The following is a 72,089-nucleotide window of genomic DNA, read 5'->3' on the forward strand; positions in this document are numbered from 1 at the left end:
CATCTTTTGAAAGGGTTGATCATCAGTTATTAGTAGGAACTTCAGGCCTGATCACTTTTGAAGTTTTCTATAAAAAAATGGAGTCGCTAATTAATGAATATGCAGGTAAGTTTTTGTTGTTTATGTTAGCATGTTGATGTATGCATTTAAATGAGTTTATTATGAACCATGGTTAAAATGCATCCTCACCAAATTTGACATGTTGTTCACAACACATCTTGTCTCATCAGGAAATCTTGTAGCAGACATATGGAAAGGTAATACTTTTTACCTCAGAGCACCTTCTTTTTCATTGTTGTGTAGGTTCAGTGCTGCTTATTTACATGTAACGTTTAGCAGAATTTTTTGTGACAAGTGGTAATGATTTGCAAGCAGAGTTATTTTTGCTGTGTGACCTCATCTTATCTCATGTTATTAATTAGAGTTTGAGATTATGAGGAAAGAATAAAATTGGCTAATCTAATTTTGATTGATGTTTAAATATACAGAGGAAACTTACCTTAGTGCATTTTTGTTAAATGCAAAAAATTATTGAAGGCTTAGTTTAATTGCAATAACAAACTTGTGCTATACAGGTTCAAGTCAAAAACTACTGATCTGGTCACATTCATATCCTTATGTACAGATGTATATTGCCTCAGTAAATAATTACTCATTAAACAGCAGTGCATCTCGGCAGCGTAAAAAAGATTTGATGGAATGTATTTATTAGATTTTTAATAAATCAAAAAAAAGAAAAACTAAAAAGAAGTTTAAAAGGGAGGTTTGAAAGAAGGATGACACCGAGGGGTAATATTTTATATATTGATCATAATGTCTGCATTTCTTGCTGCAATTTGAAGCTGTGCTTGTTTTCGAAGATATTGTTGAACAAACAATATCTTTGTTGTTTTGGCCAATAATGTCTGGTCTCCCTGGCAAGTAGCCCCAAAGACTGGACCCATACATGCCAAGGCATGCAGGCGATTTAGGGTTAGATATCATTCTTTAACTACTGGTCTGCAGACTTTGAGCTCTATAAAACTAGAGTTTTTTTTTAAACGTGGAGAGAACAATAGTTTTTATTATAGCAACTCGTAATCTTTCTACCCATAAAAACACTAAAGTTTTGAAAAATAGTTTTAGGGACCATTTTGCTATTTTATGAGAAATTAATCAGTTTGTGAACTTGACTCATTTGCAACCATCAGGAGCTAACTCGTGTGTCTTGAACAATGCTAAGCTACCCAAGCGAATTATTTCAGTATTGAGCTTTACAAACTTATTTTATTGTTATTTTTAATATACAAAAGCCAATTTAATTGGTTTTATGCAATAAAACAGGCATAATTTCATATAAGTGTGTGACTATATTGCTTGTAGCAGCACATAACTTAGGTGTCTCAACATAAACTTAGGACATCAGTTAGCAGTGCAGTGTAAACTAATAAATGTATTAATATAACAGTAGATGATAAATGTATCATGCAATGATGCAGTCATAAGTAGAGGTAGACATTGAGTAACGTATGTTATTAATTTAAACTAGTGCTGCAATAGATTAGATTAATTAGGTACTCCTGAGAGTTTAGTTTTTCGCACTGATTTTTACTCACACTTTTGTCATAACAGCAGTCTCTGAAATATAGCAATGCTTATGTGCAATGTAGCAAATTTAGCAGCACTTAGCCTATTAATTGCCTGAAATCTTTGAGGCGTTCAAAACTAGTTTTAACTCAAAAAGATCCAGAAACTGTTTGAATTCAAGCAGCTCACAGCCATGATTTATACACATGCTGTAGGCACACATTATCATATGGATAAATGACATTTTATTTAGTTTTTATTGTAATCTTCAGAAATGAGAGATTTAGAGTATTAGTGGGTATAGTACTACACTGAGTTGGAGGTCAATGGTAGTGGTAGGTTTGGTGGTCATTGTTGTGACCAGTGTTAGTGGTTAATATTTGTAAACAATGTGGGTGGTCAATGTTGGTGGTCAAAGCTTTGATGTTTGCTTTGATTCTTGTCAATTTTTAGCAGCATTTAGCCTATTAATTGCATGAAATTTTTGAGACGTTAAAAACTAGCTTTACCTCCAAAAGATACAGAGATTGTTTGAATTCAAGCAGCTCCCAGCCATGAACTATATACATGCTGTATGTTCAAATTCTCATATAAATAAATGACATTTTATTCAGTTTTTATTGTAATCTTCAGAAATGAGAGATTTAGAGTATTATGGAGTATAGTACTACACCGAGTAGGGGGTCAATGGTAGTGGTAGTTTGGTGGTAATTGCTGTTGCCGGTGTTAGTGGTTAATATTAGTAAACAATGTGGGTGGTCAATGTTAGACCTCAATGTTATACATGTATGTTAACAAATTTTTAACAAAACCCAAGAGTAAACTTACTCTTTTCAGCTTAAGTAAAGTGGTATATACACTTTGATGTTTGCTGTAGTAGATAGATTAAATCTCAAGGTTACTATGTGCTATTTTTTGCATTTTTATGAAGTTCTTTGCAAACAGACAACGTTTAAATCATAACATGAGCATTTTAAGACTAAACAAATGAAGTTTTCTATGTTTACGATTTTAAAACAGCAGACTTCCTTAATTATAATTCTAAGTCATAAACTTTTACAGCAATATAAATAGCTAATGAAGTTAGTTGAATCACCTCCATATAATCCAACAAACAATGTCTGCAGATTGTCTAAAGTAACAATTTTGAGAATGTGTCAAAAGCCCTTACTAGGATTTAAACAAAAGAAGCAGAGCTTCTTTTTTAAGAAAAAATGAAACTCTTTACTAAAAAAGTGTAATGTAACTTTTTAACCCAAATCAACAAATGATTCCTAGAATAATTCAAAAACTTAGTTTATTTAAGGTCCTTTCAAGCGATGTTAATTTTCAGGTTTCCAATAAAATGTTGTTTGCAACTTTTAAGGCACACGGCTTTCATGAAAAAGATCAAAATCCCAAATGATTATATTTGTAAAAACAAAAAACTGTTTTTTTGATAAATTAAATACACCTTGAGAAGCCATAAACTGACTTTATAAGCAGAAAAGCAAGTCTTCTTTAAAATAAGTCTCTTTGCAGTTTGACAAACTACCTTCAAGGTCAAATGGCTCCGGCAGAAATAATTTGACGTAAGTGGTTTGCCTTTTGAAAAGTGAAATATGTTTAAATGCAGCACATTAATACATTAGCTCTGTATAACATTGATGATGCAAAACATTATCATAACTTTGTGAGATGCATATGCATACTAACATATAATTAGTAAATTGTTTCCTTCACCACAAATATGCAAGACAAAAGGTGCCAATTATAAGACAAAAAATAGTTTCTTTTCCAAATCAATCATTAGCACTGGTCTAATTCAGTAAACAATGATTTGCCGACTCAAAACTGCAGTGTAAGCATTGCAATAAACCAGATTTGCGCTTTTGGTTGTGCCTGCAAATTTTGATTTTTAAATCGTCAAAGGTAATTAAATGTGAAATGATGTCATTGTGCCTGTCATGGTCACCAGTGCAAAGTTGAAAATGCTGCTAACTGTTGATAAATTTATAGTAATCTAATACTGGTGCGCAGTAAGTACCCAATCAATAATTAATCAGTAACCGATAATTCATTTTCTACGTTACCAATGTTAGTCTAGAAAAGTTTGTAAAACTAATCAATAATATTTATTATGACATCTCATTTTTCTATAACAAGTGCTACATGAAAATACTCACGATATATCATCAGTATAAATGGTGACTGCAGTTGCTGAGAGTGTTTTGTTACTTTCTCAGATGCTTTAACACAATCAATCATTGTAATATTGCTAGCAGTAAAATTCTAGTAATTCTAACAAAATAAAACATTGTGACGTGGAGTTAATTACAACACTACTAATTAAATTTTGACAATACCGCTACATGGATGTCAATTAAGTTTCAGCTCATATTCTGTATACATATTATTTTTATTATATTTTCTAATTAGTATCAAATGTGTGAAACTGCAGCTTCTGTAGCTATAGTAAAAATGCTACTATGAAGGGTGTGTTATTGCTTTTATCAACGTTTTCATAAAAGCTGGTAAAAACATTTTAAAAGTTGGCACAGAATTCAAACATAAAAATACGTTATTCCTTTCAAGTTACCAATTATTTGTAAATAATTTTGTTTGTACATTTATTTAAAAATTTGATTCTGTTTGCTTCATGCAAGTATAACAAGTTGTTTTATCATAAATGTTTTTAATATCGTAAAAAATTAACAGGCAATATGCATGACTCTGTGTTCAAACAGTTAACATAATACAACTCAATAAACTTGAAAAAATATGCAAAAAAAGATAATTTTTATATGATTTAAACCTGTGAACTTGTTTCTTAGATTGCTATTTGTTTTAATTATTTTTTATCATACAAAACTACTAAACAACTCCACCTTACTTTTCAGGCATAGTTGTTAAAAAAACAATATGCTAGTTAAACTTTAGCTAACTAATACAATTGGACAATAAAAAATTGACTATATAACTACAGTCGCCATCTACTATCTTAGGAATGTGCAACAGCTCGGATATCTTTTATTATTTCTGTAATTTAAGCTATGAGTGCTGTTGGCAAAAATCTAGGTTAAAGATCAATTTGATATGACCTTTCATTGTCAAAATGTCTGGTAATCTACTTCAGGTACTTTGCCACGCTTTACTGTCAGTTTTGTTTTTATGTGCTCTAAGGTTTGCTGATATATGGGTGTTTGAGTGGAGGTTGGTTGATATATGATTATGCCTGTAATTCAAGCTAAGAGTAAGGATGTTGGCATAAATCCAGGTTAAAGATCAATTTGATCTGACTTTCTATATTCAAAGCACCTGTTTATCTACTTCCAGTGTTTTTGCCACACTTTAGTGTCAGTTGTGTGCTTAAGTTTTCTAAGATTTGCTGTTTTATGGGTGTTTGAGTAGAAAGAAAGGTAGTAGAACAAGTGGAGTTAAAAGGTAAGTTTAAAAGATAATCTATGAGAAAACAAACCAAGCAGCATTTGCCTTAATTGAAGTTAAAAACTCGTCTAATTTTACATAGTAAAAGAAAATTATAAGATATTACTATATAGCTTTTTTGCTGTGTGCTACCAAGCTAACAGAAAATTTTCCAACTGCATCAATTCAGCCGCTAACACTTTATAGTTTCTGGATCTTTAGGGATTTTGTTAAAGTAGACATGGTCAAACGTAGTTTGGATTAGTGAAAGTTGTCAAAGAATGTTATAAATTGTTAATGATATTCCTATTTTGATGGATAAGTTTGCATGTATTTATTAAATAGTTTTAAAATTTGGGCGTGAAACAATGCGCCCTCATCTAGTCTGCAAACAATGCTTAGTTTTTAGTCAGATTTTCTTGTGGCGCTAAAGCTAACTAGCCTATATTTTTATATGCCGCAACATTAAAAACCTTATTTGATAAAATAGCATTTTATTTAAATACTAGTTATTTTGCAAGTCTCTGGTAAATTTTTCTGTCTTACAAACTATTATCTCTGTTTGCTGAGCTTTTTTAAAAAAAATTTTGAAATATGGTGTTTACTCACGGCTTCATTATTATGTTCAACCGTAACGCGCTCAAGTTGGCAGTAACTTTGAGTTCAAACTCTTGACTTGGTGAATCAATCAGCATGTGACGGAAGAGATAATTGCTAGCACCTTCGGAAGCAATAAGAATCATCACAGCTGGCTGTTTTTGCCCACATATTCTTTGTGACCCTGATCATGCATCAAACAGTACAAAAAATTATTTATAAGGTGTCAAATGCAATAAACAGAAGGAGTTGTCTCACCTTAGATTTGTTGACTAGAGCCTTAAATTACCTGTTCTAGAATTAAGTATTATATTCCTTAAGATGGGTGCTGGAGTAACATAATAATAAGACAGCCATTTTAAATTGTTCAATACATTCTGTGTTGTTCATCGGTTTGGTTATTAGTCGGTTTTGCAGGAAGTAGGGCATTTAGGCACAGTTTGAACATGGTTACTAAATAAACAACCTTAATATCACATGGAAAAAAGTTATTTTGATAGCGACAGTTTTCGATTGTTTGACACATTTACACAAAAGTTTAGATTGATGAATTTCATAACTACTGGAATATTTAAATAAGTTTTTTAGAAAATGTCTCAATGCTATTTTATTTTTATATTAGTAGTTTCTAAATTAAGGTATTTGTTTTGTATTCTTTAAAACCTTATTAAAGCTAGAGCTATTAACAATCAAAATAATAAACTCTGAAACAAATTAATAGTTGGTGCTTTATTAATATTCTAGGCATACATTGTTTAAGATGTGGTCCACTGTTTATTACTACAAAAGTATAATATAAAAAAAAATTTATATTAATTATTTATAAGAAAGTTTAGTAACTATTATTCATATACATTATTATACTCATAAAGCTGATATTTATATACTGATGTAATTACAGCTTCTTTGGAGACTGTAAAAATAATGTCTCATCTTCTTATACTGAAATAAATTTGGAGGTACAAGTAGAGCCAGTTTTAAACCCAACCTGAACAACATTCTTTGTATTTTTATGTCCAAAACTATTTAGATAATGCAAACTCTAACACCGCCTTTAATTATACTGCTGAATGTAGAGTTAGAAATACTGATTTCAATATTAGCTAAAATTCATTCATCTTTCAACTTTACTCACTACCAATGCAATCAGAGTGAAATGCTAGTTACTCTTTAGTAAAAAATGCAACAAGAAAAAATGGACAAAATAAAAAAGTTCTGAAAATCAATTATGTTTTTGTTTATCAGTTTAATTTTTGTTAACTAGAACGCTGCGGTAGACTTAATGCTGTACTCATAGTTCATTCAGCTTATTAAAGTACTGCACTCGAGTGAACTACTGAGGAAGTCTGCTTAAGTGCAGCATCAGAGATTTGGAACATTAATTTAGCTACAAGTTATACAGTTATATGACTCATGCGTGTGAAATTGTTTCTCTTGCTGATAGCAGTTGTAATATCTTTGATTATGCAAGACTATCAAACAATTTTACCACTATTTAAATGCAGAAGTCTTGAGTGACAAAAATATGCTGCAGTCGCTGTCTCTTATTTTAGGCATGCAACAGCTCGGAGTCCGGTTATTATTTCTCTAATTTAAGATACGAGTGCTGTTGGCAAAAATCTAGGTGAAAGATCAATTTGATCTGACCTTTCATAGTCATAACGTCTGGTAATCTACTTCAGATATTTTTTCATGCTTTAGTGTCAGTTTTGTTCTTATGTGCTCTAAGGTTTGCTGATATATGGGTGATTGAGTGGATAGAACAGTTCATTTTGTTAGCTGAAACCCTGTAGTAGACTAAATGTTGTACTTATACTTCATTCAGTCTACCGAATTATCACAGCTACATGTAAGTGAACTACTCAGGAACTTTACTTTGAGTGCAGAATTAAGGAACATGGAAAACAAATGTTCCCTAGATTGGAGGTTGAATAGGTTTGATCGACAGTGATGTTAAAATGCTGCATTCAGCAACAACTGTACTTGCGCTTAAAGCTATCCAAAGTATGTGGACCTTATTCGGAAAAATACTATTGGAAGGTGACTTTCTCCCTATGTACAAAGCTACCAACATTTTGTGAGTTTCATTGGCTTGTATAAGTGTGAAGTCAATACATTATTTTGAGTCTCAAGACTTGATTCCCCACTTCAATTAACAAATAACTTTTATCATCATCAAAGGGTTAAAAGACTATTTATAAGCTTCTATTGCCAATCTGTCACTGACACCAAGTGAAAATCTGTCTGTAATCTTTCTAGTTAGATTAGGGTGTCTGCTGCATGTTAGTGTGTCGCGAGATGATTCTGTAGTCCTATCAAGAACCAGCTCAGGGAAATTGCAGTGTTGACATTGGAGTTCATCATTCATCTGGGTGTCTGATGAACTGAGCTGTTCTTTTTACCCTGTTTTGAGCTCACCTCTTTGTCGTCGCATTCTTTCATTTTTTAATACCCTTACTTGTTTATGAACCCGTAAAAGTTTCATTGGTGGCATCATCGCCGACTAAACCAATAACCATTATTTCTTGAAGAGGAAGGAACTCATAAAAAGCTAAACCCAAAACTAACTTAGAACCCAATGAATGTAAAATCCCAACCGCAACAACGCCATCTAGAGAAAGTGCAAAAAACCTCGCGTCGATCAATGATCGTTCACTGCAACTCTTCAGTGACATAATATTTTATAAGCATTTAGTTCTTTGGAAAAAAGCTGTTGTATCGCACAACTATAACTAGCTAAATCAATTTTTTCAGTGAGTAGGGCTGTTCATTTCTACTTCAGCATGCAAGCATGTAAAAGTTGCTACAAAAAAACAGTCTCAAGCTAACTCAAACAGTGTCATAAAATTAATTAACTTTAAAAAAGGTCCATGAATAGACCTTACAAGGAAGAAGAGTCTTCTGCTCTAACTTTGAGCTGCCCACAGGAACTGTTATATTTAACAATGTGAACTCAGCTTACTTTATGTTATTCATTGAAGGTAATCAAATTTGATATATGAGCACCAAAAGGATGTCGCACACAAAAAAGATATTTCTGATTGTCCTCTGGGTTTAAATAGATCAGGAAGCAGCTACGACATTGCGCAGACTTACTAGAGCTATCCTTAATTTAATCGTTTATTAAAGTATATATTCTTTAAGGAGGTACTGCAAAGCAATTTATTACCTTGTTTTAATCTGCGCATTTTTGTCAGAAACCAACAACCTATAAGTAATAAAAGCTGAAGTATGTTTGCAGGGCAGCAAGATAGTTGTAAGCTAATATGGCAGACTAACTTTGAGAAAGTAGAAAATTTAACTGTTTGAGGTACGTGTAGCTAACCAGCTAGTTTATAAAGGTATAGATGGACAAAGCAGCTCTGATGTGTTCTGAGCTATGTATCTTATTTAAGAAGCTTGTAGATCTCTGACACCCACGTTATTGAACAGTACTGTAGTATATCATGCCTCACTAACTTAAAGTTTATTGTAATTTTTAATGCAGACAACATAATTTTAAACAAAGCCAAAAGTTGATGTTTGCATTCGAACCAGCCTTTGTGAGATAATCTAAATACACTTGATTTTTTGTAGTAAACTATGTCAGCTGATCATCATCGTGCTAGCCAGTGTGATGCAACTTAACAATTATGTGTGTGCTAAAAAAAACTAGAATATGATGCAATACAAGTGTAAAAGGTGATACGGTTATGACTTTAAAGCAAGTAATTAATTTAAACCTTTGCAACCTTATGTAAAGATCAGACATGACTTCTGATTGTGTCACTCTACTCATATTAGACTCTAGTTGCTTTTCATATTGCCTTCAAGCATTTATAGAGAGGACATTAGACGCAACTCTTAGTGACTTGAAGATGCGAGCTTGTATCAGCTACAACTTCAAGAAAATGTTTTAGCAAGGTTTTCTCAAAGGCATGCTTCCTTCTCAGAGGACTGGCTGATTAGAGCCTTTGAGTTCAGAAACAGCGCCTAGAAGTCTGCCAAATAACTGAGCCATTACTATCACAATTATTGATTGTTTTAGGTACTTTGTTCATGATTTTTCACACTTTATCTTTGATCAGTTGTATCAAGATTACTGTTTGTTAGTTTTTAAAAAAGGCTGGACTTTTTTGTAAACTTTTTGCAAATTGTTTCAGAAAAGGAGACTTTGGGAGACTTTCTACTTGCGATTTTCGCATGAATAATTGATGTTTTCAGTATGGTAAATATTTTCTAGAAAGATAAAGGGAATGCATTGTAAGCACACAGCAACAAAAGCCTACACATGCATCAACTTGGCTTATGTTTTTGACAAAATTCGAAGAAAAGAAATCAGAAAGCTAAGTGATTAATAATAAAAATCTTCAACCTGTGACTGTTCGTTCCATGAATTCTCAGCTAGCTCTCTGACCTTTTAGTAAAGTTCATCACAAGGGCAGCTACATCAATGATAGTAACATACCAATACTTTTGGATAAAAACTATTAAAATTTTGAACAGGTTCATATTTAAACAGCGTTTTTTTCTGGCTTCAACTTTAACAAAAAGGTATGTAATGGTCTACTGGTATTATAAAGCTTTTACTAAGCACTGACATTACGCCTAACCAAGGTCTTACGATCACTCAGGGTCAGGCCAACTAACTAGTAGATTTCTGGCAGAGATAGTACTTGGACAAGTTTCACAAAGCAAAACCGCCTGATACTTGTTCAGTGAGATGCGCGAAGGACCTAAGGCTACTCTTATTGTAAATTATATAAATTACTCTTATTGTAAATCATAGGAGTCGGGAATAGACACGGTTTAGCTTGTGGTCTATTATAATAGCATTGTGTTCATATTTGTGGGTATGCAAGTCCGCAATGTTTCATTGCATATAATTTATAGGGGAAGCATAGAAGATAACAAAAATATAAAGCAAAAGGGACTGTCTGGTAGCTCAAGACTTGCAGCAGGATGGCTTCACAAAATATACTCTACTATTTTTAGCTACTAGTGATTTGATCTTTTAATAATGATTGGAAACACAAGTTTCATATAACCTGTTCGTTGTATTTCGTCCGACTATTTACTGAGATAGTCAGGAAGGAGAACAGCAGAGATGAGAATGGCAGAGATGACACTGGCTCATTGCACAATAGCGTGTCTAATTGAAGTATGACTCCAGTCATTGATTCATTGACACAACTGTCTTTTCAGCTAAAGATCAGCTTAGCATGTCATTTGTTTTTCAAAAAGAAAAGTCCACCAGTACGTTTTGAAGAAACCCAACTTAGTAGAGGGCTTCTAAAAATACGTCTTTCATATGGCATGCGTGGAAGCGCCTATTAATCTGTCTTACTCAAAGCAAGCCATGTAAAGATGGTATTTGACTGCTAGATCTTGCGACTTCGGATAAAAAGGCTAATAATTTATTCATTGCATATGAATTTAATAAACTTCCTCTGAAAGCTCATTCAATTTATACTCTTTGCAATGAACTACATGTATTTTACAGACCCGATGCTAAACACAGATCTTACAGTAAACTATTTCCATGAATAATGTTTTTGTTTCCATTTCCCGTTACAACTTAGGGCCTACTTCTTTCTTGAAAGCTTGAACATTAACCTTTTTAATGTGCCTGGCAGCATCAAAGAAAGCACATGTAATTATAACAGCTGGCTGTGTCAGTGAGATCTCATGGAGGTTGCTACTTTTGGCAAATATCCAGGTTAAAGGTTAATTTTCTTGACCTTCCTTGAAACTAATTTAATTAAGTTCATGTAATCTAAGACTCACTACTCTGGTTAAATTTAGAATGATCGCTAGGATGTTTTGGTGTTAAGAGGCTAATATATCAGGATAAAAACTGTTGATTTAGCCATATTCACCTTTTTTACAGGGAGTAACTAAAGAAAGTAGTATTGTATGCTGGCTGAATAAGTTAAATCCTACATCAATATTATCTTCTCGTGCTAACTTTGCCGGCGGTGCAGCATAACTAAACAGATATGATTTAGCTTCCATATTTTAGGCAGAGAGTAAAATATCTTACGCCGCTCTTTGATGATATTTTTCATCACACACTGCTGTAGTGAAAACTTTGCATTACATATAAACATGCAGCAGTTTTTTTTAATTCAACTTTTTGAAATAATTTTTGTTTGCTGTTGTTATGTAATGTAGCTACATAGTAAAACCTTAACATCAAATGATTTTTAAGTTTTAATCTTTTAAAAAGCCCTTAGACAATATTTAATTGTGTTGTTAATAGCTTGGCACAACAGTTTTTCCTAATAAACAGTGGAATGTATCATTGCTGTGACTGACAGCGTGAACTTCACAAGCTTGTTTCTGATTCATAACCACAAGACTGAACACAGCAATTTTGTAGAATAAGTCATGGCAAAAAGCCTAACATTGCAAGTCATAAAAATAATTTTATTTTATGTCGCGGTTACACCTGGGCATGCTTAACTTATGGAAATTGTTTGTTTGCACCTCATAGAACTAGCAGACGTACTTTTATATGCCTTGTATATTCAGGAATATTGAAAGAAAATTATAATGTTTGCTAGAAGGGCAGCCCCAACCAAAAAGTTTTAAATAAATTTAGCATTCATAACATGTTAGCAATGCAACTGAGCCTGTTTATTTATTTAAACACTCTGCTTTATTCATATAATTTTCCAAGGCTCTAATATTAGAGAGAAAATAGTGCCTCATACAGAAATTGAACACACAACATTTAGATTGCCAGTAACGAATTATACCGACTGAGCTAATAGCTACAAAATACTTAACTAAATAGTTGTTACACATGACAATCTCTCACAAACACAGGACTGCCAGCGTAGTAGTATATTGATAACATCTGAGTTTTTTGTTTCTAGGCTAAAAATAAATCTTAAAACATGATATAAAATTTCTAACTGAGGCAGCCATGAGAGTAAATTTAAAACTGAGCAAATCATTCAAGTATGTCTAATAAAGAATTGTATTAAGTATTTTACATTAGATGAGTAGATATTAATAACGCAAAGTCAGATATGTCGAGATAATAAAATCATTTTAAACTGTCTTTAGAATTGTATATTCAGTATGAGCCATGGAGTAAAATAAAATAAATCATAGCTGAAGTAAGCTATGAAACTAACATAGTTTAAAACCATATAACAGATATTTAACCTGACTAAATCATATTGGCCTTTTCCTTATACTTATTGTTTGTTTACTATCAAAAACATATTTAATGATAAGTTCATTTCACTTCATTGAATGTTATATTGCGCTATTAATATAATTAAATTACTTTACCTTCATAAAAGTTATATTGTTTCATCATTGTTTGTGAAGAATTTTATACTTATTGCTGTTTTAACTATCAATAATATGCTTAATAATAAGCTCATTTCAGCTCATTGAATGTTATTTTGTGTTATTAATACAATTGAAAACTTAATTACTTTAATTTTATGAAAGCTGCATTGTTTTATTAATGTTTGTGTAGAAATAAGTACATGTCTTCATACACGTACCTGAACAATAATTTGCTCAATCATGCTAAAGAAACTTGTAATAGATACTGTCAAGCTTGAGCAGAGAATTCCAGGCAAATTTTTAAATAACTTACCATAACAATTCATTATTCATATAATCACTCAAACTTACCGGACTAAGTGTTGAATCTACCAAAAATTTATTTTATAGTCAAAAATATTTAATTATGCTTCCTTTTGTAAATGGCTGAAGGAATAAACAGCTAAAATTTGTTTTTGATAATGTTTAAAGAATAACTTTGTTTAAATTTTAAGGAGAGAAAATCTTTCCCTCACATTAGATGTTTATCTTCGCAAGGCTTATTTGTTTGTCAAATCCTCCTGCCCCTCTACCTGATTCATTTTAGATAATTAATGCTTGCCCAGTAACTGACCTGTAATTAACTTTATTGCTGTGTTTTGGTGACAGGCAATTCAACTGCTGATCAAATAATCTATATATCTTTGGTAATAATACACACACAGCTCATCTATTCAAACTGATTCCAGAAGTTGATTGTATGAAATTGAAACAGTTATAGCAGCAAAGGGCGACAGGAGTTTGAGTCACAAAGCTATCGAATATGGAGTTGACTTTTCATCTGACTCGAAGCCCAAGGAAATAATGCTTTTCCATCAGCATAACAGGTTGTTTTGTGCATGGTTGAGGCTCTAAAAAAATCTGATATCATTATTTTGCAGAAAATCTGCATTATAGTGTGCCAGCTACAAAGCTCAAATCAAAGTTGATATCCGCAAACATTCCTAAAATATTTGAAAGCTAATCTCAAAGCACGGCTTCGCATTGAAGTTACTGAGAATATAAACTTAGCAAGGAGTTGTCTACTTCTGAAGGAAGTCTGGCATCATTCTAAAATGGCAGCTATAGTAGCTGTTTACCTAGCTTAAAAAATGTCTAAGTAAAATTTTGTATTGTTCTACAATCTACAGTAAAAGCAGATACATATGTTTACCATCTGAACTTGTTTTGTTTCTATCCCACTCATTTGTGCCTGACTGTCTACAGAATCTACTAGCATTGAGTTTAATTGTAAAATCGTTAACAGTTTTTTATTTAGAAAATAAAAAGAAAGTATAGATACATGGAAATATAGACAGAAAGTATAAAGTGAGAAAAATATAGTTAAGAAATTCAAAAATATAGAAGTATACAGAGAAAATATGGATATATAAGAATATAGAGAAAAATATAGATGTATAGAAAATATTGGTAAGAAATAAAAATGTATAGAAACATAGATAGAAATTATTGGTTATTTAGAACTATAAACAAAAAGTATAGATCCATAAAAATATTGTTGGAAAACGTAGATATATAGCAATGCAGATGAACTGATGGCAAATAATGCATTATCTGGTTTTAGACCAAAACAATTATTATTTCAATTTTGAGTAGAATAAATCAAGAAGGTTTCTGGAAAAATTACTAAATACACTGACTATATAAACCAACTTGTAACTTGTAGTACAGTAGGAGCATAAACTTATCTTTTAGCTTTTTCCTTCAGAGGGTGGGCTACTCAAACAAAAATGTTTCATAGTCAGAAATTTATTCTAAATTTAATTATAATATTTCTACACCTATGTGTTTCGAAGTTTTTGAGCTAAAGAACACTTTCGAAAAGGGAGGGGGCAACTCCAAGTTTGCTTAGAAAACCTTAAATATCTGACTAAGACAGCTATTTTATAATCTCAAAAATAGTAAATCGTTTTATTTAAGATTAGCTGAATCTACTCTCAGCATTTATTATCCCATGCCAAGGATGAAGCAAGACTGCTTGTTTCACTGTCTTAATTAGTCTGTGAATGAAAGCTAGTCAGAGTGAGTAAAGTTCAATTTGAGACAGCCAAACATTATTCAAACAGATGGTTGATATTGGAAGAAGAGAGCATTCAATGTGAAAATGCTCAGAAATGCTAAGCATAGAAAACTTTGATGAGAGTTTAGACTTGTTATGTCATTATGCCTGTTAGAAAAAGTATTGTAACAAACTTGTTATGGAAAGAGCTCATGAAAAACATGAGAAGAGGCAGAAAGAATGGGATACAGTAGAATAGCTGAGACTAGATATTTTATACTACACCAATTTATGATGATTACTCTATGATGATGGTACTTTGGCAGGAGAAAAAGAAAACATTTTCATTTTTTTCCTGTACTCTTTGTGAGCAGCAAAACTAACTCTTTGCAGTTTACATAATGTGTTATAGCCTACAGTTTAGACATAAATGTATAAATGAATTACATGCATAATCTGCAAATTAGAACTTGCTCAGGTTCGAAGAATTACGTAGCATACCTGTGCCAATCAGGTTATAGTATTGCACTACGTTTTAGCCTATCACTAAGCATACCAGGTCTACTAGTGTTCAAGGTAAAAGGCCAATACTGCCAGAAATATGTTTCATCTGTTTGAAGAAAGACAGATTTACTAAGAATGCGACCAAAAACATGTTTAAAACACTCTAACTAAAGCACAAACTATAACTGCTAGTGAGTAGGCCCTGCAGTGTACGAAGCAGTTATTGTAGTTGGTGACTTACTAGTCTCTTACTGATTGTCTTTGAACTCAGTTAAAAGCAGGTGCCTACAAAGTATCTTTATTTACACAGGGTTATTAATAAAGAGTGCTAAGATGAGACCAGATGGTAAGAAAGTGTTAGACTTTATTGATGCAAATGATGACCTGGTTGCCTGCGAAGCAAGGTACTACTGATTCCGTTTCAGAGAGTTCACTCGCTTCAGAGAGTTCACTCGCAAACCCAAAGAAAAGAAAACCAAAGGTTAGTGACTGAATGTTTATGTCATGTCATGATGTCAATTTAATTTCATCATTAGGCACATATTAGTGTTTAAGCATCTTTACTTGCACATCTCATTTATTTTGAAAATAATTAAGGCATGCATGCCTCGTGTTCTTTAACTTCACACATGAAACCTATGATGCAACTGAGGCATGAACCTGTTTGATATGTATTTTGTCTTAACTAGTAGGCCTAGATGATAACTTATGGGAACTTGTCTTTGTGCTCTATCTGACAACGGCTTTATGCTTTCCATTTGTTTTCCAATGTGGATTCAATCTGATTTGTATGAGCAGACACATGACTCTCTTCAAGCTGCTGGTAGAAAAACAGTTGATTCAGCGGAAGAATATATATCACCCCGCTTCTCTAAGATGGATATTCACAAAGTTGTTGCAAAAACATGAAAATCCAGCTGTGGATGAGATAAGGTTTGTTGAATTGATGTGTTTGCATTCAAGGATGCTGGAAGATTTTGCCAAGATTTCTGTTTTCTTTCTGCTCAACATTGTAGAGTTTCTATTTAGGCCAAAGATTTATGAGTTACATAGCTATCAGGTTATAATTGAAACATTATAGTTCTAGAAGGCAGTAGTGAATCTCACTTATCTGCCTTCTGTTTTTTATGTACAGGTCTGATTTCCTTAAAAGAAGGCTATACAGCATGACTACCTAACATTCATCTACCAAACTCACTTAAGAAAAAAAGGCATCAATATATACCAACCAGCTGCTGTTTTCCCAGGAGGGATAAAGATACAGATGTTAAAATTCTGAATAGGAACTTTCATGTGCCACCTCTAGTCCGATTAAGATTGGTAAGAATGTGATGAATCATACAGCAACAGCATATTACACTCAGCTTGTGCTGTGGAATTTTATTCAGAATTATTCATATAAAATGCCATGACCCTAGAAATCCTCATTTATCAATCTGGAGTTGTCTGATGACTCTATTTCTGATGAGCTCCTTGAATTTGTAAGCTCACTACTGCGATCTCGATTTGGTATGCCTCTCATTCATGCTGAGAAGGTGAAGGTTTTCCTCTATTTGCCAGAATTTGCTAATGCTTGCTTATACTGGAAAACTCAATTCCCCAAAAGCCCTAACACTTGGTATTGTTGTTAAACATCTCACTGGGTCTAAAGAGTTAATAGATATACTTTGCAGGCTTGGTCATTGCGTATCATATGGCACTCTTCAAAATTATGAGGCATATCTTGCTGTTCATGCCCTGTCCAATCTGACAAAGTTCCAGACAGGTTTCAACATGGTCAACCCATAGTGATGATGTGGAATAATGTTGATTGTCTGAAAGCAGCTAGGTCAGGTCACAACACAACATGTCATACTAATGTAACCTTGCTTCAGGTACATTCTCAAGCTCTCCAATAAGCACAAAATACTGGCACAATACCATGTAGTAAAAAACCAATCTCTTAACCAAAATAAAATCTCTTGGCTCGATATTTGAAACCATAATCCACCTTCCTGCTCACAGTAAAGTAGAACAAATCCAAAACATCTCACCGGTTTTTTACTGCCTTCTTCTGAGGCAATAGAGTATGATATTCTAGAATTCAGTTTTACACCTGTTCATAGCCAGGATGAGTTTCCTAAGTCCAGTTGAACAGGTTTTAACAAAGGGGCCAGGAAGGATAAAAGCTCGCCAAAGACTAATAAATTCTACTTACCAGTGATTGAAGCCCCAGCCACAAAAACTGATGTTGTAAATCAAATCATGTTGAGAAGTCTGGAGGAAACAGACAAGCTTTATTTAAAGCAAACTTTTGAGGTCTTCGATCAACCCATATTAGTAAAACGCAAACCATTCCTCAACCCAATAATGATGGATCGAATAGTACCAAAGCTAGGAGAGTTCCATACAGGGATGACCTTCTTAGGGATAATCAGAAAGATATATGGGAGTGCTGGCATGGTCAAAGTTATAGCAGAATCTCAGTGTGTGACAGAGGGGAGCATGATGGGGGTGCTAAATGGACGCAACTACAATAGGTCCATAATGGCACATAAACTCTTAGCAGAGTTGATGCTTGATCTTTCGGTTGATCAATATGTTTCCTCGCTCAACTGTGATAGCCAAATTAAGTTGCTTAGTCTTGATGTCACAAAAGCTGTGTTTGTAGGAGAACCAGAATTCAGTTCAGCAGCTACTCAAAAACCCACCAGTATCTGACATTTTCCAATCCATATGCCACCATCTGCCAATCCTTCTAAAACTTTTTGAGGTTTCCTCTACAAGTAATCCTACCTTTAAATTCTGGTTTAAATATATTGAGATGGTGGCCTGTCTTCTCAGCATCATTTGGGCCACAAGAGAATCCAACTGGGTATCACACATCAAATCACTTCGAAGGCCCCTTCCTTGTTTGTTTGCATATGACCGCACAAACTATGCTACATATGGGTCGCTGTACTATGCAAAGATGACTAACCTAAAAGTATTGCATTGCAAGGTGTAGGCCTATGAGGCACTTATGAAGAAGGGGTATTTTACTTATCAATCATGACATCACTGTCTATTCAGCTCTATGCTTGTGCTCAGTGTATTGAACAAACAGTTAACATAGACTCAAAGTTTCACAGTGGAATCATAAGGTTTACCAGGAAGTCATCGGCCTATCAACGCTGGACTCTATCTCACTCAAAACAAAAAGCTGTACATACAGACATGAAGAAGATGCTAATGCTTGATGATTCGGATGCAACAAGTTATGAGATGCGTGAAAAGGCATGAAAGGCTGATGAGGAAATGAGGAAAGTCATAAAAGACATCATAACAGCAAGAATAAATCCATTTGCGTTTCAAACCAACAAACTAGTACATTTTACCAGTGGTGCAGAAGCCTCCCTTGAAGTGAAGCAGGATCTTGAAATGGCAAATGCGATAGAAGAGAAACAGCTTTCAGAATTTGTGCAAAAGAGGTTAAACATTCAAGAGATTGATTTCAATGCATTCATCAAGTCAAACAAGCTCAAAACCTTCACCACATTACCATCAGCTAAGAAAACACCAAAAGAAAAAGATCTAGAGTGTTCGCACAAACTGTTTGTTTGTGCGTTAGTGATCAACCAACAGTTTAACTTGGATTTAAGCTACATGTAAGTGTTATCATTTGCCCGTGTCAATATCAGCTGGTCCCTGGCTAACTCTGATGGCTCTATACGGAAGACTACTAAATCGGCTCTGATTGCTGCTGTTGAGAAAGATTTCGATGATCAACTATCAATCTATGTTAGCCAGGATCAGCTACCAGTTTCTGACTCTGTTGTGATTGATGCTATGGCCGAACTTTAGGCCCTGAAAGCTCCTCCAACTTTTGGCATGGTTGCAAGTCAGCTTTTGCAATGGATAGTTAGTATTGCAAGCGTGTATCACACATGTTATGCAGATTTTGTTTGTGACACATACCCAGAGATCGGCTATAAAGGAGGTGAGAAAAGTCGTATAACTGTGGAAGGAAGGCAAAAGGTTGCTGGGCTTATTACAAACCAATCAGTGCCAAAATGGTCTGAATTTTTAGCTGATGGCTCAAACAAGACTGCCCTAGTGAAGTTTTTGAAAGATACATGGAGCAGGTCAACAGTGAAGCAGAAACTAGATCTTGTAATGGCTTTCTCTCAAGAATGCCACATGATCAGCTTTGACCTTTGACGGATCAATCACTGTAAGCCAATTAGATAGTTCGACATCGGACCACGAGAAGGCAGATACGCGCTTGTCATCATATATCGCATCAATAATGGAAGACAAACCCAGTTCAAAAACTCTAATCTAGTGTCAGGACAAAGATTTTTTCCTAATCTATCTACATCTAGTGAATAAGCTCCCATCACAAGAGCTTATTTACTGGTGTGGTAAGGAGGAGCGGTTGAGATATGTAAATATAGGCTGTCTTTCTAAAGTTCTCACACCCGAACGATGCAAAGCTGTGATCGGGCTCCATGCTTTAAGTGGATGCGACAGTGTAAGCGCATTTTATTCCAAAGGGAAGAAAACTTTCTTCAAACTGCTAAAGAACAACTTTGAATTATGTAACACACTGAAGTCATTGGGATCAGATTTTGAAATTGATGGTGCAATAAGAGAATCTATTGAGACATGCATATGCAGATTATATGGTGATCAAACAAACTCCATCAATGAAGCATGGTATAATATCTTCTGCTCGATCAATCAAACCTACCACCCAGACTAGATGAGTTAGTTCTCCTTATATCTAGGGTTGCCTGTCAGGCCGCAATATGGAGAAGAGCCAAGCAAACCATCCTCAATGCCCCATTCCCCGAGCAACCCGGATAGTTTATGAAAGGTGGAGAGCTTAAAGCTAGATGGATGACACAACAGCCAGCACCTCATGATGTGCTCATGGACATTTTTTGTCAATGCAAAACTGGGTGCCAGTCTCGTCGCTGTCAGTGCAACAAAGCAGATCTCAGATAAGTATGGAGATGAAAGTATTAATGCAAAAGACTCAGATGACTGTGAATTAAAAGGTTAGTTTTTGAGGGGTGTTGTAACCAGGGGTGTGCCTTATGTTTGACTAGAATACATATGTATGTATGTCATACCTAACAAAATCTGAATAATTGCAATTTCACTTACATAATGAAGTACACGGTTCAACATAATAAGCATTATTGATGAATATATGCATAAATACTAAAATATTATATATACATGGTCTGGGTCTTTAAAAATAATTTTCATTCTGTTTTGCAGATTTGTAATGATATAAGAGTTGCGGATTAAAAACAACAAACTGTAAAGCTGCCACATCAACCAAATTGGAATACATAATATTATATAATACAATTACAATATCATTTTATTATTTGAACAATAAATATTTTAGTGTTATCAGAATTGATTTCAATTTGGGTTATTGCAAATTATTTAGCATTAAGATGCCATTTTCATTATCAAGGTGTTGGTAGAAGCACATGAAACATTGCGAACATTTATTTAATTAAAATAATATATTAATAATATTGTTCAAAAATGGAAACTCTGAGAGATGCAGAAATCAGATATTTGAAATCAGCTCAAAATTCTGATTTAGATGCCACTCTTATCACATAGCCAACCTTCAAAAGGAATAAATCTCGTTTTTGACAACTTTTTGATGCCCTCCTACTGTACTATTGCATTTTTGGAATGGAATACAATTGAGAGATGTTTGTTTTGTTTTAAATAGATTAACTATAAGTCAATGAAATATTAATGCAAACCAACATAAAACTAGTTTATTAGCTTTACACTTGCCCTGGTGTTTGCTAAAACCTTTGAAGGCAAACTATGGGAATAAAAAAAGGAAAGAAGCCAGTGCCGGTACCTGAAGTTTTTGCTCAAAATAATTATATGACTATCTTAATTTGGTTTCAACTAGTCAGTAAAATTATCATCTATCTAAATACATGAGTTTTAAATAATTATTCTATTCTATTTGAAAGCTTTCTATTCAAACTAATCTTAGTTGATTAGCCACAGCACATCATGAAATGATGTTGCAGCCAGGCATGAAATAATTAGCAGCTAAGCAAACTAGATTAAATAATATTAAATAATTATTTTTATTTTATTATTACTTTGAAATTGCCCAGCTGTTTGCTAAAACTTGTGAGGGCAAGCTATGAGAATAAAAATGAGGAAAGAAGCCAGTGCTGCTGGTTCATTTTCTTTTTGCTAAAAATAATTCTACACTGATCTTAGCTTGATTTCAAATAGTCAGTAAACGCATCATCCATCTAAATACATGAGTTTAAAATAACTAATATATTCAAAAGCCTTCCATTCAAACTAATTTTAGTTGGTTAGCCACGGCACATCATAAAACTGATGTTGCAGCCAGGCATGAAGTAATTAGCAGCTAAGCAAAACTAGCTTATCTAATTATACTTGCAATTATTAAACCAGCTACTATGGATCACTAGCTTTCTATGTGAATGACTCATGTTCAGTTCCATTCAGGAGAGCTTCCACAGGATAACTCAATCTTTCAGCAAATGGTCACTGGAGCAAAACATTACATCCTATAACTGAGTCAAGACTTGCACTATTCCCACAGAATGGTGAAGTTGTCACCACTGCAGATCAGCCTTTAAAAAACCAATCGTCAATCACTCTTTTCCTTGAGGGGGAGAAAGAAGGGCGCTCTTTGAACAGCGTAACCAGAATTATGTCTAGTCAGGTAGCTGTTGTGTTCATGTTATTACTATACATCGCAGGAAGCAGAGACAATCTACTTGGAAATGCAGACTTTGAGCTGCCGATTGGAGGGCCAGACAATTGGTTTGCAACTAAGTGTACTGCTACCCCCTACACAAAAGATGTTGTGAGCGGAAACTTTTCTCTTCGGATATCAGACATGTAAGTGTGTGAGATTTTCTACTTATTACTAACTTTAGTGTATTTAGTAGTTATGATCTGTAATTAACTTTAGCATTGCAGTGTACGGGGTGCAGTGCATACCGTAGGAAGTTCTTACCTTTGAGACAAGCGTATAATATTGACGCTGAATTTAACTCAACTGAATTTAAGTTTCTAAACACATACTTGAAGTTATGTTTAATATGTATTTTTCTAATACAAACTTCAACTTTATCATTTGCTAGAGTTTTACCATTTATTTCTTTTTAGTTTTACTGTCACTATAACTTATAACAAATAGTACTTTCGCTATAGCTTATAACAAGTAGTACTTTCACTATAACTTATAACAAATAGTACTTTCACTATAACTTAGAACAAATAGTACTTTCACTATAACTTATAACAAATAGTACTTTCACTATAACTTAGAACAAATAGTACTTTCACTATAACTCATAACAAATAGTACTTTCACTGTAACTTATAACAAATAGTACTTTCACTATAACTTATAACAAATAGTACTTTCACTATAACGTATAACAAATAGTACTTTCACTATAACTTATAACAAATAGTACTTTCATTATAACTTATAACAAATAGTACTTTCACTATAACTTATAACAAATAGTACTTTCATTATAACTTATAACAAATAGTACTTTCACTATAACTTATAACAAATAGTACTGAAATAGAGACCAAGCAAACATCGTATCTCTTTCAGCCATTCTGAAAGGGGTTTTGGCAAATAGCATATCTGCACCGTAATCAGCATACCTACCGCCAAATTTTAATTTCGATTAATTTTTTGTTGATATCATATGGCGAAAAAACATTTTGATTTCATATGGTGAGAATGAAAAAACATCATGCTCCACTTGATAAGGCGTAAAAATTGTATAACAGGGGCATCACAACTCGATGGCAAACTGTATTATTTAATAATAAAATGTGCACACTTAGCGTGTACAATGACAAAAAGGATATACATTATATGGTAAGAGTGATGAGTGTGATAAGAATGGCTTAGTTTTGTGGTTACCCTTGTTAGTAGACGTCCGATTTGAATTTTGCAATTTCAAACTTAGTAGGCCTACGAAGGGGATTTTCTTTGCTAAAGTTTTATCGCTATAGCTGAGCAGGCAAATGAAAAGCAAACGACAGGTCAATTCCTACAGGTATGATATAGTATGATTCCTTCTTTAAGGTATAATACGCCACACAAGCACTACAACTAGCTAAAGCACTGGGTCCTCAGAAGTTGGAATAATTCTGCAAAAAAGCCAACATTCGCCGCTTTACCAAAAGAAATTACAAAAAGAGGGCGGTTTTGATTAATTTAAGTTTAAGGTTTAACAAGTAACTCTTGTAATCTTTTTTAAAGCTACTATGTTGAAATTTCACTTAAGTCTATTTAAAGAACTTTCCAAGGTAGTGGAACTCTATTAAATTGTTTTTTTACCAGAACCAGTAAAAACTATTGGTAATGGTAGACTGTTTTTTTAAACCTAGTTTTAGGGTGATGATTTGTTTTACTGTACTATCATTTGAATAAAATTCTGAATGTGCTATCAAAAGAATTTTGTGCTCATAAAGTGTCTTAACAAGTTTATCATATAAGTATGTAATAGTATAATATAATATGATATGTATAATATAATATGTAATAAAATGATAAATATTGTATTATATTGTATTATTTGTATATTTAATATACAAATAATATAATATGTAATTACAAAGTTCAACAAAACATTAAGGTAGTTCTGGAATTAGTTCTGTCTAAGCGCATTTCTGAAACCATTATTAGAGATATTTTTTATAGAAACCATTTAATTTTGTAGGACATTGTCTTATGGGTCAGTGCGGTACAGCACCCTCAACTTACTACAGCCCGGTAAACGATATTTCCTCTCTGGCTGGGTGAAAGTTTTAAATTCTGAGGCAGATGTTACCACGATGAATCTGGTTCACCTTTATAGATTAGATAAAGGAGTTGATGGTACAGTAATTTATAAAGTAAATTTTCTAGCAAAACTAATGATTTTTTTGCAAGGTTTTCAACAAAAGACAAGTTTCTAGGCAAAGTATTGACACCAAATTATAATAAAGTAGCATAATTAATATTTGAGGTTCAAGTAATTTTTTCTTCTTAAAAGAGTCAGATTCATACATTTTGCTGCTAATACTTGTTATCGCTGAATTATGTCTCAGCACATTCTACTGTCTAGTTATTTTACCAGTCCTTTCAAAGGTTGGTTACTTCAGCATGCATATTGTTTAGGATCATTAACATTTTTGATAAAATAATTGCTAAAAATCAACTATTTAGTAAAAAATGTTGTTAAAAGGTGGTCACTTAAGATAATTATAATTAAAAATTCCATACGGTTTCACACAATGTACAATTTTTTACATAAGATTATACAGCCAGAATAAAACATTACAATTTATTAAAAAAAGAAGTTCTCGTTTGTATACAAAAGACACAAAAAACCTAGCTTATGTAAAGATTTTTGTCATTTGTGACCGTTTTAGACCTACTGAGAGTTAACTTGTTTATCTTGTTGAGAATTCCTTTAGGTAAAGTTAGCCAGCTCCGAACTCTGGACACAGTAGTTTATGAGGTTGGAACGGATGGGTGGGTGAAACTTTCAGCAGAGTTTGAGAAAGAAGGTACGCAGTTACAGTTACCCAAGTTATCAGGTTTATCAGCGAAAATATGTATTACTACAAAAGTACACAGTGTTAGAGGCCTATTAATATTATCTGTAATCGTTTAAATTTATATTCTTTTACTTTACAGTTTAGTAGTTGACATGTTTTTTACTCTAATAGATAAATTACAATCATTTTATCATGGGATAATTTGCTGAAATTAAAATTTGAATTTTCTGAAAACATGTTTTCATTGTACTGAATAACGGAAGACCGCAAAATAACTTTTTTGCAATCTGAAAACCGCTTGTATTGATTTCAAATTTATTTCATCAACACAATGCCTTATTTGTTAGTTGAAATAACCAACTTTGTTTTATTGCATTTTACATTATACATGTAATGTACTTTTTTTATAAGTCGTACGATTTTCCCATTTTGTAAAACTTTTAGTTGTTTTTGTAGAAGCATACAAATGTGCTTCGACTTAATTAGAAGGGTTTCTGCACAGAATTATTCATATTTACAAGTTTCTATAAACTACCAAAAAATAACTTGATGACTTTTTTAAGAATCTATTGCATAACTGTTTTCAAAAATAGTTTATAAATGTTCAAAATGGCATAAGTTAATTTATTCTTTGCATATGTGTAACCTTAAAGGATTTTGTGTCATGTATTCTGTTCAAGAACGCGAGTTCACAAATTCAAGTGCTGTATTTAGGAATACAATCACTTTTTAATTGAGTTAGTATGTGGCAGAGCTTACATGCATATAGACTTTGTATTAGTCAGCAATTTTGAACCTTCTGATTCATTTTATTAGTAAAGGCCTAATGTTTAGAACTCAGTCTATGCTGACTCGGCATGATTGAATTTACTTAACTGCAATAATGTTATTCAGTATGTTGTTAGCTTTATCATAACCTTAGAATATCTATTGAGATCACATAATCAAAAAAGAGCTGACAACTCTCAAATCAAATAATATACTGCCGGCAATAGTTAGCAAAGCATGACATTTAACAAAAAACATGAGTTTATTGTTTATAACAGCCCATTGCTAGATTTTTTGTGACTCGGTGATAGTAGAAATATTATTAGAGCGCTATATAAAAGCCAAAACCTCTAATTGTCTTTTATTTGTTCTCAACAAAGCTTTGTTCTGCATATTTTTAAATATTAACTTGTAAAATAGTTCATGTCGCTTTATGACAGCATTGTAAAAGACCTCCATCAATTCTGCATTGATTAGAAGCTAATCTCATTAGGTTTCTTTAGACATAAATCGAACCACTGTCATATAAAGAGATTAATTACTTTTGAGGATTCACTTGTTTTTTATTTAGTATTTATTACCAGAGTTTAATATTTAATTCCGTTACTTAAAATAGCTGTAGTTTGATTTACACTGAGATTTAAATTTGTTTAATAAAGATTGCTCCAAATTTTAGACTTTTCTGACCCAGTGTTCGCTAATGTAATCTACATAGTCCCCTACCAAACTACACCTTACCCAGAATACCTCATCGATGATTTCTCGCTTGTGGAGATGGTTGATGATCCAGCCTGGAAAACAAAGGCTATAGATAGAAATAATGCTGAAAGAAAAACTAATGTTACGATCAGGCTGAATGTGTCGAAGAACCAGAAAGACTATTACTCCAGGATGCGGCTGACTGTACGTCAGATAAGTTAACCTTTAAAATAGGTTTAGTGTTGATTGGATACATACATGTAATTCATACACATATAACTATAGTACTCTTTTATAATTTGCTATAATTTGCCCAGCAGTGTAATAAATGGTTATCTAATCATTTCATTTAATCAGTAAACTTGTCTAAGACTTCTGTTTAAAAGTCACTTCTAACCTCTTTGTAGTAAAAAGCAATTTTTTTAACGAAAACTTGTCGCACATAAATTTCTAATCCTATGCAAATATTATAAACGCGATGCTAGCAAACATTTATATCTCAGTTAAAAAACTAAAGCACTTTACAGTTACAGCAAAAAGCGGGCTATTTTGGCATTGGAACTAAAGTCGACTCATTCCTCCTCAACACGCACGATAACTACAGAAAAACAGTTGAAGACAATTTTGAGGTAAGTGTCTATTAGGTTTATGCAATCTTAAGAAAATGTGCAATGTTGATTTCCAAACATTTATAGTGATGCAAAGACTATACTCAAGCACTGGTGTAAAGCTCATCGGACTACTTCAATAAAATGGGAACTTGTTATCAGAGTACCACCATTAGCGTAGTACCATCATGTTAAAGGTGATTGAAAAAGCTGAGCTCTGTTCAATTTGTTGCTAGCAATTTGTTGCATTAAATGTGTTATAGTTGGCACGTGATTGCCGCAAGAGCACTGCTGAAGATATTTTGCCACGTTTACCATCTTCTGTCTTTTGTTGCAAACAGCCATCTTTTAAACAACCTTGACTGTGTACGACAGCTTGGTCTTGCGATTATTGGTGGCTTAGGTTTATTTGAATACAAGTGGCAGAGCCTCATGCTAGAATGCAATAAGTAGTGGCTACAGTATTGCAGCTGATATGGATTCATGATTTATTGTTATACTTGCTTGTTGTGAAGAGTTCCGTTTGAACAAATAAATGTGTATTTAGTGGGTTACACTGGGTACAGATTTGAGTTGGAAGAGAACAGAGTACAGCCAGTTTGAATTAACATGGGAGGATTCAGATGCTGGCATGAAGCTACTACAGAAGATGAAGTAAGTATTTACACATAACTGTAGTATTACATTCAACACAGGAAATATAAGTATTACATACAACACAGGACTAGAAGTATCTACACAGCTATAGTATTGCATACAAAACTTGAGGTAACTATACGTAGCTATAGTATTACATACAAGACATGAAGTATCTATACATAGCTATAGTATTGCATACAAGACATGAAATATCTATACATAGCTATGGTATTGCATACAAAACATGAAGTTTCTATACATAGCTATATTATTACATACAAGACTTGAAGTATTTATATATAGCTAAGTATTACATATAAGACATGAAGTATCTATACATAGTTCTAGTATTCCATACAAGATATGAAGTATCTATATATATATATATATATATATATATATATATATATATATATATATATATATGTGTATATATATATATATATATATATATATATACTAGCTGCATTACCCGCCTACAGTAACAGATTCACGGGCAGCATAAGGTTTATTGAGAGTTGGCTTTCATACTGTAAAACAACTCCAAATATGCAGTTACATTTCCCTCTCTCCATCTCTCCCTCTTTCCCCTCTCTCCCTCTCTCCCCTCTCTCTCTCCCCTCTCTCCCCTCTCTCTCTCCCTCCCTCTTCCCCCTCTCCCCCTCTCTCTCTCTCCCCTCCCCCCTCTCTTCCTCGCTCTCCCTCTCTCTCCCTCTCTCTCTCCCCTCTCTCTCTCCCCTCTCTCTCTCTCCCTCCCTCTTCCCCTCTCTCTCCCTCTCTCTCTCTCTTTCTCTCTCTCTCCCCCCCTCTCCTCCTCGCTCTCCCCTTCTCTCTCTCCCCTTCTCTCCTTCCCTCTCTCTCTCCCTCTCCCCCCTCTCCCTCTCTCCCCCCTCTCCTCCTCGCTCTCCCTTTCTCTCCCTCTCTCTCTCCCTCTCTCTCTCCCCTCCCCCCTCTCCTCTCTCTCCCCTTCTCTCACTCTCTCTCTCCCTCTCTCCCCTCCCTCTCCTCCTCGCTCTCCCTCTCCCCCTCTTTCTCTCCCTCTCTCTCTCCCCCCCCCCCCTCTCCCTCTCTCTCTCTCCCTTAGTTCAACGCAACACATGCGGATAGACAACATTTTTGATTTTTCTGTCGGGCGTATGAAGAAACAGTTTTCGGCGTGTGCCTACTTTTGAGCAGGCGACGTATAGCTGGTCATGGCTGATGCAGGGTGACAGTAAGTCGATAGCAGCTGCTTTCTTTCTTTTCACAATAGCGTATCACAACCCTCGGAGTACTCGTGAAAGTTCTGTAATAGTAAGTTACAGTAGGCCTACTCGTAGCTGGAAAAAAATTAGTAACTCGGCTGCTGAAGGAAATGAAGATGACCCACTATCACGAACAGCGGCAAATCCAACGTTATTAAGTAGTGGAGATGTGGCAATTCATAGACAATACAACATCGTATAAGAAACTCTTACCTTTTTGATGTGGAAATTTAGTAGGTGAGAAATGCGTTTTTCCAGTGGCTCCGAGAAACGAACGTTTACGTGACCTTCTCGGTACACGTTGGCAGTAAATATTAATTGCATGTGAATAACTACTCGTTAATTTATTTTATTTAATGAATAGTACATTTGTATAGTTGTATAGACACCTTTGTATAGGCCGCAGAACTCAGGAAAGGTGCTTTTTAACACGGCAGAAAATTTGCCGTTTAAAAAGCGTGCTAACCGGGGATTTCGGTTAATGCGCCCGAGCGGTGAAAGAAAAACAACAGAATCGCCACTCCTTTATATAAGCCGCTTGGCTCAAATCGTCAAAGAAAAGTAGCGGCTAATAGTCCATATTACGAAATTACGATATTACGATTTCAACTATCTGCTATATAGAGAACAGCGTTTTTCTAGTGGTTGCAAGAAACAACCTTCACATGACCTTCCCGGTACACGTTGGCAGTAAATATTAATTAGATGTAATTTACTACTCATTAATTTATTTAAAGAGCAGTAAATTTTATTTAATTCACTACTAATATTTATATTAATTTAATTTTACTACTTACTCATATTAATTTAAGTTTGCTTCGTACGATCGAATCGAAAAAAAAAGACCGCCATATAATTTATTTATACTGCTCATATTTGGGAGTTATCGGTGACTCAATATATCGAGAAGACAACTCATACTATTAGCATATCAGTATTTATCGTCCATCCCTACGATGAATAGTATGTTACGTATTATAATAGAGGCGTGTACTAACCGGAAATTCCCGTTAATGCGCCCTAGCGGTGAAAAAAACCACAGAATAGACACGCCCTTATATAAAAGTAGCGGCTAATAGTCGGAAAAGTACGGTACTCTATAAAGCGGACAGACAGATACACAGATAGATAGACAACGATTGCCGTTTATATAGTAGATATATATATATATATATATATATATATCTAGTATCTACACATAGCTCAAGTACAGCAGAGGATAAAAATATATATAGCCATTTACTTATCTTTCATAAACAACTTTCTGCATAAGAATCGTTAAGTTTAACGTATTCATAGATGTAAAATGTTTTTCTTGTGGCCATGAAGGCCATCTACTGTAGCTTGACAGTGTCAGAACAAACAGATCAATGAGCGGAGAGGATCGTCAGCATCATAGTTATAGATGTACAGATGTACAAAGACCAGTACACTTGTTAAGTTAAAAACATTGTCTGATTAGTAAGTTGGTGTTTGTATCAACCTGTGTTTTATGGTGCTTGTTCGGTGTTAACAAAGAACGAACCTCAGAAAATCATACAGTATGTGCCATAACCTAAGGATAAGTCAGCAATACTAGAAACAACTCAGTTTTCTCAATATTATGAGTTGTTTTGGACTGCAGGCAAAAAATAGCATTATTTTTTTTACTTTATATTAGTAACTTGCTTGCCGCTTTATTCCTGGTGGTGTTTTTATTACTTAAATTTGGTTGATCTACCAAGGCAGTGCCTCGAGTGACTGCTACATCGCAAATCATCTTTGTTGTCCATTTGTTCACAAAAATAATATTGACATGCATTATTTGCATTCTGGTCAATAGTGATGTGACATATAGTGATAGTGACATCACACACTAGTGAAGTTGAAGATAAACACTAATAACTATAAACACTAATAACTATAAACACTAATAACTATAAACACTAATAACTATTAACACTAATAACTATAAACACTAATAACTATAAACACTAATAACTATAAACAATGATAACTATAAACACTAGTAATTATAAACACTAATAACCATAAATACTAATAACTATAAACACTAATAACTATAAACACTAATAACTATAAACGCTAATAACTATAAACACTAATAACTATAAACACTAGTAACTATAAACACTAATAACTATAAACAATAATAACTATAAACACTATAATAACTATAAACACTAATAACTATAAACACTAATAACTATAAACACTAATAATTATAAACACTAACAACTATAAACAGTAATAACTATGAACACTAATAACTATAAACACTAGTAACTATGAACACTGATAACTATAAACACTATAACTATAAACACTATAATAACTATAAACACTATAATAATTATAAACGCTAGTAACTATAAACACTAATAACTATAAACAGTAACAACTATAAACACTAATAACTATAAACACTAATAACTATAAACACTAATAACTATAAACACTAATAACTATAAACACTAATAACTATAAACAGTAACAACTATAAACACTAATAACTATAAACACTAATAACTATAAACACTAATAACTATAAACACTAATAACTATAAACACTAATAACTATAAACACTAATAACTATAAACAGTAACAACTATAAACACTAATAACTATAAACACTAATAACTATAAACACTAATAACTATAAACACTAATAACTATAAACACTAATAACTATAAACAGTAACAACTATAAACACTAATAACTATAAACACTAATAACTATAAACACTAATAACTATAAACACTAATAACTATAAACACTAATAACTATAAACACTAATAACTAAAAACACTAATAACTGTAAACACTAATAACTATAAACACTAATAACTATAAACACTAATAACTATAAACACTAATAACTATAAACACTAATAACTATAAACACTAATAACTATAAACACTAATAACTATAAACACTAATAACTATAAACACCAATAACTATAAACACTAATAACTATAAACAATAATAACTATAAACAATAATAACTATAAACAATAATAACTATAAACACTAGTAACTATAAACACTAATAATTATACACTAATAACTATAAACACTAGTAACTATAAACACTAATAACTATAAACAATAATAACTATAAACACTATAATAACTATAAACACTAATAACTATAAACACTAATTACTATAAACACTAATAATTATAAACACTAACAACTATAAACAGTAATAACTATGAACACTAATAACTATAAACACTAGTAACTATAAACACTAATAACTATAAACACTATAACTATAAACACTAATAACTGTAAGCGTAATAAACTGATAAACAAAAACACTAATAACTATTTGCTGATAAAACTATCATTATGCAGTGTGATCTATTTGTAGTAAGAAAGTGAGAGGTGGCTCCATACATGAAGGAGCCTATAGTTTGCAGCCAGACTTTGTAAAAACAATGGTTGTCGAGGATGATATTTACAGATCCAGCATGAAGAGGATCGATGACTTGGTTGGCAGATATCGATACCAGTAAGCTCAACTTTAAATCATTTCTTATTCTCTTATATTATTTTATATTATGATATCATTCATTATACTGAAAAATATAGTACATCATAATATTCAGTATAATAAATGTAATCTAATATATGACAACAGTATATTGGATTGGATTACATTACGGTACCTATTACGTATATTATATATTTTCGGATTATATTAAATTTTTAAAATATTTTATGTTAAATAGCATTAGCTGATATAATTTTATATTATAATATAGTGTATTGTGTTATGTTTGATTGTTTAATATCATGCTGTACTTCATTACTTTATATTGAATTGTATTATTGTTTTCATGTTATAGTTTATTATAGTGTATTCTATTGTTCTATATTGTATTATATTTTATTTTTAATATTACAGCAAATTAACTTATGATATATTATAATGTGTCTTATTTTAGCAGATTTTTCTCTCATATATTGTTTTCTAGTAAACCTTATTATAGCACATTGTGGTATATTACATTATTACAATCTAACCTTGATATACAAAATAATTTATTACATTATTCATTTAGTATACTTTAATTGTTTTATGTAAGAAAATCATAGCTATAATAATATGTTTTATTGTTATGTTTAGTTAGGTGCTGTTATTTTGTATTGTTATATGTATTGTTTATGTTATAATAATGTATTTTTATCTGATTACCTTGTTCCACAGCTCAAATCAAATATTTAATCATACTTAGTTTAAAGAAATGCATACGGCATGAAAGCAAATTTATTACAAAAAATACATCAGAGCTGAATTTTACAAAACTGACTAAAAAGTAGCAAACTGTAAAAAATGCTTCCAATGATCCCGCTTCCTTTATGTTAAACACAAAAAATCGAGTTGAACCGTGGACATGCATCTTTCTTATCATTTTCCTTTCATCGTTTCCTGTAATGATCGGGTATAGAAAAGTGAAAATGATAAAAAAGATGCATTTCCAAGGTTCCACTCTATTGTTTGTGTTTTTTTGATTGCTGACAGTATTTCCAAAAAATATTATTCAATTGTTTCTTGCTTTCCTTGTTTAACACTTCTATCGCTTTAGCTATATTTTACGGAATCCACTGTGGATCACTACAAAATGGAAAATTCAAGAGACTGTTTTGTATTAATTGGGCACTAAAGAACTTAGCCTGTCTTGACAAACTGTTGTTTTTGCGGAGTTGTCCCCCGTCGAGCAGGCGAGCAAAACAACAGCTTGTCACAAGACGTATCGCACCGGATTCACTAGCTGCACTGAAAAGGAGTTGTTCTCTTCCGTTTATGCGGCTTGGCTGCAATATTATGGCGGTCACTCCATTGGTAATCAAAACGAATTTCGCGCAAAAATTTATGTAGAAAAAATAAGATTACTACGTTTAACCAGCAACCAGTCTCTGCGGTAAACTATAATAGAGAACTTTAGAACTTAGGCAACAACAGTGACTAAACATGTCGTTATTTGCGCGCTCAGTCAGTTTTATTTCTATTTTTGTATCAGTCAGTTTTATTTGTTCTTATGGATTTTATTTTCAATTTATTTTATTCTTAAATTCTACTAACGTTTACGACAGAGGCTGGTTTTTGGTTAAATGTCGTAATCTTTTTTTTTCTACATAAATTTTTGCGCGAAATCCGTTATGATTACCAATGGAGCGACCGCCATAACATCGCAGCCAAGCCGCATAAACGGAAGAGAACAACCCCCAATGAGTGCAGCTGATGCATCAGGTGCAGTACGTCTTGTGACAAGCTGTTGTGTTGCTCGTCCGCTCGACGGGGGGACAACTCCGCAAAAACAACAGTTTTTCAAGACAGGCTACAAAGTACTATACATACTTAGAAAAACCCAAATATAGGTACCGATTTACAAAAATGTAGTAATTTGAGAAACTTTAGGAGCCATATCTTAAAATTATTTTGCAGTTCGAGACAAATATTCGCTTCAATTTTCCCATGTATTTCGAAGACTTTTTATGAAAAGGTTGTAACTTAAGGGTTTACCACATGAAATTGTATTATTACTAATTAATATAGTTTATAGCTCACCAAAGAATAAGTTATTGCTAGCACTAAATATAATATATAGCAAAAATATGTTCTCACAAACTAAATTGAAATCTCTACGCATATTTTTCTTCCCTTGTTAATTTATCTTTGTGCAGTGGTGTGTTTCATAACTGGTTCTTATTTTGAGCTCATTTCATATCTAGTCGATGCCCTTTGTGGCAACAAAATAACTATCAACACAGATTGCAATCAGAACAAGTCCATAACAGTTTTGCGTGTTTTCATCATTACTTTCTAGATTGCTAGATATTGAGACAATAAATTTCTCACTTCAGTTTCTCCATGGATTTGCTTGTACTCTACTTATAGCAACTTCTTTTAGAACCTAACACTTTCTATCCTGCTATTCTGTGCTAAGCTCAGTAACATGATAATAACACAAAACTGTGACACGTAATGGCAGGTGCAAACACTGGGATGTCATAAATGGCAAGCTATCTGAAGGCAGCTTCCTTTCTCAGCGATATGGTGGAGACTAACTTGACTACGACTTGTATCGGAGAACAAAAGCAGTCGATTTTGCTGCAAAGCTTTTCATCAATGATCGAGGACTAATCAGCACTGGTGAAAACATTGCTGTAAGTACAGTAGATAACAGTAGATCAGAATCGAGGCTGCGGTGTGAATGCATGGGTGTATAGTAACGTCATTCTGGAAGTTTATTAGTGCATTCGGTGCATTTTATGTCAGCAATAAGCCATTTTACTAAACCATTTGGGCTGTTTATTTATCCAATTGGCAGTTCATTGTGCTATGAGAGATCGTGATGTGAAGTACTTATATGCATAATTATTCATTCATGCTGCCAGCTGGTCAAGTGGTGCGGTAGGTAGTGCACTCATTTGAGAATCTGAGTATCCCGGTATGATTCCTGTGCGGGGTAAACCTTTTTCCTAATTTCCATTGGGTGACTTTGGACAGACAGACAGACAGGCGGACAAAGCTCCTATTACAGCAAAGATGTTTTAAATATTCTTGCATATTGTCTTAACCTTAAAAAGGATATCTGGCAACTATCATATTTGAAGCTGCTACATCTCAAAGTTGAGCAGTGTTTGTTGCTTGACTAGTATTTCTGAACTATTCATAGCAAACACTCACAACTATGCACAGTGGTTGCTTTGAAAAAAAACATTTTACTTGTGCTTTCTCAACAAGGATTGGCAAGTTTTTTAAGCATTGCCGTTTACTTCAAAAATACATATTTATTTATTTCAGCAAAAACTGATTTTTAGCCTGCATCTAAATATGTATAAGTATACACTGCAAGAATTATTTTTATTATATAATGTATACTAGATGGATGCTCGACGTTGCCCAGCTAATGAAAAGGTTTTTGCAAAGATAATCTATATTTATTTAACATCCACAATATTTACCATCATAAATTTTAAACTCTTCTTATCATGAGAAAAGTGTTTTCGCCGTTGAAATAAATTAAGAGAAAAGCTATAGCAACTGTAAAGGTGTTCAAATGTGAAGTAATAGTAAGTAATGACTAGATAAAGCATGACTTGTCACAATGGTTACAAAAAATGAACTAATAAAACTAAATAAAATCCACGAAGAGGGTAGATTAAGTTAATAATAACAAAGAGTAAATAGAAGTGCGTGTATAAAAAGGTTGCTGTTGCCTCACTTGCTTTAATTCAAAACTTTGAATACAAAAATCCTGGTACCTTTCGATAGTCGATACTGGCGCAAACGTAAGAATTTGATGTTGAAACAAAATTCATCAGTGCAGCGCGTGATGGTACTTTGTCTGACACACCGAAAGAGTAAGTAGAGGCAATTCCTACTTGAGAATGTCTATGTGAACATTGACCTTTGCCATAACCAGAAATTGAAGATTTAAATTATGCTATTATAGTTGCACTGTAAAACAACATTTAAAATTGCAATGGCACAATTAAAAATTACAAAATAGAAAAATGAGTAATGGATCTTGAAAAAGCTTTTTAACAAAAGTTAAAAAATCGCAAACACTAAAGGTAGTAATAATTGACAATAACACGTGAATATTCAGCTTTAGCTTTAATCATGATAAGGGAATGTATACTACCACGACTAGACATTGCTAGTCATAAATGGCGATAAAAAGTAAAAGTAAAAATAAAGAAGGTAAGAACAGCTTAACCTTGCGGTTAGCTGCGCGTTTTGCACACTTCTAATTGCAATCATTGGGAGGTCAATTCCAGTACAATTGATATTTTACATTGCAAATTTTAACCGCTGTAGCTGGGCACAGCGATAAAAGACAAACAAAGGACAAACAAAATTTACTTAATATAGAGATGAAGTTTTTAATTCTGTCCGGACTTTTTCTAACTTCATTACATAAAATGTGTTTTTCTGAAAAAGAAGTTTTAGGTTTTAATTAAACTACTAATTTTAAGTTAATAGTAAAGAATGACAAAATAGTTCTAAGTAGGTTTTCTTTCTGATTAAAAACACAGCGGTAGATCTAGAGTAAAAGTTTTCAAAAACTACATATTTTATGGAAAATGGAAGTTATTATTATAAATTAGTACACTTTGCAGTCTTGTGCACCGTGAGAGATCCTCATGAGTAATCAGTTGGCTTTTTCGGCTATTGCCAAAAAGACCGTGAGCGTGTCTGAGCCGGACAGTTTATGAATATTATTACATTTTACTGAAATATTTTTACCGATAAAATATGAATAATAACTTTCAGTAGTACTATTTATTTAATACAAGTTACTCAAAGTTCATAGATGCAAAATGAGCAAAGATTTGGAGCTGCTTTGTGTCTAGCCCAACTGGTCATTGCTAACCATAAATGGCCACAAAAAATAAAATATTTTGCCAAACGACACTGCACTTGGAATGGGTTGTTAACATATTTTATTGGCTCAGCACATGCAGATAATTGTTTCCTTTCATTAGAAGTACATATACGACAAGGTATTTTATTAACTACTCACTAGTCAGAAACAATTTGTAGGAAGCCAGCTAAAGGACCATAAAGCTATGCAACCTTTGACCATACGTAAACATTTTGCTAGGCCGTACTTCATGTACGTGGGTTGTAAAGCCAAATAGTTAATGGAACAAGCTGGAAAGTGCCTGACTGGTGTGGTGGTATCGTTCTCGCTTTGGGTTTGATGCAGCATGTATGGTCCCCGTGCGAGGCAATCTTTTTTTCTTACTGCTATTACTGTATAGTAGTTTCAGCCAGGCACTGCTCTTATTGTAGCATAGAAAAGCTGAACGCTACACTACTGCACTAATAGAATAATTACCTAATGAATTCGAGTAACTTGCCTAGAAAACTAGATTTTTTTAAAGTCTTTGCTAAAACAGTATCCACATTTGGGGCAGCTTAACAATCATTACGCGTAGTGGGCAACAGTGCTAGTTATTAACCCTAAGCAAGCGTTTTAAGCGTAAGTATCTTAACTGATGTAATGACTATTGGCCCAACACATCTGTTGTATTCCGCGTAGCTTAATGGTTGAGTTTTGTGCTTCTAGATTTGGAGGTCCCGAGAATGAATCTAGCGCCATGCAGATTTTTCATCGCTGGAATTTATTTGTTATAACTGGACACAAGGTTTAGCAAAAAGACAAACCCTTGAATTTATATATATACTGATTTTTTATTACCCACAGTTACTCGGGTAATAAACAATTATTTGGATAGAAAACTGATTTGTATTTAACATATAACAACATTTGCCCTTCTACCTTTCAAACTAAATATCATGAGAGAAGTGTTTTGTGTAGTTGAAATAAGTTAAGAGAAAAAATAAAAACAACTGTAAAGGTTTTCAAACTTTGTTAAACAACTTTTAAACTTCATATCATGAGAAAAATTTTTTGTGCATGTTGAATACATTAAAAAAATAAAATGACTATAAAAGGGTTTAGATGCAAAAGTGAAATAGTTAGCAAGTATTAGCTAGATTGAGCCTGTTTTGCTACGATTACAATAAAAGATGATTCGGTAATGATACAATTAATAACAACTGAGAAAACAAAATAAAAATTTGGAATATGTTGAATTAATAATAATTCTTGCATAGAAGTGTGTGTATACAAAAATTACTGTTCCACCAGAAGCTATCCATCAAAACTCTGAATACGCCGATACTGATATTGCAATATGTAAAAATGAGATATTGTAGTGTTTTTGTCTGATCAAAGGTGAAAGAATCTAGAAGACTTCCTACTCAAGATAATACAATTGTCCGCGTAAAAAGTACCAATGTTTACAGCGATTTAGCAATTGAACCTTAAGAAAAACCAGAAATAGAGATAAACAAAAACGCAAAAAAAGCATCGTGGTTCAGAGTTAATAGAATTTAATCGCCAAAATCTAATATCAAGAGTCTAATGTTGATATAGTTTTGCTGAAAACAAATTAGCCCTAATACGGCAAGGACAGAGAAGAGAATACATCAGCACTTGTATCAGTAAAACAAGGCTATCATAGAAATGCAAATAAGACACACAATAGATTCTTACAGTAAATAATGCACCACATTTTATCACAGGCCTTGAGGCGTCTAGTGAATAGAATGAAGACCCAAGGAGTACCTATCTCTGGAATTGGTGCTGAGGCCAACTTTGGAGAGAATTTTCCTGCTCCACATCTCATTAATCATCGTTTCACACAGCTGTCAGAACTTGGTCTACCAATTTGGCTAACTGGGTTTAGCTGCAGCCATGCTGACCCTGCGGTGAGAGCAGCATTCTTTGAGGATCTTATTGATATTGCGTTAAGGTAAATGCCTTTGCTGATACCGACCTCTTTTTCTTGCCCCTTAGGGTGGGTGTAACATGAGAACTTGTTTCATTTCTGTTGATATCTAGTTTGAAGCAAAAAAAAACACCTTGGCAAAATTTTTAAACTTTTTAATTGCTTTGTTAGACAAAAGTTAAGCAAGCCTATTCAAAGATTTTTTTAACAGTTTTTCCAACTGTTAGGAAACATAGTTCTGAAAATGCAGAATACCGCAGCATTAAAAACTAATGTGAGTGACAAAAACAGTTAAGCTTTCATTATTGTTTACTAGTACCCTGGCAGTCCTTTGAACCGTGGGAGATTGTCATATGTAATAGTTATGTGCATAATCATTCTTTGATAGGCAAAGGTGGTTGAGTGATAGAAATGGTAACACGCATAAATGGTAATCTGAGTTTCTGGGTTTGATGCATGCACGGAGCAATCATTTTTCCTGAAGCTCTTAGCGTGGATTTGAAAGGACAGACACAGCTTTTAATATACAAATAGTCATTATAGCAAAGATTGACTAAAATTTATTATGTTATGTTGCATTATGCTATGTTATGTAATGTTATGGTGCACACTGACATTTTTAATAAACATTTTTATGCCATACTCTTGGACTTTTAGTCACCCAAGTGTAGAAGGTATAATGCTGAATGAATTCTGGGATGGTCATCAAGAAACAGGAAACACATCATTGTTTGATGGAAGCGATCACTTGGTATGTCCTTCAATGAATATAATAAAAGTCAGTACAGCACCGTTAACTAAAATAAGGTTCTGCATCAATCTAGATCAACCCTAATTTTATTTGTATACCTACTCGCACATAGCAATATACTTTCTTCCGAAAAAAAACTTACCAAGTTTTGATCTAATGACATCAAGGATTATGTTACAGTATTACCAGTACTGCAAAAATAGTTGAATGTTAACTCAACAATGACACAACAGCGACTCGCTTAAAATATAAAATAAAGTCTTGTTGGCTTGTCACAAACTTTAAATGCACAGCTCGATGTTGTTCGTTTTTGTCAGTCTCTGTGTTACTATTTTAAGGCATTTCTGTTTATTAAATGTATATTGTTCTGACGAGCTGGTAAGGACCCATACAAGGAGCATGGCTGATGTTCCTGTTTAGAAACTTTTTTATGTAATCTTTTTAGCCAAATGATGCTGGACTGGCTCTTCAGAGAAGATCATCAGATCTCAGTAACTGGGTCAGAGCAGAGGAAATCAGTGTTGTTCCTTCGGAGAAGAGAAATATGGATCCCCAGATTCTCTATCCAGGACAGTACACTCTGATCGTAGAATATTTCAAAGACTCGACTTGGAAGCGATTGAGGAGTTATGACAACTTGAATGTACGAAAAGACAAGGAGAACCAAGATGGCACAATGATAATCAATGCATATTTCTAAGCTAGCTGACTTTAGCCTATTTCTGCTTTTTCTCTTTTTGGATGACCTTGCATTTTTCTAGCTCTTTCTATCAAATATATTCTTGCAAAGATGAACTCCCTATTTCATATACTCCCAGAGGTTATTGTAACTGTTTATTTTTCTGCATTCATTGTCAATAAGCATCTAAGCGATGGAAGTTTATAGCAGCAGGCTTAGCTGGAGAAAGAAAGATGACACCAAAAAGAATTTTGCACTTTGTACGCTACTGTGTAATGCATTTTGGTTGAATTTTAAAAAAATTGCGAAAGGCTTCAGCACTTGGCTGAGATTGCCAGTGTTTAGTTTTAAATATGCTATACGGCTTACACAGAAAGTAAAAGACATTTTAGTTTTGTCAGAGTAAGTCATATTTGATAGTTCTGGCAAGATTTTTAGCTTGAAAAAATTTTGAAATTGTAACAGCATTTCAAGTAATTAGCAAGGGCTGGTTGTCATGACAAAATTGCAGTCTATAAAAAGATTATACTAATAAGTGTATATGCTATTATTCATTAGGTAACAGAACTAATTTTCTCACTTTGCCTATTTGTTCCTACATGTAGATGAAGATCACTACATCATATCTGTTAGTCCTGAGTAAGAAAATCAGTTGTTTCATGATGAGGAAAGTAATAAATTGCATACTGAAACATTCTATAGCACGCCAACTCGAAATGGGTGCATTTCCAAATCAAAATCATTCACGCTTTGGAAACATACTGATCTTCATTCATGCAATTAACATTGTATCAAGGGTCACTAGTAAAATTCCTGAATTTTTTCGCTGAATTATCAAGTTGGCGCGGTACAAAATGACAAGGCGACTAGGTGGTTCAGAGCACCTGCAAAAGTTGGCAAATTTTATAAGCACTCCACATTATCTCAGTTTTCAAAGCTAAAGCGTAAGGAGCTGTAATATGTATTTTTTAGAGATAGCCTAACCTGCTTGGTTTAGTTTGGCACATGCACTTTCAGTGTATCGCTTTGAACACATTACCACTTTGAACACCTTAACACCAACAAGATCTGTTGTTAGTTTAAGACTGAATCATACTCACAACGTTTCAAGTTTACGCCATCTGAATGATGAAGATAGCAAAACCCACAAGTCAAGCGAGCTTCATCACTCACGAGTTTTATTACTATTATAATTACTATTATTATTATTAATATTACTTCTATTATAATTATTACTATTACTATTATGACTGTTATGATATTCTGGCAGTTATAAATTAATTTACTTATGACTTAGTGACCTCGTTTATTGAGAAGATTCCTGAGAAGCTACGCTAAACGAAATGGTCAAATCTCATAAACATAATTATAACTTCTGATTGAAGTTTTCCATGAAGCCTGATTATGCCATGAGCGGCTGTTTATGGCTGACCTATGATACAAATCTTTGCCACAAGAGCTGCAGCAACTTATTACTATACCTGACACACAGATGGCATTAATCAATACAGTTTGTGGCATCAATGATGCAAAATACGCTTCAAATTCCAAAGGTTGTTAATTTCAGTTTAGCAGACGCTGACCTTGAAGTTTACCAGCAGTTTGGCAGCTTTTCACTTTGTATCATCACCTCAAAGCTATAAACGATCAGCTGCCATTCAGTATGAATGACAGCATATGAAGTTACATATACCAGCCAAAGGATTACATGTGAGACCTTTCTATGCACTTTGTCTTAGAAAAATTGTCTTATTTTCGACATACTGATCTACTCTGAAGTTGTAATGTGCGTAAGAATATATGCTCACTACGAGCTTTGAAGCTATCTTGGTACTTTGAATGTATCAACTATTTATAGTGTATCTCTTGTTTAGCAAAGTAGGGGCATTCTGAACTGTAGATTAATAAAAGGTTACATCAAAGGTTGAAATGTCAATTATCATAAATTAACATAAATAAGGTCAATAAATATATATTATACTGTTTTAAATCAAATATTTCAAAATGATAGATATAGTTTTTTATTGCCCAATTCATAAAAAATTAGTTGCTACAAAAACCATGGTTTTAAACCAACTTTTTTAGTTATTATTTATTTTATTAATGCAATTGGGCTACTTTGAAACACTCGAAGCAGAGAATGTGTCAGGATTATTTACTCATAATGAATTAGTTGGATGGAAGTCAAAAGCAATGCTGGGAAGCCATGTTAGACTGCAAAGCTTTGTGGAAAAATCAAAGAGTTTCTAGATCTACGCACGCACTTGTAAGGTGGACAACACAATGGGTAAGAGCTCTTTCTTCAATGAGTTCATGTGTTGTAACCCGATAACATGGTCATAGAGTACAATCATAAAGCACAGTAGTGTTCTGTTAGAATTTGTAACACTGCTGGTTAAAAAGTAACTTACCGGTACTATGTTTTGAGCTTTCTAGGGTAAATTTGAATCACCTAAAGTGGTACAGCTAATTAAATGCTATAAAAATATTAATTCTAAAATGGGTAGCAATAAACTCAAAGTTATTCTGTACAGCCAGCATGATAACTATTGTATCGCTGACCTGCAAACAGCTTCAATAAAACAGCTAAGCAACAAGAATCATGTTTATTATAAGGCAAGTGTTTGGTTAAGAACATTAGAATATTTATGAAAAAATTAGGCCACAGTCTGCATTGCTGCATCATCACACATTCATTTAGTCACTGTCAACAAACTTTAACCAATTATGTTTTGCAAATCTCTATCTGAGGGATAGATAATTCTTCATTTAAAGAAGAAAAGTTTACCTTATTTTTTGTTAAATTATGACTGGTATGGTAAAGATGACTGCTAGACTAAATTAAACAACTTTGAGAAGAATGTTTTTCAACAGTAACGTATCTGTGCATTGAAAGATTTCAAAGGTCAGAGAAAGCAAGCAAGCTTGGCAGGCTGCCCTAAACATGTTAAGTGAGCAGCGCCAGTGTCTCTCTATTGAGCCGCTCTATGCAGATAAATTAGGTTGTGAGCCATTTCTTCTTAGTGTATAAGACAATTTTACTAGCAGCAGTAATAGCCTGGTTTGGTTAGTAATCAAAATTGAAATACCAAACTTCTGCTACTAAAAAAGCAAACAAAGTAAACATGCTCTATTATTGAGGTAGAAAAAAGGTAAACCGTGCCCACCCATTATACCTCATTCTTAAAATAAGGCCATTTTACTATTTACACAGCTACATGTAGTCTGAAATTTACTAATGGTCATAGGCATACAATATGTTCCCAACTAATAGCGCTGCCAAACACAGATAGTTGGTATTGTCTTCAGCCTCACTTGTGGCAGCAGCAATAATGATAATGCTCAAGTCTATTATTATACTAATAACCACAATTAAAACATCTGATTTCCATAACTACCTATCAAATAATAACATTATATTTTATTGGGTTAAAAAAGACTGAGGAATGTCAACTTTCAATTTTGAAAGCTTGCTCATAAGTATGGCTCAATGTTATCAATAAAGTTGGTTTAAAATTTAATAATGGTTTAAGCTGTGTAAGATTTTTTAACACCATAATCAGAGACGCAAAGAGTACGTGAGTGTTCTTTGTGGCCAAGTTTAGAAGAACAACAAGCTATCAAAGGTCAGGCATTTTTATCAGGCAAAATTTTGATTAGCTCATTATAGCTTCTAGCTAAAAGTAGTTTACTGCAGATACTATTTAAATATTTACAGCTGTTAACAGGTGTGTAGGCAAAAATCTGTTTCACACACTCACCGAATTTGCTAATGCTATACGCATGTAAGAGAAATGATTAATTTTATGGTCTGTTTGTAGCAAATGTTTTCATTCATGGGTATGGAAACTGATGCAAATGCACAGGAACAACAGGAAGGATTTGAATAATGTATTTTGGGTTCTCCATATTTTATATCTAAAAATACTTACACTTACGCGAGCGTTGCGGGTAGTCAAGTGTGCTTAGCAATAAAAATGAGTGAATTCCGAGAAATTGATTTACCAGTTGTTTGAAGCAGTGCCAAAAGTATTCCAGCCTTCACAGCATTCTAGCTAATACCATAGTCTGCGCAGTCAACTATCAAATGATCAATCAGACTTCTAACAGAATTCTGAATAATGAGGTTTCTCTCTTTTTAAAAAACCCTTACTCTACTCATAGATCTACTTTCGGTCTACCACTTTTGCCTACGGACATTTTCAGTTTTATACTCAGCCTCAGCCTCAGCATAGAATCAGCAGCCTGCTGACATCCAATGAGTCAAAAACAGTAACCTATGTAGGACAGTTTTGAAGCGGCATGTGCTGTCAAGACTGAAGTAGTCTTCACGCTGTTCAGCAGTTGTTTTTTTTCTTTTTCCTTTAAATTGCAGTAGTTTTCCATGCAATGGGTGGCACTCTGCTGTTTCTTTCTAATCGGGCTCTGCACCCTGATTAGCCCAACTATTGTGCACATGGAAACCCCAAAAATAATTTTTGACGAACTATTTTTAGTAGTTGCTTTACTTAATGAGAATATAAAATTATTTAATTTGATACAAGTAGAGATATTCATTCCCAGTTAATGCGGATGTGTTTCTAGCTCTTAACTGCACTTAATGCACCCAAACATCATTTCACAATTGCAGCTTGTCAAAATGCTCAAAATTGAGAATGGTTCATGTAGATTGCTCAATAATCAACTGTATCCATTAAACTAAACTGTTGAAAACCAAAAGGGAAATTGTAAAAATTAAAACTTCCTAACAACTAAATTAAATATAATTTATTTTATTTCATGGGCAATTACAATCTGCTATTCGGAATCAATTTTGTGAAAAGGATTATTCCCAGTTTTATAAAATCCATGGAAAATACCCTAAAAAAGTGCTCATTTCTATCAAACAACCACACATTTTCTTGTTCTTAATGGCCGTCCCATAATTCATAGCTTAATAATTTGACTGAAGTTGTAGAAAATAATTAACATAAAGCTTAGATACTGGTACATATTTATTTGTAAAAATGTTATTTGTGTAATTCTATGCTTGTATACTTTTAAGTCAGGATTGTACATGTCAGTGATAAAATAAATATTAGAACATCAGTGACTAGTTGTGATACACAGTTGCTCGTACAAAGATGAATACCTTATATAAAAATAATCTAAGATACAAATTCCTTCAAAGCTGTACTATCCTAAGCACCTACATGTATATACTAATATATATATACATGCATATATACTAATTAGATTCAGATATAATTCTCCACTAAGATGACTTCACTAAAGCTGCCGGCATCTAATTTGACATTTTGCACAATAGTACAAACTTGCTTATCTAAAATTTTAAAATGATAGTCTCCTTTGAGAATTTCTTTGTAGAGCCTTTATCATGTTTCTGAAACCGATTTAGCTAAAAAGAAAATTTTTTTATAACTTATTAAGATGGTTTAAAATTATTTGCTGTATTCTACTAGTTGTATGAAGCAGTCTTTTTAAAAAGCTAGTTTCACATTGGTTTGTTAAAGAATAATTTACAGCCGCTGCTATTTGCACAGTTCTGTAAACTTTTAAACTCTGCTGAAGTTACAAATCAGTCTAAATTGATCAGAATGAGTGGTCTAATTAAAAAAAATCATTGAAATTATTAAAAGTTTATGACAATGATTCAAGATAGCTCAATGCAGACAATTATTTTACATCTTAGGAGATAGCAAAGGAAGGCATCTTATTTGCTATAAAGCTAGTGAAAGGTTTTTTATGCTCCTCATATATATTGTTTGATAGAAATTATTTCAGAGCTTTCCATAGTTGCAGCCAATTTACTGAAAGTACTGACAGAGATTGCTTACAAAATTTTAAACGACCAAACTTATTGTTGCGGTAAAAGGCTGGTCATCTGTAATCCAACTTTCTGACAACACCGACTTTTTCTTTGTCAGTAAAAATAGAGAAGTCTTTAAAAGTCTGTGCTTAGTTTAGGTGCAAAGTTTAGGTTCAATCGAATCTGCTCTGTTTTGCACAATTTACTTAAAACATAGGCTCTATATCGTGGCCTACGGTAATGAAATTTTAGTTTCTCCTCTTGAAAGCATTTATTTACTTTTACAACTTTAGGCTCATTTCTAAAAAATTGTGCTGATACATCTCTTTGGCATTATTTTAATTTATTTAAGGTTTGTTTCAAATTAAGATAAAATTTAATAATTACAACTTTTCTTTGCTAATTTTGCCATCTCTAGCATGATAATATGCATTCCATGTTTCACCTATTTTCATAATTCATAATTAGCAACAGACCTTATAACGAGATCATGTGGCCAAATCTGTTTACATAGCACTAAAAAAGCTTTCTTCAAAGTGTATTAGAACATTAAAAAGCATAAAAGTATAGATTTTTATACAATTTTTATAAGCAAAGATGTTTGTGATGCTTAATTTTTGTGTGTAAAAAACTATTTAATATTGAACACATGAAATATTGAGATAGTCAAGGCTCAATCAAAAATTATTTTTTAAAATTTTTTGCTCGGTCAATTTACTGTATAAATTGGTTAATGAAGCATTTATTTATCATCTTAACTTAAAGATGCAAACAATAAAATAAATAAATAACAACTATTTTTTAGTTCTTTACATCCTTGCTGACACCACACCAGACATTAGTTTTCTTTTAGCGCACATGTACAACGTAAATGCTGAAACGTTATTTGTAACATAACAAGTATGTTACTAGAATTTTTATTCAGAATTGTATTCAGGATATTATTGGAATATAGTGTAATTACCATAAACATGATGGAGTAGAATGTAGACCATCCTCAACATCAGAAGTTAACTCAACGTGATATTTGCTTTTTATGTCACTACTGTCGCAAGCTTAAACAAATAAAACTTATAAAAATATATTGTATTTAGTTTAATTTGTTTAACTGCTCAAAAATATGTGATAAAATCATTTCAGTTAATTTTATATAGCATTTAAAATGTGCTATAGAAAATCGCATGGTGAAGGGCCTGAGTTGCACATGCAATAAAAAAGTTTTTTGCATAGAAAATTTAATTGGCTAAGTTTCTTTCTCCAATGAATTTTAATAACTTAAGCTAATCTAAATTTTTACTATAATAAGCCCCGTGTTGATCTTTCTCAAGCCAGAATTTTGAAAAAATATTGCGTCATGGACTTCCATTACATCATGATCTTCAAACGTGCTGGCTGAAGAGTTGAGAGTGCTACTCTAACCAATCAGCATTAAAGATTGACGTGTACATAAGTATGTACACAATAACAAATGAAAAAATAAATATGCACTTGTTTATATTTATTTTATATAGCTCAGGCAAGGGACACAAATCTCATTGCCAATGAGAGTTTACTTCCTGCCATGAAACAACTAGGTTATGTCACAGACTTTAAGAAAGTCAATGTGCTGGCACCAGAGCGCTAAAATCACACAATATATATATATATATATATATATATATATATATATATATATATATCTTCTCTCTTCTGCTTTCTCTCCTGTCTTCTCTCGCCCTTTTTCTCTTTCTCACGCTCTCTCTCCGCTCTCTTCTTCTCTATCTCTCTCTCTTTTTCTATATCTCTCTCTATCTCTCTCTCCTTTCTATCTCTTCTCTCTCTTCTCTCTCTCTCTCTTCCTCTTTCTCTCTCCCTCTCTTTCTTTCTCTCTCTCTCTCTCTAACTCTCACTTTCTATCTTTTCTCTCTCTCCTTTCTTCCTTTATGCATTACTATGAATAAAAAAGTGTATGTAGGCTGCAAACAGCAAAAATAGATTCCATTACTCTGTATTTTGCTTTATCCAGGTGACAGTGGATAACCTGTGAACTTTGCAGGCGATCATCGTGTTATGTAGATCATTAACGATGTCTGATTAAGCGTGGTAATTCAATAACAAGTTATAAAGGCTCCTTTGCTGACTCTCTCGCTGACCCTTTCGTGACATTATGCAAGCTTCCTTTTAATCATACAAGTCGCTTTTTACGCTGTATATTTTATAAACTAGAATGGGGCAAATCATACATAAACAAGTTTACAAATTTTTAGGGTATATAAGGTGGTTGACAGCACTTCACAGTTATTATCTGTCCTAAACATTTCTAAGGTATAGAAAGTAGATTTAATCTAATAGTGGATTTAGGAATTATGGGTAAGTTGAAATGTTGACATAAATCTTGTGGTCTAGTAGGTGAATAATAATAGGATAAGGAAAAACTGTTATCAATACAATAACATTAAAATGTTAGTAATAAGTATTACATTTTTTGATTAATACAAAAAAATTGATATGATGCCTGTGACGTTTTGGGTAAACCTACTCACCATTTTAAATTATTTTGAATTTACAATAATTTGCTCAATTTCTACAAGAGATCAATGTAAAATGTAAAGCTTGTAATAATGGATACCATGTTCGCAACCATAAATGACTTTTTTGTAAGAACCCTGTGTCACTCTCTAACTACTGAAGTACAGTTATTAACTGTTATTACTAGCAGAATCTTTACTTAAAAGTGAGTTTATTAAGAGTTACTAAAAAATTCTAGCATTGCATTTAAAAGTTTCCTTTTATGTTTTCATGTTTACACATTACAAAATCCAAGCATTGAAAAAAACTTGATATAGCTACTTCAATCATTCTTACCAAAAAATTATCTTAAAATCTTCAATTTTCACATATCAAACGTAAATCACATATTTACATCTGTTTTTGTGGGGAGTTTGGCTTACTCCAGAACGGTTTAGATGTTTACTAAAGTCTCACAATGGCTTTTGGGCATTGGTAAGAATGTTATAAATATTTCTTGCTTAGTTACAATCAGGAAAAAATTTTAAAATCTAAAATTATAACAAATAATTTACCTTTAACATAATCTCTTAATATCATTAAATCATTAAAAATCTTTTAAACTAAACTAGACTCTAAAAATCCATTAAACCAATAAATTTTTATCCTATTTTTAAACTTTAATTTTAGTTATAGCAAAAACAGTCAAACAATACCAGTTCAATACAAAAACAGTCAAACAATACCAGTTCAATACAAAAACAGTCAAACAATACCAGTTCAATACAAAATTGCTTTAAAATATTGCAAAACTTTAAAATAAATGGCTCTGAGTAAATTTATGTTTGTGAAAAAATCGGCATTAGTAAGTTTCAAACATTTTGTTTGATGTTTTTAAAGATCTGTAGAAATTTTATTTATTGTCTTACTTGTAAGCTCACTAATTTTTTAAACAAAAAGACAGCTTCAAAAATTAATCTCTGCTATTTGTTATGTTTTAGAACTTAAAACACTCATTTGCATCTTGATGGTTTGCATTGGAATCTGTGAATGCCTCTACATAAGCCATCATCACAGGTACTTCTTACTCTTTGTAGTGATCTGTATGCTTTTGTGTGCGAACCCCTACTTTTATTGATAAAATCTTTGGTTTAAGAGTAACGCATTGGATTATAATAACATTTCAACAAAATATTTTGCATTGAATAAATAATTTGATTGGTTTATTTTATTGGGTTGTGCATCATTGTTTATACTTTGTTGTCTACTACTGCTTTGAGCTGTAATTTTAGCTATTATTAGATAGAATTGTGCAAGTTAGCTGATGTGATTAGACTGTCCCATGATCTGTCTGTAAAAACATAGATTATTTGTAAGCAGTAATCTGAGTTATTAGAATCCTAATCTTTTTAAAATATATTTTAGTAAGCGGAGTCATGCTGATGTTCACTTCATACATAAGTTCCAAGGCCGGAATAAAACTAGATTTATATCTACGATTCGGAGAGTTAGAGCTGCTGTAAATGACCTCTCCGATGCATTTGTAAGTACACATTCAGATTATAAGCCGTCCAATTATTTTGTGCATTGCTTAAGAAATAATATAAATTTAATGCTTATATCTTAACCTTATCAAATCTTACTAAGTGTTTCACAGATCTTTAAATGATGAACCATATTTGTCCTTAAAAGATCTTACTGACTATTAAAGGGCAAATTACATTGGCTATTAGTAAAACTTTGTTTTCAAGCAAATGATAATCTTTTTCTTATCCTTTGAAAATTTTAGTCATGTACAATCTGCTTCTCAGTTTACTGTGCGTACTTGAATATTGCATCAGGAGTAAATTGAGTGTTAAAATTTGAAAATTATGAAAAAGATAAGTCAAAAAATATAATATATAATTTAAGTGAATGTGTAGCTGATCATTATAGTAATTACCAAATGAATTCCAGGCGTTGCCAAGATAACAAAAGTTGTTTTGCGCAAAAGATTTATTTTTATTTAACATATACAACATTCACCCTTCTAACTTTCAAACTTTATATCATGAAAAAAGTGTTTTGTGCAGTTCAAATAAATTAGAATAAAAAATAAAACAAATGTAGAGGTTTTTAAATGTTAAATATCAAACAATCAATGGCTAGATAAAGGTTTTTCACTGCAATGATTACAATAAAAAATAGTTTATTACTGATGCAATTAATACAATCTGAGAAAACAAAATAAATATCATGAATGTGCTGAGTTAATAATAAAATGAGTACATAGAAGTGTTTATTTAAAAGTTAACTGTAGCAGTTGAAGTCATTTATTAAAACTTTGAATACGACAATACTGGTACCTCTTGATGCTGATGCAAGCCTTTGGCAGTGAAGAGCACAAGATACTTTGTCTAATGAAGTGGAAAAAGAATGTAGAGCCAGTTCCTATTCAAGATATTACAACTGTCCACGTAAAAAGTATTTAACTTTTATGTACAGATTTAGCAATTGCAATGGGAAAAGACGGAAGTGGAAGAAGTATAACAGCAAAGTTGAAATCGGAATTGAATTTAAAAAAATAGGTACAGGATTTTAAAATGGCTTTTGAAAAGCTATTAAAAAAAACTTAAAAGGAAATATTTACTAAAATGGAAGCAGTGTCTGTCCATCAGTATGTCTATAGCCACATTAAGAGCATTAGAAAAAAGGATTACTTTTCATAGGAGTTGAACCCGAGGTTTCAAACCAACATGCGAGTGCACTAGCAATACACCACTTGGTCACTATGCAGAATAATTATGGATGTAGTGATTACCCTTGACGATTTCTTGCAGCGAAAGGATTGCTAGCACACTAGTATTTTTAATAATAAAAAGTAAATAGCGTATTCAGCTTGTAAGCTGTAGCTGGACACAGAAACAACAGACCAACAGAAGGCCAACAAAATTAAAACCTGAGACAAACACTGAGATTTATATATATAAATAATGTTTGTAAGCAACAAAAACATTAGTCAGAAATACTCATAAGGAAATGCTGCCACAAAATGTGTTGTGCTTTGATAAAGGAGGTTGCATCAAATTTTTTTACAAGCAAATATTGTGAAAACAATATTTTAGGGATATTACAATGGGCAACTAAGAAGTTAGTTTATTTTGTGAATTTTTTTCAATGTTTAGGTTTTATCAAAATAGGTTTTAATGAGTGAGATAAACTATAAACCGCTTGACTGTTTTAAATTTTAAATTATTAAAAACTGTTAAAAGCAGATGTTAATTTTGCAATTTACATCGTTTCAAGATGGAATCCATTATTGTCTCTAATTTTAGTTTTTTTTTGACTATAACCTTATTTGGTGTTGCATGGGAAGACAATTTTAGAAATTTTGCATTTTAAAAGCACTGCTGAGTAATTTTAGCTCATTCAGAAGAATCTTGTGCAACAGCAGGAGTGCTAAACTCCAACCTACACCAACACAACATTTAAAATTTGTGCTAAATCACATATACATCTGCTTTGACTATTTTTCAGTTTTTCCTGTTAGGGTTCACTACTACAAAGGATTTTTTTTGGAATAAATATATATTACATTGTTATAGTAGATATTATTCCAGTAGATAGTATCACAAATTATTTATACCATTGTATAGTATAGATAATATTGTAAATATTTGCTCAGGAGATTTAGCACAGAAATATTTTTTGGCTGAATTCCCTTTTTGACACGAGCGATGACCCTTGCATGATTGAACCTGCTGTTCTGCTAATCATAAATCAGCCTCCTAAACACTGAACTAGGACTGTTCCTATTGATATTAATTGAAGCAAGCTACATTAGGATATAACTATGTATGATTTCTCTCATATGGAGTTCTTGTGTAAATATTGAATTGAAAAAATAAAAAGTGACAAACTTAATAAAATACTTGAAAACTTGAATTTGAAAATAATTTTGAAAAAAACTTTTGAAATGATATTCACTTTGGAATAAAGTTTCAATAAATCCTGAGTAAACTTGTAGCTTCAATCTTGTTCTACAGGCTTATAATTTCCTTTGCTCTCCGGGATATTTAGTGTTTGCTATGCTGGCTGTTTGATATTGCCTTGCCGGCCAAACATAATGACCTCATAGACCAACTGTAGCTCATGGACCAAAGCTTGACATCTGTGGCCTTAGCCATTTCACTACTTGTACCAACACAAAATTAAATTGTTAAAAATATAATTGTGGTACTTCAAGTTTTGATATATCTACTGCTTTTTTTCAGAACAGTTCGTTTGGTCTGCCACCTTATGGAGTGAGTGTGTGCCAAGATACAAACCACTATGTTATTTCAGTAAGTTGGCTATCATGGCATTCGTTTTATTTTCAACTTTTTTAAATTGTACCATTGTAAATTTACAGTAATAATGATACAACATTAGACATAGTTCATAACATAACATATTAAGTAATATAATGTCATGCCATGTCTTTTCACCATGCTGCTTAATGCTCTGTTAGTTTACAGAAAATATGCAGAACTGTAATTGTTATAGCAATGGCTGCCAATCCACCTAAACTTATACCTAACTTATAATCTGTACTATAATTAAAGCTATGACCATTCATCCGTCTGTTTGTCTGAAGTCACGGTTGGGGTTATAAAAAATCGCACCATACAAGATTTGATTCTGCATTCATCTTCACCGCCTGGCACACTATCACCTGCGCAATCACTCACCTCCTACCATGTTGGAATTATTGTACACACACTTATTCTCTGTGTTTTATTGGCACTCCTGACAATCTCTCGCGGCATTCGAGACTACCAGAGATTTAACCCTTTGAACTCTGGCACAGCACCATAGACTACATGGTCCTAGACGTGATAAATTAGTTTTTACAGTCAGCTTTTCTCAATAAAAACAACTCTAAATACTGCGGAGTAGAATTAAATCCAATAGAAAGAGTGTGAAAATAAGTAATATTTGCATTTGAAAGTAGCCCAGGTGCAGATAAATCTCAAAAAGCCAAAACGTAAGTATCAATCCTGCTATTAAATAGACTAGCAACTCTTAAACCTAATTCTTGGTAAGAAAAATTAAGTATATGAAGCACTGAGCTGATTCTTGTTAAAAAGAGGTAATTATATGAATCACTGAGCTGATTCTTGTTAAAAAGAGGTAATTATATGAAGCACTGAGCTGAGTCTTGTTAAAAAGAGGTAATTATATAAAGCACTGAGCTGATTCTTGTTAAAAAAAGTTAAGTATTTGAAGCACTGAGCTGATTCTTGTTAAAAAGAGGTAATTATATGAAGCACTGAGCTGATTCTTGTTAAAAAGAGGTAATTGTATGAAGCACTGAGCCTCAATCTAAATCATTTAATACTTTAAAAAGTATTCAACAACCAGTGAGTGTCAGACATAAAATAGCTTGTAAATAACTGAGGTCACTGAAGAACAAACTAACTCTATGAGTAACTCTATGAGCTTGTCTATCTCTTAATTAAGTTTATTGCAACTAAATCATGCTACAATAGCTACCTATTCCAAAACATGTGATAAGGATGAATAAATATTAATAAATATATATATAAATATAAGTTTGTATAAATATATTGTAACATGCTTCAAAAGTACTCAATGAATAGAGATTCCCAAATTTTCAATGTTTGTAGTGTTATAGAGATCTTAGCAACTAAAAATGATTAAAAATGTATTTTTCATGTTTCTAATGCAAAAAATTTTCTAAAAAACTTTAATGAAACTTTAGCTAAATATAAAATAATTTTCGAAATATTTCTGTCTTTAAACACAAATAGTATAATAATAAATTGTTAAGGCATAAATGGACATCCAAGAAATGTTTTTTCATTGGCATTCAGTTTCATACAAGATAGTCGTCTTCCCATGAAACTAAAGAAAGTCTGGTCTTGCTATGTAAAACACGCGTCATGCATGTAATAATAATTGTCAAATTCATTTTAGCAAGGCGATGGAAGCCAACTGTTTGAAGAACTACAGACATTTTATTATGATATCAATGAGGGGACAACTCTTGACAGTCTGTCACACTTCAATGTTACTGAAAGAAGCAAACTAAAAAATTATCTATCTCAAGCCATCGAAGCATTAGAGCCTTATTTGAACTTAGAGACTCAAGAGAGTGGCTGTGAAAGAAAACCCGTGAGTAACTTATTGCCCGCCATATGGTCGTGTGGTTTTTCTTGCATTCATTTTCAATAAAATATACTTTATAACATAAATATAAAATATTTATAAAATAAATATATTTTATAAAACACGTTATTTTATATCATGAGACCTAGTCTTTCTGCAATGATGTCAGCAGCTGTAACAGACACCTCTGTTTTGTTTTTAGGGGTCCTGTGAGAGCTCAGACACTCCTGAATGCTTTGAGCCAATCATCATTAACTTTAAAAAACTTATAGATTGCACATTTTATGGTTTATACAACTGCTCGGATGCAACCAACAAATAGATTATAGAATCTCAATAACTTTCGTTTCTGCTGATATTCTTCTGTTATACTCATATGTTTGTATTTAGTAAATATTACCTTGTCTATGTTTTAAAGAGTTTAGTTTTCTCTTTACTACCTACTTAATGTTCTACAGAGCTCACATATATTTAGTGTTAATTTGCTATTTGCTCTATGTGTCACAGCGTCTACCAATGTGTAGTACCACTTTTACAACCTACCCTTAGCGTTACAAAGCTAATAGGTTTTGCGTCTTTTGCCATCGGCTCTACGTGTAAAAGAGTTCATACCTGTAGTGTCATCTACACTACCTGCTCCATGTGTCACAGAAATCACATTTTACTATCTGAACTTGTTTTTTCCTTATATTCTTTGATAAAATCTAACTTTATCTCTGAACATAGTTAGTCTGCTCAACGCTTATAGAAAATACATAAACTGTGTTTTTCATAGCTTCTTTATGCTATAGTTTTATATCTTCATAGCTTTATGTCATTATAACATTATCAAGCCTTTATTTGCATACTGCTTCGTTGTTATCAGTGTTCCATCCAAACTGTTCATACAAGTTATGTTCGTCATTTGAATATCTACACTTTGTGTTTATTGTCAATGTTATTACTGTATATATTTTATGAAATTATGATCATGCTAATACAATATATGCATATATATAAGATACAATTGTGTTTTATACGTATATAAAACATTTAGAAAGGGCCTCATGTTTTTATATATAAATGTAGACTTAGAAACGAATATTTTGCAACCTATATTTGTCTGTAAGTTGTATATTTCTCCATTTTCTTCTTAAACATCTATTTTAATATTTACGAAAATCTACTAAATAAAGTTTTGCTAAAAACTCATAACTGAAGTTTTCATATCATACTAGTTGCTGTTTGGGCTCTTCTTGCAAAAAGAGTCACTTCACCATTTTTAAGTTTTGTAGAATTGGTTGACCTCGTAAAATGTGACCAAATGTTTTGAAAGGATATTTTGAGGAAACGATATTGAATTGTGCAATAAAATATGTATTTAACGCTTAAAATTAGCTTTCAGCTGTTTTTGGATCATATAAAAAAGCAAAAAAGTGTTTCTCTAACAATAGGATGGGTAACAGATTGATATTGTTCTAAAAATTTTGTCTCACTGACCTGCATTCAACTGCATAGAAAGTTGTTTATAATTTTATATATAGCTGATAATTTGATTAATTTGTTCAAATACTGCTACATATATAGCTAGGTGGCTAATGTGAAAAATACAAACATAATACTAAAAGGCCGAAAAATAAATAAATAAAAACATTTCAAAACATAAAATGATGACAAAAGAAGATCTGACATATTATCCACAAAATGAGTAAAAAATCGTCAGAAACTTCTCTTGTTGCATAATTTCGGCTTCTCATGTAAACTAGTTCACAGCTGTGAGATGTCTCAGGGCAATCCCAATCCCTAACCAATCACGGCCTCTGTATTTTTTAGCATTTTTCCTTTGAAACTTGTAACCAAATGCTGTTGGTTATTGCTAGCATAAAATGAAGCCAGAAAAGGTTAATAACATGCACTTTTATGGCAACATCCTATACAACAGATATCATATCATAGTTCAAAAATTCAAAATATCACTCTAGTTTAGATTGAAATTTATTCGTTATTAGCATGCTGCCAGAAAGCACTTTCTATGTCCACAGTATAATGTTATAGTGCACTTCCTGTCTTATAAACTGGCTATTTCATAGTAAGATGTGGCCAGAAAAATATTACCAGCTGTAGTAAACCACACACATTTTATTAGATTATAAATGCATGATAACAGTAAAGGAGGCTGACTGCAGCATAGTAGTATTATATAGCAATTCAGAACAGCTAAGGCTCATTGAGATAAAGGGCAGCTGATCTGCCTGAGGGTACATTGATACTATGTCTTTGATGGTAAATCGGAGAGGGAAGGTTGGAGGATGTAGTGGGTACGTGAGAAGACTCTATCGGATTTAATCTGTCAGTGTTATTAGTAATAGTAGCAAGGCAACCCAGTTAACTAGGTTGGAAACATTATAAACATCCAGAAATTTATCCAGAAATGGTCCAAAAATTTAACAGTCTCTTTGCACCAAATCAGTTTGCTGAGCAAATAAACTTCTTTCCAGATATAAGCACTTAGATACTTTCATCAATAATTCATATTTTTTCGTCAGCCACCAAATTATTCTCTTTAAAAAAAAATGGTAGGGTGGCTTTCCAACACCCTTTACCAGTGTTACATTGAAGTAAATCACTACTCATAAATTTCACATTCCTTCACTCACTAGCCCATCACGAGTAATAGACACTAGTAGACTACCATGGTAGACTAGTGCGACGTGAGAGATCTTTATGGTGCAGATAAAGGGCATAAAGTAAGAATGCAGACAACTAATCTGATGGTCTCATGGGCAATCAGCCCAGATTTAAGTACATCGGGCTGGTATTTTGAACTCTGAATTCTGTAAGATGCAATTCGTTCCCAACCTCCAATGTTGCTCCGAATGGGTGAACACGGCTCCAACGTGCGTTCCAGTCAAATCTTTGCCTGTTTTTTACTGCAAGTAGCTTTCCCACTTTTATGAGCTATTCTGAGTGCTAGACGTAAATTTTTTTGGTGCCAGCAGTGTTCATTAAAAAAGAAACCATATTCTTGCTTTGTGTTTCAGTTCCCAACGCTCGAGGTAAATGCGGATTGTAGACTGATAACAGAACGAACCAAAGTTTATAGTACTCTTTTCTCTGCTCACTTGGCTGCCAGATTTTGTGTTGTTAAAATCTCAGATCAGTGAGAGAAGTTACTGCAAAAGGCTTTTCACTAGGATATGAAATGGGAAGATAAAATAAAAGCGCTAAACCTGGCGCCAATACCTGACACCGATGGCAATAATCTATATAATTTTTGTAGAAGAAGGTTATAACCTTCTTTGCTAAAGAAGGTTATAATGAAACCGTCAGAAGATTTTTTTTTAAATTAAATAACAATCGATAGTGGCAAAATTACACAATATATCATCTTCATAAACAAAGTTTGATTGACAACCATTGATTTCCTTAATATAGTTACCATCTTACTGAGTTGTAAACATAATCAAGAGATATAAAGTCAAGTTGACGCAAATTTTAAAAGCACCTCGAATGAACAGTTTACCACTTTGCTACGATAGAACATTGATGATGCTATACTATCAGAACTGCCTCATAGTTTTCCTATAGTCAGATATAAATCTGTTGAAAGTGGGTGTTATTTCTATAGTATTTGCGGGCTGGCCTGTAGACAGCCCTTCTCCAGTATACATTTTGATTTAGTTAGTATACTATGTTAATAAATATGTGTAAACAATATTTAATTTCTATCATTTTTTTCCGAAGTTTTCTAGATAATTTTTTACAATTTATAACAAAATATTCTTATTTAAGATGCCAGTATCTTAATGACAATCACCAGTCTTGAACATCTAAAACAGTCTACCATTGACTCTACAAGTTTCTCCAATTATAATTAGAGATGATATGATAATTGGAGAAGCAATAGTAAGGGCGACAATCATTACCATTATCATCGTCATACATCTGATAAGTTGCTTATGGTTTCTCACAACCTATGTATTTATGTATCTAAATACATTAAGCATTTTATTTTACTTTTGCACCCATATGGCACTATGTGGCAAAAATGAAAGAAATTTAGGCTAATTATTAGTGTACGCTGTTTCTCATACACGTTGGATGCTGGATGACTAAAGGATACTTTAAAGCAAACCTGTTTTAGTTATAATGACTTTACATGTTTTATTATTGTATAACATAGCATTACAAAACATGTAAAGTATTGTTGTCATGCAGAGTTCACAAGGTGTCGCATAGTCCACACTTTGTATATATTATGTGCAAAGTGTGAACTATCCTGCGTTTTCTAATCATTATATCAACAATTTTGTTTATAACTTTATAAATTATTATATAATTACAGCTTCTTTAGAAATTGTACAAATAATGTCTCATTTTCCTATGCTGAAATAAATTTGGATATACAAAAAGAAGTAATTAATTTTGCAAAAATTAAAATATAAGTTGTAAATTGATAGAAACGAGAGGAACAAAAGGTATAAATCTGGAGAGCTAGTCTTAAACCTAACCTTACCCAAATTTTTTTGAATTTTGGTTTGAAATCTTTTAAATAGCGCAAACTCTAACATTGTCTTTAATTATACTGCTGAAAGTACAGTTCGAGATACTGTTGTCAATATTAGCTAAAATTAACGAAACTATTTTTACACAATCAAGCATCCATACCAATAGTTTGGTTTGTTTTTTATTGTACAGAAGCTTTTAATGCGCAATAAGCAAGCAGCTGGCTGAATTTATTTCAAATCTACAGCTCACTACCAATACAATCAGACTGAAATGATAGTTACCCTTAAGTAAAAAATGCAACAAGCAGAAATGGACAAAATAAAAAAGTTCCAAAAATCAATTACGTTCAAGTTTCAGTTTTTTTTATCAGTTTCATTGTTGTTAACTAGAACGCTGCGGTAGACTTAATGCTGTACTCATAGTCCAATCAGTCTATTAAAGTACTGCACTTAAGTGAACTACTGAGGAAGTCTGCTTAAGTGCAGCACCAGAGATTTGGAACATTAATTTAGCTAAAAGTTATACAGTTATATGACTCATGCGTGTGAAATTGTTTCTCTTGTCAATAACAGTTGCAATACTTCTGATCATGCAAGATTACCAATCAAATTCACCAATTTTTAAATGCAGAAGTCTTGAGAAACAAAAATATGCTATTGAAATTTAACTAATAAAATTAGGTAATAGAAAATTGATTAGGGCCTATATACCTACAGCTGCTGTCTATTATTTTAGGTATGTGTAACAGCTCGGAGACCTTTTATTATTTCTGTAATTTAAGCTACGGGCGCTGTTGGCAAAAATCTAGGTTGAAGATCAATTTGATCTGACCTTTCATAGTCAAAACATTTGGCAATCTACATCAGGTATTTTGCCATGCTTTAGTGTCAGCTTTGTTCTTATGCGCGCTAGGGTTTGCTGATATATGGGTGATTGAGTGGCTAGAAAAGTTCATTTTGTTAACTGAAACCCTGTAGTAGACTTAATGTTGTACTTATAATTTATTCAGTCTACCAAAACACCACAGCTACATGTAAATGAACTACTCAGGAACTTTACTTTGAGTGCAGAATCAAAGATATTGAACATTAATTTAGCCACAACACCTATGATACCAAGTAACCTTTTGTTATGGTTTGCTCAGAACTTTATATGCATTCAGAGATTTCCAAGTGAAATCAAAACTTTTACTGTCTCCACCACAGACCTTTTGTAAATAATGAAATTAGGCAATAGAAAAATGATTACATAACTACAGCCTCTGTCTCTTATCCTAGGCATGTGCAATAGCTCAGAGACCTTTTAATATTTCTGGCCTTTGACAGAACTATTAAAAGTTCTTTGAGAGACCTTTGGCCTTTTTTTAGTCTTTGATACTTGGAGACCTTTGACCTTTTTCCTTTACTGAGATTGTTACTTGGCTTTTAACATCTGTCAGATCAATAAATGCTCACATGTTCACTGGTCAGAATCCATCACGTTAAGCTTTTAGATAAATACGGTTTAAATTTATTAGTTAAGTTGATTTTAGTTAAAATTTTAAATTCGGTTTAAACTTTTCAGATTTAACTCACATGAAATATAATTAAACATGTTTTGATTATGTCGCAATGTCCATCAATATGTTTAACTATTGGCTAATACTGATAGCCAAAAGCTCATACTAAATCCCATTTGAGTGCTGTCTTGTAATCATAATAGCTAATTGATGTTATATTGTAGCTTTGGACAAGAATCTAGGTGAAAGATCAGCTTAATTTGACCTTTCTTTGAAAAAATTATTTTCATTCTCTACTGATAGACCTTGCATCACTGTTTTCAAATTATGTTCAGATTGTATAGAGCTTTTAGCAGCGTGCAAGTGGCAATACGCAACATTGGCCCTTGGAGTCTTTAGACTATCTAGTGGACATGCAGATGATGAATTCAGAGTTGATATTTTGTAGTTGAATATATGAAATCTATCTCACTGCAGTCTTCTATATATACAATGGCAATGCCACAAATTTATGGGTAAACTTTTTGTAACTTCAGAACCGAAAGGAAACTTCAAACCTGTTTCACACTTTCCACACAAAATTTTTTTTTTCGCTGGAAAAGCTTGTTTAAATTTTTATTAATGATTAATTGGTGAATTTACTATATATAGTTGCCTTTTCATTACCACTAATAAAGTAAAATAAATATCAGCAAAGTAAGCAGATGAAATTTTATATAAGAGACCGGAAAACTACTGTATATATGCTAAAAACTATCTACTTTTGTAATTTAATATTTCATTATTTGTTTAGCAGTTTGTAACACATCTGCATTTTTGTAGAACTAATCATGTTTATGACAATAAACTTGACCTTGTTAGAAACTGTGCAGCATGTTCAAGGCTATTCCTAAGGGTGTGGGTAAAGACTTGGGACTAAGAATAAACTCCTGATATCCAGACTTACATCTTAATTAAAACTGTAGATTTTTTTTAACCTCATTCGCTCGTTTCAAATAATTAAATAAATTCCAAATCTTCCCGTTTAAATAAAAGCAATATGTTTTTACACTGGCATGCAATTGTCAGGTTTTATAATAAAATATTGCAACAAACTAAAATTTAATGTATATTCCCTTCATATTTTGTCTTATGAGCAGGCAGTATCCATTTTAAAAACAAATGGTGTATCAGAATTTATGCTCAACAAAATTTTAGTACTTTTATGTCCCAACAACCCATTCACGTATTTTACCTCAAGTAAAATCTCTGAGTTCATCATAAAATCATCTGGCATATTTAAAAAATCTTATAACGATTTCCCTTCACCTTCAAAACTAGTTGAGTTTCTGTTTGTTTATCAACATTTCCCACAGGCTCAGAGACTCACTTTACCTAGTTTTCAAAGCTCTCAATAATAGTAAAACATTTTTGCCGGCTGTTTCTGTTTGCTAGAAGCAAGGAAATATGAACCTCAAAAATTGAGACGTAAATACCAAGCCTGAGGGTTTTATCTAAATAAAACATAGTAAGGTTGTATATAATAGCACACTCGGCAAAGCATTTGAAAATTAACAAAATTGTTTGCAAAGATCATTTGGTTGTAAGAGCTATGGTTAAAGGCCTAGGATGTCGACAAAGATTCAGAAGATTGAAGTTTGAGTGGGTTTTGATCATTAGTGGTGTTAAAAATACTGAATCCAGCAACAACTTTACTTGTGCTAAACCAGTCCAAAGTATGTGAACCCTACTCGGAAAATACTATTGGAAGGTGACTTTCTCACTACTTATAATGCTATAAACATTTTGTGAGTTTTATGAGCTTGTATAAGTGTGAATTCAATACATTATTTTGAGTCTCAAGGCTTGATACCCCATTTCAGTCAACAAATAACTCCTATTATCATCATCAAAGGGTTAAGAGATTTTTTATAAGCTTTTATTGTCAATCTGTCAGCGACAAAAAGTGAAAAATCTGTCCGCAATCTTTCTAGCTAGAGTAGGGTGTCTGCTTGCATATCAGTGTGTCGCTAGATGATTCTGTAGCCCTATCAAAGATCAGCTCAGGGCAATTGCAGTGTTGACATTGAAGGTCAGCATTCATATGTGTGTCTGGATAAGCTAAGCAACCCTTTTCGCCTTGTTCTGAGCTCATCTCTATGTCGTCACATTCTTTCATTTTTTAAGATCCTTACTTGTGTATGAGTCCGTAAAAGTGTCATTGGTGGCACCATTGCTGACTAAACTGATAACCAGTCTTTCTTGAAGAGGAAGGAACTGATAGTAAAGCTAAAACCAAAACCAACTTAGAACCCCAGGAGTGTAAAATCCCGACCACCACAACACTATCTAGAGAGGGTGCATGAACCTTCTCGTAGATCAATGACCGTAGGTCACTGCAACTTTTCACTGCAATTAGTTCTTTAGGAAACGGCTGTTGTATTGCACAACTATAACAACCTAAATCCACTTTTTCAGTGAGTAGGGCTGATCGTTTCTAGTTCAGCATGCAAGCATGTAAAAGTTGCTACAAAAAATACAGTCTCGAGCTCACTCAAACAGTGTCATAAGATTAATTAACTTTTAAAAAAGGGTCAATGAATAGAGCTTGCAAGGAAGTGGAGTCTTCTGCTATAACTTTGAGCTGCCCACAGGAACTGTTATATTTAACAATGTGAACTCACCTTATCCCATGTTATTCATTAAAGGTAATTAAATATGATGTATGAGCACCAAGTAAATGTCTTACACAAAAAAGTCATTTCTGAATATTCTCTGGGTTTAAACAGTTTAAGAAGCAACTATGACAATGTGCAGACTTATCAGAGCTATCCATAATTTAATTGTTCACCAGAGTATATATTCTCCAAGGAGGTACTACAAAGCGATTTATTACCTTGTTTTAATTTCTGCATTTTTGTCAGAAGTCAACAACTCATAAGTAATAAAATCTGGGGTATGTTTGCAGGACAGCAACATAGCCGTTAGCTAATATGGCAGACTAACTTTGACAATGTGGAGAATTTAACAATATTAGGTACGTGTAGCTAACCAGCTATTCTATAAATTTATGGATTAACAAAGCAGCCCTTATGTGTTCAAAGATCTGTCTGGCTGATGATTAAATTGCGGCGTATGAAGCGGTCTATTAAAACCTGCATTCATAGTTTGTCACCTAAAAATAGGCTATAGGTAGATAAATCAGCTACAAATTGTACACAATGTACAAAAAATATACAAAGGAACCTCAACAATTGGAGGCAATCCCAGTTGTAGAGATCAATGTAAGGTTGGATATCATTCCTGCTACTTGGTTATGGTTTCATTTTTGGCAGCTGAAACTTTTTAGCCTACTAGGCCAAGACAGAAATCAATGTGATATGATCATGTAATACCCGGTCTTAACAGCCAATTGTTTTTCTAAAATGTTTTTCTTTGGTGATTAGTTTTCTAGGTATATTATAATAAACAATGGCTAGAAAAATGTTGCTCTTCATGGATTAAGCATAGCAGCATTTAGTGTCAATTATATTTACTTTCTTAATAGGCATCTCTTTCACAGCCTCTAAAGGTTATGAGCACTTTAGTGCTTGTCACACCTTTAATGAACAAATATGGAACTTGGCTGGATGAGTAGAAGTACATGCTCAAAGGGGAATTAAATAAGACCAAGTTTATTTCATGAATCTATAAAAACAAATTCAACATGTAAACAAACATTTGATGTTCAGATATTCACTCAGGGAACATGTTCTATTTAGTTTTGAAGTGCCCATAGCAGTGCTGCTCGCCACTGTAACTATCTACTTTAAGATATGTTGCTCAAGAAACGTTCAGTCTTTCAGTCATCTACTTGCAAACAATGTGTTTTAGAGCTCAGGCTATTTGAAAGAGCCAAACTGTATATTACTATTAATACTGCTTTTCTATTGCTTAAATGACAGTAATTTTCTCTTATAAAAAGACAATTTATTTATGTATCTTATTTAAGAAGCTTGTAGGTCTCTGACACTCACGTTATTGAATAGTACTGTAGTATATCATGTCTCACTAATTTAAAATTTATTGTAATTTTTATTGCGGACAACTTATCATAATTGTAAACAAAGCCAAAAGTGGATGTTTACATTTAAACAAGAATTCATGAGCTAATCTAAATACACTTGAATCTTCATTGTAAACTTTGGCAGAATTTAAACAATAAAAAAGTGTTAGACAAGGTCAGCTGTTCATCATCGTGCTAGCTAGTGTAGTGCGATACAAATTCATAATTATGTGTGTGCTAAAAAGAACTAGAATATGATGCAATGCAAGTGTAAAGGTAATGCAATTATAACTTTTGAGCCACTTACTGTAGCACATGTAATTAATTAAAACCAGTGCTATATTATGTTAGGATCAGACATGACTGTAGACTGCACTGCTCTATTCATATGAGACTCTTATTGCTTTTCATATTAACTTTAAGCATTTATAGAGACGAAATTAGATTCAACTCATAGATGGTTTAAAGATTTGACTTTGTATCAGCTACAACTTCAAGAAAATATTTTAGCAAGGTCATGCTTCCTTCTCAGGTGACAGGCTGACTAGAACCTTAGATTTCTAGAACATCATTTGGAAGTCTGCCAAATAGCTGAGCAATCCCTTCCACAATAGAATGTTTTATCAACCATGTTTATGGTTTTTCACACTTGATCTTTGATCACTCATATCAAGATTCCTGTTTGTTAGTTTTTTAAAAAGGGCTAAGCTCGTTTGTAAATTTCTCACAAACTGTTTCAGCAAAGGAGGCTTTGGGGGACTTTCTATTTGCGATGTTTACGTGAATAATTGTTGTTTTCAGTATGATAAATTTCTTCTAGAAAGATAAAAGGAATGCAGCATAAGCACACAGCAACAAAAACCTACACATGCGTCAACTCGGCTTATATTTTTGACAAAATTCGAAGAAAGAAACCAGAAGCTGTAAATATTTTGCAGTCTGATTTAAAAAGCAATTAACTGCTCATTATCAGTGCATCAAAGACCTAAGTGATTAATTCTAGAAATATTCAACCCGTTACTGTTTGTTTCATTAATTCTCAGCTAACTCTCTGACCTTTTAGTAAAGTTCATCACAAGGGCAGCTGCACTTTTGAGTGTCTTAACTGACATCAAGTTTTGTCAACTTTGATCTTTAAACATCCTGGTAGTCAGATCATCTTAAACATCAATGATAGTAAAATACCAATAATTTTAAATAAAATCTCCTAAAATTTTGAACTGGTTCACATTTAAACACAGCGTATTTCTTTTCTGGCTTTAACTTTTGAAATAGATGCATGCAATGATTCTGAGATATTACAAAGTTCTCAGTAAGTACTGGTATTACTCCTGGCCAAGGTTCAAGTTTTAATCAGGGGCATGTCAATAGTAGATTTCTGACCAAGATAGTATTTAGGGAAGCAAAGCATAACAGTCTGACACTAGTTCAGTGAGCTGTGCGAAGGACCTAAGGCTGTTCTTATTGTAATTTATAGTTGCCATGAATGGATACTGTTTAGCTTGTGGTCTATTATAATAATATTTTGTTCATATCTCTGTGTGTGTGCAAGCTCACAATGTTTTATTGTGTATAATTTAAAAGTGAAGCATAGAAGATAACAAAAGTACATATACAAACATAAAGCACAGGTACTGTCTGGTAGCTCGAGACTCGCAGCAGGACGACCCCGTAAAATCTACTCGAATATTTTAGCTACTAGTGATTTGATCTTTCAACAATGAATGGAAACCAAAATTTCATACAGTCTGTTTATTTTATTTCATCCCGACTATCTACTGAGCAGAGGTAAGAACTGCTCATCACACAATAGCATATATATTTGAGGTGTGACTCCAGTCATTGAGTCATCTACACAACTGTCTTGTTAACTGAAGATCAGCTTGACGGGTCATTTGTTTCTCCCAGAGAACGATCCACCGGTACTTTTTGAAGCGACACAATTTATTTGCGGGCTTCTAATGATACGTCTATCATATGGCATGCATGTCAGCATCTATTAATCTGTCTTGCTCAAAGCAAGCCATGGAAAAATGGAATTTGACGGCTAGATCTTGAGACCGCAGAATGAAAGTTCATTCAATTTATACTCTTTGTAATTAATTATTTTGTAGTCATGATGCTAAACACAGATCTTACAGTAAACCATGTCATAAAGAATATTTTCGTTTCCATTTCACAGTTACAACTTACTTCCTTCTTGAAGGCTTTAACATTAACATTTTGAATGTGCCTGGCAGTGGCAGCATCAAAGAAAGCACCTGTAATTATAACAGCTGGCTGTGTCAGTGTGATCTCATGGAGGCTGCTGCTTTTGGCAAATATCCAGGTTAAAGGTTAAATTTTCCTGACCTTCTTTGAGACAAATTCAATTAAGTTCATGTAATCTAAGACTCAATACTTTGGTTAAATTTAAAAGGATCGCTTGGATGTTTCGGTGTTGAGAGGCTAATATATCAGGATAAAAACTGTTTATTTAGCCATGTTTATCTCCTTTACAGGGAGTAGCTAAAGAGGGTAGTGTTGTATGCTGGCTGAATAAGTTAAACCCTACACCAAAATTATCTTCTCATGCTAACATTGACAGCGGAGCAACATAACTAAAACCGATATGGCTTAGCTTTCATATTTTAGGCAAAGAGTAAAAAGTTTTAACTCACTCTTTGGTAATATTTTTCATCACACCCTGCTAGAGTAAAAAATGCGCATTAAATATGAACATGCAACATTTTTGTAAAAATTCAACTTTTTGAAATTATTTCTATTTGCTGTTGTCATGTAGCTACGTAGTCAAACTTTTACACCAAATGGTTTTTGAAATTTATTCCTTTGGAAGCCCTTAGACATTATTTGATTGCGCTGTTGATAGCTTGGCACACCCATTTTTTTCTAATAAATAGTGGAATGTATTATTGCTGTGACTGACAGCATGAACTTCACTAGCTTATTTCTGATTCATAGCCACGAGACTGAACAAATCAATTCTGTAGATTAAATTATGGCAAAAAGCCGAACACTGCAAGTCATGAACATAATTTTACTTTATGTCAGGGTTACACCCTAGCATGCTTAACTCATGAAAATTGTTGTGTGGACTTCATAAAACTAGCAGACGTACTTTTATATGTCTTGTATATTCAGGAATATTGAATGAACGCTATTAAATTTGCTAGAAGGGCAGCCTCTACCAGCAATCTTTAGATCAATTTTAGCATTCATAACAAATCAATAATACCATTGAACATGTTTATTTTTAAACTACATTTTAAGATGAAATTCTATATCTGGCTCTTAAACTTTCTGAAAGCAAAAAATAATAATAACTGTGGTGACCATGTTGGAACCAAAGTTGTTAGGGAAAATTGCAGAATTTGAAAAAGGTACATTTTTATGGTGTTCACTTGTTTTCTAATTTTTATGTTTGGAAGAATTTAAAAAAATTCTAAATTGCTTCAATTATTGATTTGTGAATTTATAGCTATTGTTGGCAGCATTTTATCAATACTTCAAGGCTTACTTTTTTCCATAGTGATACCAACTCAATTTTTCGCAATTTTTGCTATCAGGATCTTATTTCAGAGGCATATTTCAAACTATTTTTTAACTTTTGCTGTAATAAAAGCTGTGTTCATCCATCTGTCTGTCCAAAATCACGTTAGGAGACTTATGGAAAATATTGTACCATACCATAATCAAATCCGGATATTCAAATCTCCAAGCAAGTACTACCACTGCATCACTCAGATACCTTTTCATATCTAAGCATAACTGTGACCATACTTATTACACATGACAGTAATAACAATAACAATCCTTTTCGTCAGCCAAAGCAGATGGATCAAATCATATTTTCACTTTTTTAGATGACACACAGTCAAGTCTTCTCTCATGCCATAAAATATACGAACATTCGAGAGCCATAAAAATGTTGAAGGTCACCAGACCTCTACAATGTTGATGTTTTTTTATGCTGGTTATGAATTACATAGAATGCCCACTAACTTTTTAATTTTTTTGCTGATCAAAATTGTTTTTCGTTGAATTAGTAATGAGCTAGTAACAGTTTAGCATTTAATTTAACATTTTGTTTGATAACATTCTACTTGGAAACAGCAATTAATAGTGGTGGTTAAAAGTACTACATTTTATTTATATAATTTTCCAAGACTATAATATTAGAGAAAAAGTAGTGGATCATACAGGAATTAAACCCACAACATTAAGATTACCAGCCATGAACCCTACCACCTGAGCTAATCACTACATAATACTTATCTAGGTAGTTATTACACATGACAATCAATACTATTATATTGATAACATCTAAGTTTTTTATTTCCATGCTAACAATAAATCTCCAAACATGATATAAAATTTCTAGGTGAGGCAGCCATAAGGGTAAATTTAAAACTGAGCAAATCTTGCGGGTATGACTAATAAAAAAATTATATGAAAACTTTTACATTTCATGACTAGATATTAACAATGCAAACACAAATATGTCAATATAATAACATTCTATTAAACGCTCTTTAGAACTTTATATTCTGTATAAACCATGAAATAAGATAACCTAAACCGTAGCAGAAGTAAGCTATAAAATTAACATAATTTAAAACCCATATAACTGTTTTTTCACTGACTAGTTTATACTGACATTTTTATACCTATTGTTGCTTTTACTTTCAATAATATATTTAATCTAAAGTTCATTTCAGCTTACTGACTGTTATATAGTGTTATTAATATAATTTAAAATAGAACTACTTTAACTTTATGAAAGTTATATTGTTTTATCAATGTTTGTGTAGAAGTAAGTTCATCTCTTCATGTACATACCTGAACACTCATTTGTTCACCCATGCTCAAAAAAGTTGCAATAGACACTGTCAGGCTGGAGCAGGAACTTCTAGGGAAACTAAAAAAAACTTACAGCAACAATTCATTTTGCAGTATACAGTATATAAAGTCATTTAAACTTACCGGTCTAAGTGTTGAATCTACCAGAATTGTATTTTATAGTCAAAACTGTTTAAGTACATTTCTTTTTTCAATGGCTAAATGAATACACAGCTAAAATTCATGCACCTTTTAATAATGTTAAAGGAATAACTTCGATTAAATTTAAGGGGAGAAAACCTTTCCTTAAAATTAAAGGTTTCCTTTTTGCGAGCCGTTTTTGTTTGTCAAATCCTCCAGTCGCTCTACCTGATTCACTCTAGATAATTAATGCTTGCCCAGTGACTGACCTGTCATTAACTTTATTGCTGTGTTTTGGTGATAGGCAAGTCAACTGCTCATCAATTAATCTATATATCTTTCCTGATAATACACAGACACCTCATTTATTATTCAAATGGATTCGAAAAATTGATTATATGAAATTGAAACAGTTACAATAGCAAAGGGTGTCAGGAATTTGAGTCACAAAGCTATCAAACATGAAGCTGACTTTTCATCTGACCAAGGAGAACTATAGGACTACCCATGTACATTGATTGAGTTGTTATTACAATTTGACCTTATAGCAGCAGTCTGATTTCTGTTGGGCAGAAGTGCCACTTTGTCTGCAGTCCAAATTTGTCTTGGGAGAAATTGAACTCAAGGTCATTACACACAGAACCATAGAACCAATAATATATAATAATATTATCACACTCAGAGGAAACACACAAAAACAATACATTTTATTGTTATTATTCTATAATTATTTTTGCTAATAGATTAATCGCAAATCATAATTCAAATTAAATAATGTATTATATAAATTATAAATATAAATATATTAAATATTAAATATTTCAAATTTCTCCCTTGAAAAAGAGATATTCATATTTCATACTATTCTATATTCATTACATCAATTCTATTTTTCAAAACATAAGAATTCATGCATAGTTATATTATGATTTTACAAAGTCATACTATCTATAATAAAATGATGTTATAATTAATGATGTTATAAGCTATATCTATAAAAGTGTTGTAAATATTTGGTTCGTTTATGAATGGTCGACAGTTCGATGTATGTATGTCCTCGCTTGTGCTTGTGCTTGTAATTGATTAGCATATGTCTATACCTCTTTTTCATGTGTAGTGGGACATCATTTAGTCAAGCTCGTTAATATTTCTTCATCAGCTGTATTATTTAGACGACTACTATTCTCGATACATGAGAGCATAGGGCTAATACATCAATTATTATGCTGTTTGTAGCAGTGGGCAGATATTGCCGTTAGTCTTAGTTTTTCTAAGTTTCCTATGCCAGCGTTACCTGTCAAACAATTTACTTATAAATTGTTTTGACAAGCGACGCGCTGTTGTAGCAAAGCTTCCAACACAGATGCTGTCCTATCTTGGCAGGTTTTTTCATGCTGCCCTGTCATAACTTCCATCACGGATGCAGTCATATCTTTGTAGTCTGACATGCTGACCTGTCAGAGCTTCCAATACTGATGTATTCCTAACTTGGCAGTTTATCGCGCTTTTGTTTTAGCATTACAATATCCGGGATGCCAATTTTAGCGTGATTGCTGCTTTCTGCAAACTTTCAAACTTCCTACCCTGACAGTTACCTACAGTAACTTTACTGCTTTTAGTAGTTATGATCTGCAATAAATGTAACAATACAATGTCTTGAGGTGCAGTATACACCGTAGGGAGTTCTGACTTTTGAAACATGCGTATAACATTAACCCTGAATTTAACTCAACTGGATTTAAGTTTCTGGCCACATACTTAAAATAGGTTCCATCATGTATTTTACTAATACAAACTTCAAGTTTATTATCTACTACAATTTTCCGACTTATTTGTCTTTAGTTTGGCTTTCACTGTAACTTATAACAAATAAGGCTGAACTGAAATAGAGAGCAAGCAAGCATCGTATCTCTTTCAGGCATCCTGAAATGGATTTCAGCAAATAGCATACCCGATTCTTTGTTACTTTGACG

At 32.8% G+C, this 72,089-nt stretch overlaps 1 protein-coding gene across 1 annotated transcript; it reads left to right on the forward strand.

Moving 5' to 3' along the window:
- The first annotated feature begins 20,282 nt into the window (after window positions 1–20,282).
- On the forward strand, window positions 20,283–40,701 carry LOC137400939 (anti-sigma-I factor RsgI6-like). Its single transcript, XM_068087277.1, has 12 exons — window positions 20,283–20,418; window positions 22,150–22,291; window positions 24,145–24,302; window positions 24,884–24,976; window positions 26,412–26,638; window positions 26,962–27,063; window positions 27,590–27,696; window positions 32,307–32,447; window positions 38,023–38,101; window positions 39,045–39,274; window positions 39,908–40,001; window positions 40,447–40,701. The coding sequence occupies exons 1-12, from the start codon at window positions 20,283–20,285 to the stop codon at window positions 40,699–40,701; spliced, it is 1,764 nt and encodes a 587-aa protein (XP_067943378.1).
- The last annotated feature ends 31,388 nt before the right edge of the window (window positions 40,702–72,089 follow it).

The sequence above is a fragment of the Watersipora subatra genome, chromosome 7 (assembly GCF_963576615.1).
Source record: "Watersipora subatra chromosome 7, tzWatSuba1.1, whole genome shotgun sequence".
Taxonomy (NCBI): domain Eukaryota; kingdom Metazoa; phylum Bryozoa; class Gymnolaemata; order Cheilostomatida; family Watersiporidae; genus Watersipora; species Watersipora subatra.

Excerpts from the sequence above, each read along its gene's own strand:
- LOC137400939 (XM_068087277.1), top strand. The coding sequence starts at position 20,283 with ATGTGCTCATGGACATTTTTTGTCAATGCAAAACTGGGTGCCAGTCTC. Across the intron at positions 22,292-24,144 it reads TCTCTTCGGATATCAGACAT|GACATTGTCTTATGGGTCAG; the intron begins GTAAGTGTGTGA and ends TTAATTTTGTAG. Across the intron at positions 24,303-24,883 it reads ATTAGATAAAGGAGTTGATG|GTAAAGTTAGCCAGCTCCGA; the intron begins GTACAGTAATTT and ends GAATTCCTTTAG.